The following is a 72089-nucleotide window of genomic DNA, read 5'->3' as shown; positions in this document are numbered from 1 at the left end:
TTTCTATGTGATATTCAGAGGAGCTTGCAATTTTTCAAAATGACCACAGGTTCATACATGTTTGGTCATTGATAAAGTTATTTTCATTCTACCACAGAACACTGGGGTTGAAATTAAATGATCAAAAATACAACATTAAAATTCATCCAAATCCATCCAAGTCAGGTGAACGCTGTACAGATTACATCACTTTTTCATGTAGCCCCCACTTTTTAATGGACTGAAAAATAATTAGAGAGTTACAGCTCAGCTCCTACATGGTCAGGTGTGTTACTCCACAAGTAAGAAGATAAAAAATGTTTAATTGTATATATGACATTTGCTTTTAAAACCTGTTGCTGTTAGCATTAGGCTGAAAAATCAAAGCGTATCGATCAGTGAGGGAGTAAAAACCTGAGGTAAAGACAAATCAACTATTTGATACATTCCTGAACAGAAAGGAAAGCGCTCTAATGAGCTCGGGAAAACCAACAGGACTGGACAACCACAGAAAACAAATATGGAAGAACGAGCAGGAACTGAAACAGCTGCAGTCAAGACACAGCAGAACATCACCAGGGAAGAAACCCAGCGTCTGGTGATGTTTATGTGTTCAGACTCCAGGCATTGACCAGTTCATTGACCAGTTAATTTTGATTCCTTCAAAATGGGGTTAGGGACAAGTCATATAAAAAGTCTGTAAAACCCTGCACTTCATCTGGATGAAAATACCTTTAAAAGTAATTTTTATTCATTATTATTTTAATACTATTAAAACAATGAATAATAATGAAATCATTAATACTATTAAATACTATTAATATAATTATTTAATATTAACTGACTTGGCCATGTTAAACAGTTTCATTTTTATTCTCTTTTCTTATGCAGAATAACGTAACTTATTTAAATTACTCTTAAATTACTCAAATGTATTCAAACTGGGAACGCATTACCAGTAAGAGTAAAGTGAAACAGTAGTACTGCTCAAAACTGTCGAATTCAGATAGTATATTTAATTTAAAATGCTTATACTTATAGACTTGGATAAAACAGTACCGTAACGATAATAACTCTACAATAAATAAAATAACATTGATCATGTTGGGCTGTGATTTTCACCACTGCAACAAAACAGAAATTGATGGACTGATCTAAAAATAAACCAGAAAATAAACCAATAAATCTGACTCACCCTATTGGCAGTTACAGCAAAATACTGTAGATTCTGAAGGCACCCGATGTCAGCTGGGATGTTTGATAGATTGTTGTAACTTAAATCCAGATACCTCAGCTTACGACAGAAAAACAGCTGACTTGGGATTTTCTCGATCTTGTTCCGGTTCAGGTAGAGACGCTCGAGGTTGGTCAAAGTGCCTATTTGGATTGGGATGTAGGCGATCTTGTTGTACCAGAGTTTCAGACATACGAGTCGATGGAGATGCTGAAAGCTGATGATCTCCTCGATGGTCTTCAGGTTGTTGTCCTTCAGATCGATCTCCTGCAGGTTGTGGAGGCTGAAGATGGAATGGGGGATGCGTTCCAGGTCGCAGCGAATCAGCTCCAGCTCGGTCAGATTCACCATCTTCTTCAAGCTATTAAGAACCATCAGTTTGGTCCCCTCGTTGTTGATGGAGAGCTTTTGCAGGTGCAGTCCAACGTCGGTGACGACCTGTGGCAGTTTGGTCAGGTTGCTCTTCAGTCTAAGAACCTTGAGACCTTTCAGTTCTCGCAGCCCATCGATCACAATGTAGCGATTGTTCTCAGCGCTCAGATTCCCTGTAAGCTGCAGCTCTGTCAGGTTCTTCAAACTGTAGATCCAAAGAGGTATTTCTTTAATGTCAGTGAACTTTATGTGCAAGGATTTAAGGTTTTCTCTCAAAAACGCAAGAGCTGGTGCTTCTATTTTAGCCGGGGTGTGGTACAGCCACATCTCTCTCAGGTTTATAAGCTGTGCGATAATAGGAGGAATGGTGACATCAGGGATCAGCTCCAACTTAAGAACCTCCAGCTCCAGCAAGTCGAAGACTGTATCCGGGATTCCACTAAGCATAAAGAGATGCAGCTCTAACTTGTCTTGAGAGTTCTTAGTGATTCTTTGTCGTAGCTTGTCCAGGGTCCACTCGTTGTTGAGGTTAAGCTGGCGGAGTTTGTTTTCACTGACTTCTGAGAGGAAGACAGCGAAGCGCTTCGAGTAGAGAGGATCATACTGGTCAATCATGTGCAACATGAAGGCAAAATCATTCTTCACATCTGGAATGTCACTGTAGCTGCTCTCTTCTCTGATAGACTCGAAGGAGTATTTCTTGAGGGAACGCCGGAGCATCCAGCTGAGTGTGTACATGCAGATCATCCCGTACACAACAACGAGACTTATGTAGAAGCAGGCCAAAATTTTGAAAAGTGTTGCGAGCGGATGTGCACAATTAAACATCTGATAACCGGTAAGATTCTCGATGTCCACACTACAATCGACACTGAACTGAATATTGTGGACGTAGTAGCCAGTGTAACAGATGATAAGGATGAATTTAACGACTTTGATTATGGTTTGTCGGATGTACAGCCGGTAGACGATATCTCCTTCCTCGACATGAAGCCTAAATTTTTTAACCTTTTCAAACAGAGCTTTAGCCTGTTCGCCCTCTTTTTTGTCCAGGACGCCGTTTTCCGAGTGGTCGACAATCCCCTGCTCAAAGCGGGACTTGGTGGTGGACAGCATGGAAACACTGGCCTCTACATCTTCACTGACAGACGATGCTTTTTTGTCGATTGAGCCGTTCATCTTCCCTAGAGCTTTCGGATCGCTTTCCTCGACCACTGTCTCAGACAATGCTCGTGTGGTCCATGGAGAATCAAAACACTTCAGAAGAATGGAGACAAAATGTTCCAGCTTGGAACTAGTCCAAGGGAACTTGAACCAAAAGTTGCTGCACGCCAGGAAGATCAGCGTGTGCAGCAGCACCAAATATGGGAAATACTTTGCGAACCAGTGAAGCTTGTTTTCGTAGCACACAGCATCGACATAGTTGTACTGGTGTCTGTCAAGGTCGTATCGGATTCCCTGTGGCTCAAAGGCAGCCTCAAAATACTTTCGACAGGTTTCATTTACCACCCATTTGCAAGGCAGGCAGATCATCTTGTCCTGAGTGACTTGTAAGGTTCCTCCAAACACTGCAATCATCAGCATCACGACAGACAGATAGTCGGTGAACACGTCCCACCATGGCTTCAATATACGGTATGCAGGCTGAGTATCCACAAAGTACCGCAGCTCGGTGATGGGGATCATTGTTTATCTGAAATAAATAAATAAATAATTAACGACAGGAGCTCGATCCATTTTTTCTTCTGCATCTTGTGATATTGTTTGAATAAAAATAAATAAATAAAGCAGCTTTACCAGAGGATGGTGACTCTCTGTTCTGGCTTCATCTGTAAGAACAAGGCTCCACCAAGAGAACAATTTGGCTTTCTTGTCAGCTATTATTAACCGTTTCCGCTAATAACACTCAAGAATTGTCTCTTCTCGCTATGGAAAGGGAGTCCATGACCCCAAAGTTCAGATCCTGTTTGTCTTTGGGAGGGGCAGAGGCTCAGCAGTGGCTCCTCTGTGCGCCGTTATGTTACCCAACAGCGCACATGGTCAGTCAGGAATCTGCACTCATCACAGGCCGGCGTGTCAGGATGAGGCACAGATTTCCTGTCAAGATAAAGGCATAAAGGCACACCAACGTCAACACCCCCAGCACAGCTCAATTTACTGAAAGATCATTTATATACACTACATATACCTACATATATACATACACATACACACACACACACACACACACACACACATTATATATAGATAGATAGATAGATAGATAGATAGATAGATAGATAGATAGATAGATAGATACTTGTTTTGGATTATTTGTTTGTTTTTATTTCTGTGAGAACAAATGTAGCCGGTTTGTTGAAAACCTTTTCCTTAAACTTTGGCACTAAGCATAAGCAGATAAACCTGAAAAAAAACCCTTATTTCTTCAGACCTGCTGAAAAACCCTTAGATTATTTCAACATTACAAATGCCCTTTAAATCATTTCCCCTAAATATAAATCCACCCACAGCTAGCATTATCACTATTAGCAGGTGACTGAGACTAGATGATTTAGCAACATGTAGCCGCAGGATGCTGCCTCGCGCTAACCCGCAAGTCAACAAGTATCCACTCGGCCATTTAATATCGTTGTTCAGTCTAAATAAATTACTTTATAATAATAAACAGAATCATGATAAGTTAATTCATTAATCAGGTAAACGGTAAAGACAGGAAAGCCTCCCAGGAACCGTTATTTGAACACAGCCGGTTTTCTACATATGAAGTATGATTAAACACAACAGTACTAGTTGACTTGGTGTTAATAGGTTAGTGTGCGGTTTGGGACACAGCTATGCCCGGTTAGCCTGCTAGCACCTTCACTCCGGTTATTATTATCATCACTTTGTTCTTCAACATCAAAAACATCCAACCGTGCTGAAGAAAACCTCACAATAGCAGTTCATAGTAGCGGCAAGGACTTACCGGGAATTGTATTTGTGATGATCATATTTGGTCAAATTTGATCACCATTGATAATTTTTCCCAGTCCCAGATTATTTGTCCCTTTAATTAAAAAAAAAAAGCAAGCACCGCTGGAGACGGGAATAAACTGGAAATAGCCGCTCTCTTCCTTCTGCCCAGAAGTAGTATTTTCACCACCAGGACGCTAGAGAGCAATAAAGTATAAAAACACATAGGTGCCTAATGCCTAACCATCATAGCACACTACTGCCACTGTGTGGCTCAAAGGAGAAATAACAACACACTGACCAAGCTCATAAAACTTCAAAAAGAGCAAAAAATTAAACTGGACCTGGTTTAAAAATGGTCAAAGTGAAGGAACATACCAGTATAACTGTTGTACTGGTGTATATTTGACCATTCTGCATATACACTACCAGTCAAAAGTTTGGACACACCTTCTAATTCCATGGTCTTTCCTGATGTTTATTTCTTTCTACATTGTAAAACAATGCTGAAGGCGGCCGAAATACACAATAATGTCCTTTGAACAGTTGATATTGAGATACGTCTGCTACTGATGCTCTGTAAAGCCTTCATAACGGCTCTAATCTGAGGTGCTGTTAATTGGTGATTTCTGAGGCTGGTAACTCTAAATGAACATCTCCTCTGCAGCAGAGGTCAGTTTTGGTCTTGCTTTACTGGGATGGTCTTCATGTGAGCCAGTTTCATCATGGTGCTTGATGGGTTTTGCAAATGCACTTGACAATACTGTTCTTGCAAGAACTATTCCAGAACACCTGACCTCAGTGTCTTAAAATAACAACTGACTGTTGTTTTTTGTTGTCATTACATATGGATTACTTAAGGATTACTTAATAGTTTTGAAATCTCCAGTATTGTTCTAGAATGTAGAAAATAAATCCCTAAACAAAAAACATTGAATTAAAAGATGTGTCCAAACTTTTGACTGGTAGTACAATATCTAGATAGATAGATAGATAGATAGATAGATAGATAGATAGATAGATAGATAGATAGATAGATAGATAGATAGATAGATAGATAGATAGATAGATAGATAGATAGACAGATATTTCATTGATCTCGAAGGAAATTCCAGATATCAGCAGCAGCAATAGAGACAGTAACACAAGACAGGTTGTAAACTGCATACTGTATATCTTAAAAATAGTCAGTATACACAGGAAAATGTAATAACTGACCAGAAGGTAATAGTGCATGTTAAGAACAAAAACTACAAGATATATAAGAAGGAAAAAAAATACAGTACATAAATCACAATTTAAAGGGGGGGGGGTTGCACGTATAAGAGAAATGAGGTTAATTGCAGTGCAGTCTTGATGTGCGATTTTATATTACAGGAATACAAATGAAATTAAAATATTTATATTTTTGTGCTGTGTGCATGTGATTGAGGAATATACAGGGTAGAAATTCAACTGAAACTGTTTATTTGTTGTATATTTTCATTCATTCATTCATTCATTCATTCAGTATCCACTTTATCCTGCATGTAAAACACCTGATATCCACTGTACAATGTGGTGGTACATCATTCTGTTTAGCAGCTAGTTGTCCACAGGCTTTTGTGAAGATTAATGGTGTCATTAATTTTGTTTCAGTACCTGGATATCTTGGATAAACGTGGTTGCTTCTGGGAAGAAGTACAGACTTGGTTGTAGATGGATCCTTTAACAAATGAATACCTAAAAAAATATACATAAATCAACACAGAATCAGGTGCACAGCACAAAACCCGTGTTTTGACCTTAACCATCTATATCTTTGGATTAAAACCCTGATGAAAACCTCATACATGAAGTTCACATACATAAAACTAGGATTATATAGGTGTTCTGTATGTATACACAGTCCCCTCCAAAACTATTGGAACAGCAAGGCCAATAAAATTGTGTTAAATAGCTAAGACTTTTGGGTTTAAGATCAAAAGATGGATATAAGATGGGAGTATACGATTTTAGCTTTTATTCCCTGTAGTAGATTACATAAAACATAGAATCTTGGTAGCAGACCACATGTCTTGAAGGAAGCAAAATTATTGGAACAAATAAGCCTTGAAGTAAATGAAGGTAAATAACACTTTGGCTGCAAATTCCTTGATTCCAATAACTGCATCAGGCCTACGACTTACTGACATCACCGACATAACTGTTGTTTATTGTTTGTTTGTTGTTGTTTTTGCCATTCTTTTCCAGGCTTTACTACAGCCTCTTTCAGTTGTTGTTTGCTTCAGTCACCTCTTCAGGAGGTGAAATGCTTCTCAGATTGGGTTATGGTCTGGTGATTGATTTGGTCTAAAACCTTCCACTTTTCCCCTGACAACCTTTCATGTGTTGGCAGTACGTGTTGAGTCATTATGCTTGCAGCATAATGAAGCTCCTTCCAATTATTTAGGATGCATTTATTTGTAAATTGACAGACAGAATGTTCCTATAAACTGAATTTATTTTGCTGCTACCATCATGAGGTACATCATTAATAAAGATCAGTGAGTCCATTCCAGAAGCAACCATGCAACACCAAGACCATGACACTACCACCACCATGTTTCACATATGAGCTTTTATGTTTTGGATTATAAGCAGATCCTTTCTTTCTCCTTACTTTAACCTTATCTTTTTCTATCACTTTGGTACAGGTTAATTCTGATTTCTAAACTTCTCTTTTTACTTTTTTATAAATTCCAGTCTGGCTTTCTGATTCTTACTGCTGATGAGAGGTTTGTATTTTGTGTTATGTAATCTAAATTTCTATTCTTGAAGTCTTCTTTGAATGGTGGATTGTGATACCTTCACTCCTGCCCTGTTGGTGTTGTTGCTGATGTCACTGACTTGTTTTTTAGACAAAGCTTTCACAAAATTTCTTTCATCAGATGTTGTTATTTTCCTTAGCTAAACGATTCACTGTCTGGTGCTTAGTATATCAGTGCTTTATTTCATTTTCACAACATACCAAATTATTGTATTTGGCTATGCCCAATGTTTGTGCAGTGTCTCTGATTGATTTTGCAGCTTTTTTTCGTCTTGCTTTTCACCCATAAACAGTTTTCATTCTGTCTTATCCTTTTTCACAATAGATACAATCTTCGGAGGTGAAACTGCGGGCTAAAACCAAGAAAAAATGTTCTATTTATCTAGCTATTTATTGTTTCAATGATCATTCTTACAGGACACACCTGGGTAACACCTGTCAATCATCTCTTCCCGTATATTTGCTCGCCTGAAAATTGGGTGGTCTGATACAAAATGTGCTCTGTTCTACATCATTTAACACATCTGCATATAAATAAGAGCTGTAATTCTAAACTCTCTTCTCATATTCATCTTCTGATCTCAAACACAAATGTCTTCAGTCTACAGCAAAAACAAATTATTGGCCTTGTGGTTCCAATAGACTCAGAGAGGAATATATTAATTTGTGGGAGGCCAGAAATGTAGAAAAATAACTGTTTTGCAGAAAAGTTATTCACACTTCAGAAAAGTTATTTTTTTTAAAAAGGTCAAATATAATTACACAACACCCCCATATACTTAGCACTTAACTGTTTAATGCTCTATATTACATTTCTGCTGATTTTCCTGAAAGATGTCAGGAGCTGACTTTATGTCACAAATGTATATTATTAGACATACATTTTTTTTTTTTTTTACCAAATAGTGTCCCTCACCTATCACTGGATATAATAATTATAAGGCAAATACTGTAATTACATATCAAAGCTTTTCAGGAAATTAAATATATGCTGGGATATGTAATGCAATGATGATGGGATTCTAGATTACATTAACACAAAATCTTGGCATTTTATCAACACATAAATTTGGTAGCACTAATTATCCAACAATATTTAGTTGGCGCATACAGTATTTAGGGTATGTTTAACTTGGCAGGTGAAAAATAGAAAATCTGAAATGTTTCTGTTCTGTGTATGAATTTCTCTCTTGTGTGCTTTTTTTCTTCTGATCTAGAATTTACTTGATCTATCCATACATTTTTTAAAACCTGAATCATTTGGAGAAACAAAACGATGTAGCATCCTCCAGCATCTCTATCAAGAAGAAATGGCAGGCTTGGGCAGACTTCCATGCTTAACCGTTTGCATTTCTCACATCAGGGGGCTTAAACAAGGGCCACTTCATTCAGGAAGCCTGAAGGTTATGTTAACATAACCCCTTACTCTAGTTGGCCAAGCTCTGCCCTGACAACATCCTTTAAACACTGACTAAAACAGCCATAGAAATGATGGCTTACATACTGTATTACAATATTTATTTTTAATCATATACCTCTATAATCCATAGCTAAAGACAATGTGTCGCTATTTTCCCTGTCCAGACAGTGCTATTTCCTGTGCAGACTTTTACCATGACTACAGTTAATATGCAGAAGTTCACAATTCACAAGGTGCTCGCATACATGCACACACACTTCCACATTTAAATAAGTTTCTTTTAAATATAAAGATAGTTTCGTACAGATTGTTGGGAACAGGAATCTTTCTAATGACTCCAGTTTTCTTTTTAATGTATATGATCAGTGTAATTCAGTGTGAAATGAAGATTAAATTAAACAGTGAGTTTCAATTGATTTCACAAAAAAACAGACAGACATCATTTTTTTGGCACTGGTCGAATGAATGACCTTAATTCAGTTTGATTTCTTCTGGCTTTGACCAGCGCAGGATGTAACACCCTGTGATGTCACGCTCACCTTTGAGTAATATTGAATTGAATTTAATATAAAAGATGACGTTTTCTGACAGAAACCTGCACAAAGGGTTCTATATCATTTTCAGCAAGGTTCCGGATTAACAGAAAATGTAGAGTTTCCCAGTAAGTAAGAACATGTTTTTATTTGTATTACAGTGTAATGTAGATCCATGATAAAATGAATCTTAGAACCATGTGCTATCTTTGTTTCCTTGTCATCCCTCACTGCTCATTCAATAGGCAGTATTATTTGCACCAATCCACCCCAAAAAGTGATTGTCATTTATGCTAAACACCTCTCTCCTTTCCCAAGCCACTCTCACAATAGGTCTTTGCCCTGAATGGACTCCCAATTCCCAAGAAACCAAGGAGCAAAGACTCAGGGATGTTTAGAAAGGAGCATTAGATGTTTAAAAAATGCACTTTGGGTAATGGTCTATACTGAATGGAGCTTAAAACGCTCGGTGTGGAGGCCTGTACAAGAAAAAAGTCGAAAATTCTTCATATCGAGGGCTCTATTCACAAGCATGCTTTTGACTGCTGAGGCCTGTTCACTGAACAATAACCATTCAGGCAGAGTAAATGCATTTGAAATGCATTTCATACAGTCTGGCCTACAGCAAAGTCTAAGTGCACCACCGCTTTAGTTTCAGAAAAAATAGAACATTGTGATTAACATACAGTAAGACAGATATAGGCATTAATAATGTGATGTTGTTTTGACAAGCTTATGAACACATAGCCTTTGAATGATAAGTGCAATAGAATATTTGTTTTGCAATATAAGTCATTTTAAAAAGTCATTTTTAATGAATGTTATGCTGCACTTTAGTAAGTAGTGTGCAGTTTGCAAATGTTTTTTTTCTTAGAGCACATTTTTTTTACCATTATACTCATGTTAACAGCCCTTTGATGGCGTATGAAAAACAAATAGTTACTCAATATACTTTAATCATTTGCCTTTTGAGTTAGATGATGCATGTGCATGTTGAAAGCTCAAGACATACCATGAATGAACAGAGAAGGGGGTCACATTCCTTTGTCGGGGCTTACCCAACTCAGCTCAGTGGATGCGTTCAACAGGCTGTGTGTGTGTGTGTGTGTGTGTGTGTGTGGAGGAGGGGGGTGAAGTCTGATGGCCAGCCTCACAGCTAATTAGTTCAGCTCTTGACAAAGGTGGGCCAGCCACAGGAGGAGAGCCGTAGTGAGAGCTTAACAGGGCTCCACACACTGCACTGGAGCCTGCAGGAGAGAGGAGAAGATTTCCTTCACACTTTCCTAATCAGAGCTGGGGTTTGTAGAGAAACGCTCTTCCTTACTCCAGAGCATAGGAGAAGGCTCACAGGCATAGCATAAAGTTTCTGCTGGACATTTGGAACATGAGAGATGACTTCCACACCAGATTCAGATGATGACAGAGCCTTTAAAGATTGTGAGTATTATTTGTTATTCCAGAGCTGCATCTCTAACTCTTAATAACAGTGCTGAGTTTTACAATGTCACCCGCCTCAAAGATGCATAATTACCTGATCCATCTTTACAACATTGCTAATATGAATTAAATGAATACATTTTCCACACTACTATTAAATAAATACTTTAATACCTGATTTTTCTTTAATACTTGATTTTTCATATTATTAAAACTGAATAATTAATCTTAAAAGAAAGATTAAAATAAACAAAATTGTAAAATAAATCTAAATTGAGCTGAAACTTTGTATCGCGCTTAACAGTGTACAGTGTCACACTTCAAGTTTTCTCACGCATCAATGTACATGTTAATTCAGCTATTTCAAGAAACGTGTATTACTGAGAGCAACTGGGATTTAAAAAATAAACAAATACTTAATAAAGGTTGAGAATGAAATAGGTTCAGATTTTCTCATTTGTGTTTATTTCTAATAGAGGTGGGATTTTGTGGGTTCTAAATGTCTGATAAAAATATATCAATTTTACAACAGAATGCCATATTCAGCATTTACCTTCTCGGTGGTAGACTATAGCGTTTCAAAAATAAGGGTGGTACTCTCTGCGGCTAGCGTTATTTAAATAAACTAAAAGGTAGACAGTGCTCCATTATAAAACAACTCTCTGTTCATACAAATATGATCCCCGTCTAACGGTATCCATCTTGTTGGGGTTTTCCCTCATAATATTTTTGCTGACCCTCGACATGGGATGGATTTGATTAAAGCGCACTACTCAAACCGTTACTTTGGGTTATGAAACACGTTAAAGCCATCACACAGATATTACTATCACTCCTACGTTCGACACTCATCTGCACCACAGACTCAGAGCCGGAACACCTGCTTAACTGGATAAATAAGTGTTCCCTTGTGTTGATGTTGGACGGCTCTCACACTGCTGCTGAGATAAGTGACAGGCCTAAGCTGGAGGTAAATCTTTTGTGTTCGAGCCATGACATCAGCTCTCTGTGGCACACCTCAAGGGTCTGAACCACATAATAAAAAAAAAGTAAAACACTGGAAAAAATGTTGGAAAATAATATTTATCCTAATGTATTTCTACTCCACAGCTGCGGTGAATATCTGTGATATACAAGGTGCTTATTGAATATGATGACACTAATGTATTACAAGACATGAAAACCTTTTGAGGGATTTGCACAAAAAAACTCACACAATGAAGACAGAAAGAGTAAGAGAACATGCAGCACACCGTGAGAATTCCTTTCGCACACACTTAAGTTTCATCCCTGATGACATTTCAGCAGTAAAGCTGGCTTTATTACAATAATCTAAACTGGACCTAACCCTGTAAATTTCACACTGAGGGACATTTTCATTGCTTGGCCCAGTGTTGACGGAAACTGGCCCTTTATGCTGACATAAGATCAATTTGCTGTTTGTCTCATAACATAAAGAATTAGGTTTTAGGAAAGAATATCTGGTCCTAGATCAGCATTAAACTCTCCACGAGGTTTGGCACATGTTTTACTTGATGCCTGTTGATGAATAGCTCTGATATTAAAAGGTGAATTCCTTGGCAAGCAGCACAAGATCAATAAACAACCGAGTATGAATTCTTGGCTGTAGAGACAAATTCATTTCTTTTACTGAACCTTTCATAAGCACAATGTTATAAGCACTTAAACTTAAAAACCTCTTATCAGTTTTGACATTCACTTCAGAAATTGCTTTACTACAGCTGCATGAATAAAAAGTAAATGAAGAATTTGGGAAGATGGGGAACTAGTTGTAGTCTTGGACTTCATGGCTAAGCAAGACTTAGATCTAATATTTCACAATCTAATCAAATGCAGTGAAGTAAAGATATCATTATTAAAAACATGCTTGTCTTCTTTGTTTATGTGTTTCCAGTGAATGTTGTTGGAATGCTGCATCAGTTTTGGGAGCAAAAACAGGTGAACAGCAGCACAATGGAGACAGAGAACCTAGTAGTTTATGAATCCATTCCCTCACCAGGACCTCCATTTATCTGCTATGTCACCCTACCAGGAGGGAGCTGCTTTGGCAACTACAAGGTAAGTGAATTGAATTTGACCACATAGTGTGCAGGAAGACTGCCAGGGCAGATGATCTGTTTAAAATATTTCTGGGAAGTTAACCTCTAGTTGACTATTTGCTGACAATTCTGGCTTTGTCAGGTGATAATGATGTAAAGGGCATGTCTCGGTGTGGTCCTGTGGGTCTGTTCAATCGGTCCCATCAACACTCCAGGACAGGAAAAGAGAGTCTTGTGTGAAAACTAAGATTAACAGGTGGTTCGTATTAGCCTAATTACTTCAACCCACCACGCAAAATGATTTCTTTCAGTTTCAGAGGGATGCTTGCAGGAACAGATCCTAGACACACTAATGGTTTTGGGCTTATTTATTCATTTTTTATATAATGTTAGGTGATTCCGCCTTTTTTTGCATTTTAGAATTGATTCATTTTATTTTAGAGTAGCCACAGATTAGGATTAACCAAATAAACAAGAGGATTAGTTGGTCGTTATTGTGTATTTATCACTCTGAACATATGACTATAAAAATGGACAATCAAATGTCATAGTAAACACTAAGTCTTTGAGCAATCACTTACTCTGAAGTGTGACACAGATCACATAGTCGAGTGCTGTCAACTAATCCAGAATCCCTTGCCGTGGTGTTCAGTAACCATAGCTCCGGCTTAAGACGTCTGCTATTTGAGGAGCACTGAAGGCCAGCTGCTGCCCTTTAGAGGAACTGAGGAACACCAGGGAGTTAAGGCCAATGTGCTGTGCTGCCTGTTTGAATAGCTTTCGGCTCCTTTGATCAGCCTGTGGGCACCGGAGGCTTCCACGCCGCCTGCCCTGCGAGCGTTTCCTTTCTATGGCCTCGTTTCACGTCCGGAACGCAACAGACTAACGCCATAGAGAGGCATTCTTTAGCCTTTCCCTTCAGATCAAAGAGATCACACTACAGCAAGCCTCAATAATTCCCCACTTCTCCTGCTTACTCCTTTCACATGTTTTGGCCATCTCATTTTTTTCCTATCTCTTTGTACATATTCTTCTTTCAGCGTTATGAATAGAGATGGTGTGGCTCACAGTTAGTGTTTTTAGCTTTACTAGTGAGTGATCCCAGCTCAGGCTGCCTCCAGACACACTCTTGATTTCTCCAGTGTTATAAACTGATTTATATTAGTGTTAGCATGTACCTATGCTTGAGGCAAGCTTTTTTAAATAAAAATGGGCCTTTGAGTGTAAGGAAACCTCACACTGTCTCAGATTGGAGGCTGTTTGTGGGTGGACCCAAGCGCAAAGTAACTTTATTAGGTAAAGTGCAAACTCAAAATTATTTTTAAAAAAAGCAAGAATCATAAAGATGAGCTATGGATATTAGACAAAAAAACATACCTATAAGCAATACTGTAGCACATGTGACCATAAGCCAGAACTACAACAAAAAATCTTAAATAGTAGTAACTTAAGTAGTTATAGGTGTGAGTGATTAGTGACATGTGACATGCTGGGGCAGTTAGGTGAGTAGTGTAGTTCTGTGCTGCTTTGGAGCAACCATGACACACATATGATATTGAAATATTTAAATAATAATTTAATTAATTTAATTAATATTATTAATTAAAATATTAATTTAATTAATATTTAATAATGAAATATTTTAAAGAATTTGCATGATCAAATTAAAAATCTTTGATTACAGTGTGTATATTTCCTTCTCCCACTTTCCTATCCATCTGTTATTATTAGTATTGTTACACTAAGGCAGAAGCCAGGCGTGATGCGGCTCGTATTGCTCTGATGAACTCAACATTCAACGATTTGCCCTGTCGACGTATCACTCCAGAGTTCATCACCCGCAGCATAGAGGAGGCTGTTGCCACAACCACCGTAAGACTGTTCATGCCTACTATGTGGCATAAATTAATTTGATTGTTAAATCGTTAAAATAGATCTAATCTGATAGAATTTTTTTATATTTGTGTCACAAAAAAGACTACATTATTTGGATTGAACAATGAATGTGTTCAAAACAGATACAAACAGAAATATACTGTAGGAGGTGCACAATTATTTTATTTTTACCATTTATTTATTTATTTATTTATTCATTCATTCATTCATTCATTCATTCATTCATTCATTCATTCATTCATTTATTAATTAAATAAATCACTCCCACCCACTAACGGTTCCCCAAGTCCAGGCCACCACATTAGAACAGAGTGAATACAGAATACAGACACAGAAAAATGACAAAAAAAAATTTCTATCAAGCCATCTGCAACAACTTTCCATGCCTCAAGGGTTGAGGCTCTAGCTTTATTTATTCTGAGTGTTGAAAGCTCTAACATTACTATATCATGAAATTGAAGTAGCCAGTGTCGCACAGATAAAGTGGAGGGAGCCATCTTTGTGCAATTATCTTTTTGGCAGATGTTAGTCCTGCCAACCAGATCTTTCTTTTTGTGGTTCTGTAAAGCCTAAACTAGAGTCATCATTTAGAAGAAGCACAACTGGTTGCATTGGTATATCCTGGCTGGTTTAGATTAGGCTAAATGTTGGTGTATATTTGAAAATAGAACTAAATAAATTTGTTGGAAAATTATGAAAAAAATGATCTTGTCTTCCTCATATCTCTTCTTGTGACCAGTGATGGACGGTTGAAGAAATGTTACAGTCAGAATTTAAAGACCATGCTGACCGTGGTAGCATTTCTATTTTCCAGTGTTTTGCAGGGTTTCAGAAGGCATATTTAATCCCTACAACACTTTTGGTTTAGACCACACCCTCTTCAGTTTTAAATCAGAACACAGATACAATTATTGGGAGCACTAAACAGATACAGACTGAGATGGCAGCATTGCCTTAGAATGAAGTTTGTAGAGTCTATACACTTTTTAAGGAAGATGCATAATCATTCACTGCATTCAATGAGCATTCACACACTGTATTTACTTAAGGAGCGGTGTTCACATTGTCCAAATTAGTGAGGAGGCATGCAAATGATTCCAAAACCTACAAATATCCATCACAACAAGTTCCCTTACACTCCTAAAAGACTTCCCAGCTTCCTCTGAAACTTGCCAAGCTTTACAATGTCTGTGTGTGTGTGTGTGTGTGTATGTGTGTGTGTATGTGAGTGTGTGTGTGGTCCTTCCTCACTCTCCTGCCATTTCTCATGTTTGGTCAGAGCCTTTTGTTCCCCAGCAACGATTACAACTTGCTTTGAAGACAAACTAAAAGACGAGTAGCCGGGTCTGACCCTCCCACTGCATTTGTGTCTCCTTCAGAATGAGTGATTACTGGCCAAGAAGTCACTGTGATTCACTGTTTTCAGGGTAACATGGAGGATGCCACAGACCCGAGCACCAGTTTAGGAGCTTATTATCTCATGCTGAAATCCAACACGGGAAAAACCATGCTGGAATTTCAGGTGTGAAAAAAAATCTTTTAAACACAACTTTTAAAAACAGCTTTGTTATAGTCAAAGGTGGTATTTTTTTTTTTAAGATAATACTTTTTAGCGATTCTAATATAGGTAGATGGCCCATGATGTTTAGACAAATGTATGTTGATAGCAGCCCCACCTAATCAGGAGTTTGAAGGACAGTATATGCTCTCAACTTTAAGTATAATGCATGGCTATTATCCAAAATATACATTCCATTTGCTCTTTCACATGATATATGTAATAACCCTAAGAGACATGCTATATGCACTTATTGAAAAATAACTCGTGTATTTTGAAAATCTTGTGGTGTCTGCATTAGTCTTAGCTATGAAAACACAACGCTAGATCAATGTAGCTTTAAATGTTGATGTTACAATGTGCTAAGCTCTAAAGACGAGTTACAAAGTTTGCACATCTGCGTTGAATTAGAGTCATTAGTGTGATGAATAGTCAAGAGCAAGATATGAAAATAATGAAAAGTAATGAAAATGAACCGAGTAAAAATATCAAATGTTCTCTTTTTTAAAGGAATTAATGACAGTGTTTCAGCTGTTACACTGGAATGGGACACTGAAGGCTTTTAGGGAGAGGAGATGCAGTCGTCAGGTATGTCCAACTTTACACCTCTCTGAAAAATAACATCTTTTATTTTTTTTGTAACGCGCCCTTAATTGATCATTTTGTATTGCGGTGAGAGTAGTAAAGGGTGTAGAAGCCAGAAGTTCTGTTCACCGCTTGTCTAGACATCAACACAACCCAATTTATATCAATTCAAATGTACTATGTAATCTAAAATATCTATTTTTAACTTCATAACACCAATTACCTTATAATGTTCATTACTTCATTATCATGAAGATACAGATAAAGAGTCTTTATTGTCATTGTAGTGATACAACGAAATTTGGTTGGTAGCTCTCAGAGACCAGCAGCAAAAGGGAGTGTAAAATTTACATTATAACAATATAAAAAATATAAAATAAAAAATATAAAAATATTATTTAAAAAAATATACAATAAGAATATACAGAGAAATGCAGAAGGTGAATAAATACAGATGTGGATGAATGAATGAATGAATGAATGAATGAATACAGCGGGACATGAACAAAAACCTGCCTTCATATTCAAGTAATATGTATGGAAATAGACACTTCTCCCATGCTTCATGATCATAGATAAAATATGAAAAAAAATTTGCTTCATATTTGCACACATAGAACTTGCCAACTTTAACCTATAAGCCAATAAACCAAAATTCTCCAATAAGAATTAGAAGAAGCCTTCTTGATTGTCAAATATACAGTAAAGCACAGTAAAACTCTTTCTTCGCATATTCCAAGGGGTCAGAGCACAGATTCAGCCATGATGCAGTGCCTCTTGACCAGAGAGGGTTAAGGGCCTTGGTCAGTGGCCCAGCAGTGGCAGCTTGGCAGTGCTAGAGCTTGAACTCCAGCCTTCTGCTCACCAACTCAGAGCCTTACCCCTGCCACTGATACATATAGTTAATGTTACATAAATGAATACAAACCTTTATAAAAGTAAACAAATGTTATTGTTTGCTGCGGTTTAACTAAAATTGAACATTTAGTTTGAAGTTTCAGTCTGAACGAAGACAGATATAACTATGTGTGTGTGTGTGTGTATATGTGTGTGTATGGAACAGGAGGTGATCAGCTACTACTCTGAGAAACGGCTAGATGAGTGTCTGCGCAGTCACATGGCTCTGGACTGGCTGCAGAGGGAGAGGAAGAGGCCAGGTCTGCTCTCGCGTGAGCTGCAGCTGGCCCTCAGAGAGTTGGCCCAGGCTCGGCAAGCCGGCCGAGAGCTCCGCTTCTACAAGGAGAAGAAGGAGATCCTTAGCTTAGCTCTCAGTCAGGCCTCTACAGAGGAACTCCAGGCCTACTGTGGAGAGGGAAAAGAAGAGTGTTGGAGAAAAGGAGAAACTGCGTTGGCGTATCTCACGTGTGGGAGCCAGTGTCTGGAAAGTAGTGTGGCAGATCCGTTAGAACAATGCGAGTTTTATTACTTGGAGAGTGGGAGTGACAGAGAGTCATTGGGCTGAAGTGTGTGTGTGTGTGTGTGTGTGTGTATTTGTTCATATTTTAGTAAGGACAAATGTGTCCACAAGCAATGGAATATCTATCAACTTTGACCCTGTGGGAACATTTGTTTTATTTTTTTAAACAACTAAAACATATAACTAGCTAAATATCAAAATATTTCCTTTTGGTTATTGGGATTAGGGTTAGATTTAGGAGCAAGAAAATCATTAATTAGCTTCACTAATTATGGAAAGCCTTCACAAGGACTGTGAACTAAAATGTGTGTGTGTGTGTGTGTGAGCGTGTGTGTGCGTGTGTGTGGTAGGTTTTGAGTAAAAAGATGGACTTTAGATGCAAATTCAAGAAAAGATCCTGTATGTTGTATATTTTCTACGCTTTTCTAGAGTTCTTTTTTTAGTGTACTGTAATATGTTTGCAGCTAAATGAGCCTCTGTGTAAATCAAATTTATTTAGTACTAAATGCGTTAGTAGTACATTTAGGGTCTGAATGTCTGGAGAGCAGCGCCAGCTCTCTTATTGTTTGGACTGAAAATGTTATAACTTGGTTTTCGTTGAGCAAAAATCATTTTGTATTGTCTTGGGATTTAGAAGGGAATGTAAATAAATGCGGATACTTTTTGCTTTGGCCACAGGGTGCCGCCATATCCTGTAAACGACTCCAACAACTGAGGCATGAGATTTTTCTAGCTCAGATCTGTACAGGCCATTTTCCAAAAATGCAGAAAAATTACAAATGTTTAAAGTTAAACCCTTCTATATAACACTGATCTATGTGTATTATGTCATTATGTACTTGTGCGATATTTTAGTACATAAGATTACATAGATTCTTTACGTGAACTCTGTTGCAGTGGGTAAACAGTTGTTTTTGCAGTTCCCCCTGAGGAATCAACCATTATATACTTATACACTCTTTTTTATATAATTCATGATACTATTTTATAGCTGAAAAGACTTTTATAACTAATGTAAATCTAATTGATATATTTAATACTATATTTTATATATTTTGAAAATACGAAGAAAGCACAGTTAACTAACTTATAACTGGGATGCAGTCTGTATACATGATTTCTTCATGTAGAATATCACAGATGGTTAGTTTTTAGCAGTTTAGCAGTAGTACTAAATTACGATTCAAATTTATTATCATATGTACAGTAAACAGTGTGTCATACAATGAAATCTTTGTGAAGATATAAGTTAAGGAGATAGCACAAGTGCCTTTAAGCTATTAAAAATAAGTAAACAAACAAAAATCAATGACAAATAACGACGGCTGCATGAATAGTACACTGAGTGGGCGCCATCTTGGAAGCAAGAGAAGTCTATTCACCAAGAGCTCTTTGGTACTAAATGATTTCATCAGAACAGTGTTAAATATTTAAAGCTGTTTAGTAGGATGGTACAGATAATATGTTCACCTTCACCATCTTCACTGTGTACATTCTGTTTAAAAAGTTACTCACCGTTTGCAAAGTGAAAATTCATCATTAGACATTTAGACAGCTATTGATATAGATACCATTTTTGTCCGTGCATAATTTGCTCATTATTTCCACATAGTGAGTGCAATAGCCCTACTTCAGTAACGACACAGGAAGTCATTAGTGTAAGATTCTCCAACTCATTCACTCCTTGAGCAATTGCAAAAAAAAAAAAAAGTAGGCCATATGAGATCCTGTTTTTTCCTCAACTTTTTCCCCTTGCAGTGGTTGCTAGGAGACTGTTGAACCTACGGCAAGAAATCATGCGCTACAGTCATGATGGTCATGTGTCCTCCACTGTGCTCTAGGTTGGAACTGATAATGTTACATAAGATGCATTTTTTACTTCTTTTCTGCCTTGTTTCTGCTTTAACTTTAAAATTTAGTTCTTGGTAGAGGTATCCTAACTGACCTCCACACTCTCCTTTCCACCTCATTTAGGATGATCAAATGTCCCTCATATTTATGGTCTGCCAACACTCGCAGTCTATCACAGCCTCATTATCCTTCACCACCGACTCATTTATGCATGACGCCTAATTTTTGCATAAATTAATTAAGTTACTCTACGAGCCGGCTTCAGTTTTGGTCAATTTGTGCCTCACAAACAGCCAGTTGGGACCCAGTTGGTAGCCAGTTGGTGCTTATTTTGTTATTTTCTAGGAGAAATGCTGTGCCAAATTGAATAGTTATAGAGGTATAGACAGGAAAAGCGACAAGATAATAGCATATTTAGCTCTATTTTCGAGAGAACATGTCTTCCCCTCTCCAGGGAGGGAGAGTAATTTTCCACAGCTAATGCTTGTCACAGGCCTGATGGACCAGACTTTGTGACGTGACTGGCTTTCTCCAATTTACTGGGTTAAAACCCATTTGAAATCAAATAGCATGACATTCCATTCTTTCTGGTGTTCAGCTCAGGGCAATGAAATGTAAATTGCAAAGTCCTGTTCTAATACTGATTGTAAGGAAGAAGAGACTACGAATTTCAGAATGAGTTAGCAGCTGATGAAATGGGAGTGAAATATTTCCATTACAGATAGTAAATGAATGGACAGAAAAATTGAATTTTAGGGGGTGCAGTGGAAAATATCAGTGCTTATAAATACATTATGTTCCTCAGGCATCTAACCCTTTATGGTCCAGATAAAAAGCATACTTTTGCAACAAATATGAACAAATCATGAAATATCTCTCTTGTTAGTTCCAAACATGTCTTTCTTTCTTTTTCATTCTTCCCATGTATCCACTCTAGATTGATGGAATGATAAGAGACAAGGTCAGTAAATGAAACCAGTTTACGTCCGATTTGAACTAAGTGAATATAGGACATCTTTGTTGTTCTTAATCACGATTCCATTTTATTAACTTTCGCTTTCAACTTGTTGAGCTCGGCTTTTTTATCGTTGATTGGATATAGATCTTTCTACTTACACTAGTACTTACTTTACTAAAAAATGGTTAATAATAATAATAATAATAATAATAATAATAATAATAATAATAATAATAACAACAACAACAATAATAATAATAATAATAATAATAATAATAATAATAATAATAATAATAATAATAATAATAATGAGAGTGAAGGGCAGCACCATGGCACAGTGTTAGCATTGAGGCATCATATCTCCAGGGTCCCTGGTTTGATCATGGTTTGAGCTCAGACTTCTGTATGTGCTGAAGTTTTTTGCATGTTCCAGATTCTGTCTAGGTTTTCTCTGGGTTCCTCCCACCTCCCAAACACATGCTAGTAGGTAGATTTTCTACTCTGAATTGCCCCTAGGTGCACATGTATTTATGTATGATCTAACCCAGTGGATCTCATCCTGCCTCTGCCACAGTGTTCCTGAGATAGAGTCCAGATTCTGAACTGAATGACACTTAACAGGAAAAGTGCTTGCTATTATTATTATTATTATTATTATTATTATTATTATTATTATTATTATTATTATTATCATTATTTTTTATTAATTTACAGATATATTCCATTAATCCAACATATTTTTCAAATGCAAGGCTGCTTTTTAGAGTAAAAAGCAGTGTTTTAATCTGCTCTATTAAAAAAGAGAGAGAGCAAAGTGTCCTCGGTTATAATTCTGCATCTTGTTAACCTTGTGTAAGCCCTCCTGTCAAGGCTTCTCTGTGGCAGTGTGCGCTGGGCCAGGCTTCAGGGCCATGTGGCCACACTTCCTCCAACACTCGCTCCCACCTCTCATGCTTGTTCTCACACATAAAGAACATCTCACTCTTCTTTTCTCCTCCTCCTTTCTTTTTATTCACACTGTTTTCTGATTAAGTCAACAGCATGACAAGCCCATGTGCTGCCTTTGATGAGGTGGACTTTATTTTGTAATTCATTTTGTACTATGAGGCAGATTTTATTTGACTCAATCTGCTCATCTTTATGTAATCCCCCCCATCTATCTATCTATCTATCTATCTATCTATCTATCTATCTATCTATCTATCTATCTATCTATCTATCTATCTATCTATCTATATATGCATACATGCAATTGTGTACCATTTCTATAAGAGTGACACCACACTGAAGAGACCAATTTCATATAAATGATGTCTGACAAGTGAAACGATGCAGTGGGAAAATGTGTGGGGGTTTTTTCTGAAAAATCTGAGGCAGATGGAACTGTCAGATTGTCCTCTCTGCATAGCTGAGCTTCTGAATCCTCACCCACTTTATTGCTGAAGCCTTGCTCAACATAAACACTTCGTCTTCACTGACATGGTGCCATCAATTCCACATAACTAACACAAGCACAGCGCTGAAATAGAAACCCAGCGTGAGTCTCAGTCACACTGTTATTTACTGCTCCTGACTGTCAGCCATGCAAAGAAAACTGCCTCAAAGAAACACCACAGATAGAGATGAAATAACAATTTTTGGCTAAAGACATGCTTTCATTATAGGTCTAGCTGCGCAAATGAGGTCTTTAATCAGGGTTTTTAGTAGAATAGCTCCCTTGATTTCCCACTTGGCTTATCACAAATGCCATGCTGTATTCCCAGTGGCCAATCTGTTTCAGCAGGAATAAATTGGTAAATTTCCATCCTGCATGCCATGTTCTCTCCTTCTCTGTTTCCAGTGAATTAAACTTGTGCTTGCATGCCTCTGAGTTCAGTGGCCTGAGATGTATTTAGTAAGTAATTACAAATGACTGCATCATGCTGCATTGGAGCGTATCTTTATAAACATGCAAGTCTGGTATGACCTCTGACCCCTTGTGCTCCAGACCTGCATCCAGTTACCCTACTTCTGTTTGGAGTCTCATTGTTTGTCACATGGACATCCTAGAGATACATGGGATTGCTGGGATGGCACCACTTAGAAACCATGATCATGACTTCAGACTGCAATTGCCACAAACAGTTTTGTCTTCATCAGTGAAGAGTTGACCATATAGCACACAGTTATAGAAGAGAAATGATTTATAATCACACTATCCAGTGTCACCCAGCTGAGGATATGTTTACCTGTTAGTCTGGTCACCTTCACCACATTATTTGCACATTAGGGGTACATTAAAAAAAATGTAAATTTCTAGTCTATATCCTGATTTTACATTTTTCTGTAAAGCTGCTTTGTCTATTGTTTAATTTTTTCTATTGTTTACAGTTACAAATTCATCTAAATTAAATTAAATTGGTATAACAGTACAAACATGCAAGATTTTAACTATAGAACTAAAAAAACTGTACTAGGACATTATTGTTTCTGTTCATGTAAAAACAAGTGTTTTGTTTGTGACTGCAAAATAATTTGAGGTTCAATCCTGAGCTTGGTTTGTTGTCTGTGTTGAGCTTCACATGTTCTCCTTAGGAATCCTCTGGGTTCTCCAGTTTTCTTCCTCCACCTAAAAACATCAGTAGGTGACTGGCAGCCATGCAGATACAGATGAAATTAACATTTTTGGCTCAAGACGTGCTTTCATTATAGGGTGAGCTAAAAAAACAAGGTCTTTAATCAGGGTTTTTAACAGAATAGCTCCCTTGATTTCCCACTTGGCTTATCACAAATGCACTCCTGTATTCTCAGTGGCCAATGTGTTTCAACAGGAATAAATTGGTAAACTTCCATCCTGGATAGTTTGTTATCTCCTCCTCTGTTTCCAGTAAGTTAAACAGCCTGAGTTCAGCAGCCTGAGAAGCATTTGCTCAATGGGCTGAGTAGTATTCAGGTAGTAATTACAAATGACTGCATCATGCTTCAAATCTTCAATGAAATCAGAATGTTTATAAACAGTTTAAACTTTCATGGGAAAGATTTTGCAAGTCTTTTATATCGGTGCAAACATGCAAGATTTATATTCATGTTTATATTTGAATTTTCGGTATTTGGCAAGCCACCTTATCCAGAGAGACATACAAAGTCTCCATCAATAAATACATTGATACTGGTATCTTAGGTGACACTATAAGCATACCATGAGTCTAAAAGTCTGTTGGAAAGCAATATAGCACACAGAAAATACTTTTTTAAACAAATTAGAAAAAAAAACAATTGCTAGTTTAAGTATTTCAGGATGAGGTGGTCTTTGAAGACAGGGTGACAAATGACATTGACTGGAAGTTCATTCCACCACCTTGGTGCCAGAAGAGAGAAGAGTCTTATTGCATACCTACCATGTACTCTGAGAGATGGTTGAACAGTGCTTGAGGATCTGAGGCAATGTGGTGTAGTGCAGGGTGCAATAAGAGCTATGAGGTAAGAAGGTGCTATAACTAAAAAGCCTTTTTAAGTCTGACATTATAGGCTTTGTTCCTGTATTTGTGTTTGTGATTGCGAAATAATTTGAAGTTCAATCCTTGAGCTTCACATGTTATCCCCAGGATTCCTCTGGGTTCTTCAGTGTTCTTCAACCTCCAAACACATGTCAGTAGGTCAGTACCCTGCAGGGAGTATTCCCACTTTGCTTCCAGTGTTCCCAGGATGCACTCTGACCCTCAGTGACCCTGAACAACAGGTTCATGAAAATTAATGCTTGAAAAATATTAATGTCACTCAAATATCAGTTACCATACTTAGATCTCAATAGCTAGGCCTACTCAAGACAGCCAGATAACCATGTCTATAAGCCAGCCATGGTTTGAGACCATAGATTTTGGTGTGGAAGGGACAAAAGGTTCCACACATAACTCTAACTACAGGATATATATTGTGAAAAGGCCTGTGATGCTGTTGAAATTCAGCAACATCCAGTCATTAAGCATACAGTCTAGCAGCTCATTTTGAGTGTACTGTTTTTAGATGTACCTATGTTCAACTGTGTACCTTTGCTCATTACAGCAGCCACACATCCCTTCAGCTAGAAAGTTACTCACCGAATATCATTAAACAGGGTTGCCAGATTTCGGCTAAATTTCCAGCCCAACAACATTTTTTTAAAAAAACATACAAAAACATGAAAATAACTCAAACAATTCAGACAATTCAGGAAGTCGATTTTAGGCAAACTAGACTGTAAGCCAGAGCCCTAAACACTGAAGTTCCACTAGCTTATACTGATTCATGCACTGAAAGATTGTATTGAATCAATGCAAACTGGTTCAGCTAGTTGAGGTGGCTCACTTATTAAGGTGAGTGGTTGAGTGATTTTATAATAGGTACTTGTGGGTTCAAATAGCAGCGCGATCAATCTGCCATGTCTGGGTCCTTGAACAAGACCTTAAACCTTTCGCTCAGTTGTACCCTGCCTCAGCCAAATGAGCAAATGTGTGTTATATAATGGAAGCTTTTACTGTAAATATGTTTGCCAGTTTTTGACTGTACATTTCTGCAGAACTTAAAGTTACAGCAACTGATTGTGCTGCTCCATGATTTTGCAGTATTTAAAAATTGAGCAAATCACTGTAACTGTCAGGAAGCAGAAGCAGGTTGTGTGGACATGCAGGTGAGCATTTATTTAGGTCCATACAAACAAATCCAAAAACGTCAGACAGAGTAACTAGGGCTAGACAGAGACAAAATCCAAAAAATGAGGCGAAGGTAAAAAAAAAAAAAAATCCAGGTTAGCGTACAACGAACAAGAGACTTAGTAATGGCATGAATTATGTGATGAGCTATCATTGCAATAATAGAAGGCTGGGGATCATTTTTCCTTTTGATTGTGGTTTAGCATTTATTTCTATACCTTTATTAGTTTACACTGGTAGCTAGATAATGTTATATTTGCTAATTCTTACTTCACAATTACATTTTGGCTCAGATTTTTAAATACCCTCCTGCGGTGCCAAAACAGCCATTGGTATCTAAAGGCTACATTAATGATCATTTTTTGTATGTTACACAAGTTTGCAGGAGACTGACTCACTTCTCATGCTGAAGGCTGAGTAACATTAATATTTAATCCAAGTTTGAATAATTTGATAGGCTGAGAGTAGTGTGGCTTACTATAACTGGAATTCCATCAGTGCTCTGTTCCTGTTTCATGCCTCAGTGTTTCTGGGATAGGTTTCCACTCCACCCACAGCTGGTGAATTGGTCTGTAATTACATTTCACTTCTTAGATATAAACAGACAATCATAACAAAATTCAGTTGAATTAATAACATTTATTTTAAATGAAAAAAAAAATCTATATATGATATTTGATATGATATGATATATTTTATTGAATTTTAGATTCATTTCCATTGGAACATTTTTTTTTAAAGGTGAACCTATTTAAAGCAAATATGTCATGTTTAAAGGTAAAATATATTTTTCAGAATTCCTCAGCTTTTTCCTCAAAATACACAAGTTTTTAATTTTCGTCTTATGCATCTTATCTTTCGGTAGATACTTGAAAGTGCACTGTAATTGTAATGTAAGCATGTGTAAGCTCTGTCTTACAACCCTGCCAATTACACTAATTTTCACCAAATGTAGAGTAAGTCATGTACTTTATGTGTTCAACCCTAGCTCAAGTTTCCTGTCAAAATCTTCTCTTCCTAAAATAGCCAATTGATTACTTGGGTCTATTGGGACTCTGTGAGACTGATAGCTCAGTCTGTCAAACATAGCCTCACTGTGCCACAGAGCCACACTGTGAGACATCACTGTATTCTCAGTGGGAGCTTGACACTAATGCCGAAGGATAAAAGAGGAATTACTTTTCGGGAAGCTGCATCTGTTGCCGCTCTGTCTTTTCTTCCTGTCGAAGTTAGAGTGGAAGCTGGTGGTAAGTGAAAGGTGCGTCAGTGGCATGAGACTTCATCACCAAATTACTTCCCTGAGTGAGGAATATATATACGTAATAATACCACATCTATCAATCAGGATCTACATATAGACACTGAACCAAGCCCAATTATTGTTCATTGATACAGTTTCATATTTTGTGTATTAGCTACAAATGAAAATTGATTTGGAAAATAGGTAAAATATAAAATAGGATTTACAGGACATCCAGTCTGTAATATACTGTATGTCAAAACTCATATCACTTCAACAACAATCAGACACTAAAGCATATGAATAAAAACAGGTCTTTCAATGCCTCCTTTACCTCTTTTTCCTAGTCATCTGAAAGATAGATGAATTGTGTGGCCAATGCTTTGAGGATCAGTTTTGAGGCCTTGCTATATCTGGTCTGCGTATTGACTTTTGGAACTATCTTTATCCAGCACAGTGCGCTGTATTGATTGGTGAGAGAAGCCTACATAACTGAAGACCTTGAGGTTAAGAGCGTTGGAGGATTCGCAAAGCTGATAGCTGCAAACATGCCTCATAATATTATAAAAATGCAAAGGTATAAAATATATGTGAAAATTCATAGGAAACGCCTTGGTTTTGCATAATATGCAAAATATGCACATATCTATCTATCTATCTATCTATCTATCTATCTATCTATCTATCTATCTATCTATCTATCTATCTATCTATCTATCTATCTATTGATTGGTCTGTCTGTCGATCTTACTCTCTGTCTGTCTCTCTGTCATGATCATGTTTAGTTTTGTCCAATTTGCCTGCTGTAAAACCAAGCTTATTTTAAACCTTGTGTAGGTTTTTTAAACATTTTTTAGCATTTTGCTTTTTGAAGACTGTAGATTGCAATAGTGTGCACCAAGAACTAGAACAACCAACTTTGTTTTTGCACTTCATATGCTGATGTAAGTGGAAAATGTTTTGCATAATTTATCTACATTTACACTTTTGCCAAGACTCAAACCTTTGTGATTAATTGCATTCTTAAACACCACTATACCTATAAGGTTTGCATTTTGTATTCCACCTGCAACAAATCACAATATTAAGAAGACCAATGAAACAAACATTTTGTATGCCCTCTGAACAGCTGGTAATTACTTTCCAATATGTAATTAAAGCACAGCAATTCATCACTGTGAACCATTAATAGCTACGTGAATATAATTCATCTAGATTTGTGAATAACTAGTTAATTTGTGACTTGACAGAATGATCTATTTGAACAAAAGACAACAATTTTATGATTTTGGTTTTATTCATTGAATTAAACAAATCAGATCATTTGTTATATGGAGTTTTTCTGAAAATCTGCGTTCATATCAGTCTTTGAAGCCATTGCTCAGGGTAAAATATTGAAATATTCCATAAGGATACCTAGTTGCAGTTGTGCAGTTGTAGTGTTTGCAAGGTTCTTGTGCCACAAGGGTGCTTATGCAATATTCAGAAACACATCAAGCATGGTGTACTGCTGCTGTATGGACACCAAAAGCATAAACAGGAGTCACAGAGAGTAGCACTGCAATTATAAAGAGCCTTGTTTGGGACATGGAAGCTTGTTGAGATTTAGTCATCTTACAGCATTTGTATTCAATTCAAGGGACCTCATTATCTCTATTCCTGTAGAGCCTGTGTTTTGTAAATCAGAGTAAGACTCCAATTGCCAGTGGAATAAGTCTCTCTTCACTGTCAGTTCTCTTGTTCTACTTTTGTTCACTGTACTATTGAAGTCTGACATGTAATGGCTTTAAAGTCTTTAAAATTCATCTTCTTGTGACTAAGGAATGTTCTTGTCTTCATTCCTGATCCTGAAATAGGTTCTGCAAAAACCATGAGAAGACCACGAGCATGGGATTCTGGTGTTAATTAATGGATGAGTGGGATCCTTGTGAAAGTAGAACATCCCACACTGCACAGACATGCAGCATATAAATGAGAAACATTCATCATTACTCATTTCATTTGCATCTTTTCAGTTTTTCACTCGTTCACATTTTGCACCTATTACCAGGATAATAGGGCAGCAGCTGGCTTTGTCTGTGTGGTCTAATGCAGGTTTTGATAAAACAGGGAGCTTGGAGATAAACATACATCAATGAATATTAGATGAAAGAAAGCATCGTCTAATTCGGTTCAGCTGCAGTTGACAGTGAAACAGAATAAAACAGAAAGTGCTTTCATGCTGATAAGATGACAGGGCTTTAGAGTGCACAAGTCATGTCAGTCTAGCAGTATTATTGTCTGGTGTTATAGGTCACAGTATATTTAACAGCATTTAAATGATTCTAGCTTGAATTTTTTATTAATGACAATCAAACATCAGCCTTCTGACTTCAGTGGATTGAATCAGTATCAAGCTGTGTGATGCAGGCAGTGCTAATTGATGTAGCTTTAGCAACACACAACTGTTTATCAATTCGGGAGTGTACTTAAAAATCAGAGCTAAAATTTAAACTGACGTTAAAGCAAAGGGCTAACAACAGACGTGCAAATTGGGACAAACGTGCAAATGTGGGATAGCCTGGAAAGTTATACCAAATGACACATCAAATGGATATAACATTCGTTTGTCATAAACACATTATAGCACAGTAAAATACTTTTCCTTACATATCCTAGCTTGCTAGGAAGTTGGGGGTCAGAGCACAGGGTCAGCTGTGAAACAAGCTCCTGGACCACATCACACCTATATGTGAATTTTTTATCATCCTAGTCCAGGTTTAGTCCACATTTGCTGTTATAATAACCTCCACTCTTCTGGAGACAATTTTGGAGCATGGCTGTGGGGATTTGTGCTTATTCAGACGCATGATATTTAGTGAAATGTTGTTGATGTGAAACATTAGTGAAACATGCTGAATGTTGATGTTGGGTGAGGGACTGGAGTTCAGTCGGCATTCCAGTTCATCCCAAACCTGTTCAGAGGGGATGATGTCAACGCTCTGTGCAGCACCCTTGAGATCTTCCACTCCAACCTTGGCAAACCATGTCTTCATGGAAATGTTTATAATAATATACCTCACAGGGAACCACACACACACACACATTTAGATAATCATTCTTACCTAGGGAGAAATTATAGGCAGGTGGGCAGAACCATGAGAACCTGGAGGAAACCCATGTAGACACGAGAAAAAACATGCAGAGCGCTCCACACAGACAGTAATGTGAGCTTTGAATCAAACAAGGAGCCTGGAGCTGTGAAGTGCTAATGCCACTCTTTGACTTTAAAATGAAATGTAGCATGAAAATAAATCATTAATGCGCATTTCAGTGACTTGCATTTCCAGGTTTTTCAGTGTGAATAGGTCTGGAAGATTTCAGCAGGCCTGACATCTGCCTGGAGCTTCTTCAGTCTTTGTGTTTGCAAGGTGTGTTGCCCCTAGCACTTCCCCCAATACAGAGCTGAACCAGGAAATAAGGGGTAAAAATAGCATAGGGCAGATGCTCAGCTTGCTGAAAGCCATTATCAGTCATAGGCGAGGTGTTGCTCTGGGGCTGCTGCAGAGGTATGTGCACACACTGTAGGTGGGAAGAGAGGGGGGATGGTAAGAATAAGGTAGGATAAGCAAGGAAAACCATAATACATTTACACTAGTTCTCTGGTTTTCTAATCACATCAGTATTCATACGGACGTAAGATGTCTCTGAAGAGGGTTTTCTTTTCCATTAACGTTTTTCGTTTTTTTTAAATATTGCACTGAAATAGTATTTTACAAAATGTTATAATGCTCTGGTTTCCACCTTGAAGCTTGCAGCTCTGTTACTGGTGGCAGTGATGAGATTTAAACCTCATATATTCATTAGCAGTGGGTGAATTTTTATCTCAGGTGTATGTGCCAGACACGAGAAGGTACTTAGTGTGGTTTGAAACATCTGGCATGTAAAATCATTACGCAATAGAAAGATGAGGATAGGAAGCTGATTATATTATTTGTTTTAAGAAAATGTTTGGCTTTGCTTTAAATTGTTTAATTGTTTCTCATGTTCTACAGAGAGTAATGCAAGAATAAATAAAACTAAATAGAAGGCAATGTTTATTGAAGCATAAAATGTGCCTCAGTGTACTTACTGTAAAACATGATTTGTGATGTAAAAGTGAATTGCCTCAGAAAATGTGGGAATTTAATTAATAAAACAGAGCACATGAGAAAACACACAGCTCAGCTGCCCTTGTAAGGTTTAGAAGCAAATACATGTGATGGCTAGAACATCCTATGAAAATGCAGTTAAAGCAGTAGTTAAAAGCAAATCTAGCCATGAGGGAATAGACTGGAAGGATTCGGAGAGGAGGGGGTTGGGTTGAAGAGTGGAAACAGCAGAGGAAGACATTACATGCTGTCCAAGTCTAAAAGATAAATGCACATTTAGGATGTCTGCAGGGACAACCAGCCGCTGTCTTATTTTGTGATGACTTTACAGTTGTGCACCTCTTTCTCGCATCCATCATTGACTGGCATACAACCAGATTTTACTGAAATAACCCAGTTTTTGACATATACAGCCGAAACAACAGATAAGTGAGCAGCTGTGTTTTTCTGCCTGATAAGCTTGATAGAACATAAGAATTTTCAGCTTGACTGGACACTTCAGAGATTACGGTTATTAAATATCAGTCCTGTTGTTTTCAGTTAAAAGGTCAGAGAGTGAATGAATAAAAGCACTGATTATATAATCCACAAGCATTTTTCATAGTAATGAATTTCGCCTCCAGGGAATATAATGACTTATTGGCTCCAGTTTCATGGTCAGAACACCATCTGCATCTATTAGGTAATGATTATGCGGCAGATTTACTAATGTTTCTCTTGTTGCAGCCGCTATTTCATTGTTAAAAACTGCAGGTCTGATTTCCTAAACAGGTGCACATGGATTTTATCGGCTAGAATATGTTCAGTGGGTGGTCGCTTATGTCTCATTGTGCATAACCATAAGCACTAAATACTAAACAGACCATATCAAGGCTAATACTGACTTTGCATGCAGCTACCAAGACAGCAAGCTTGAAAAGACTTGGAAAAAAAGGTTTTTGGACACATATTGATTGCATTTATTCTACGAAGAATTCATTGCCGGTAAAATCTCTGCCGAAGTGCTCCAGGCTCCCTGGTTCGAGCCTGACCTCTGGTTGCTGGCTGTTTGAGTTTGGTATATTCTCCCTGTCTCTGCATGAGTTTTTTCTGGGTTATCCTGTTTTTTCCTGCCTCTCTAAATGGTGGTACTTGGACTGGTATTTTGCTACTCTGAATTGTTCCCTTGATGTGAATGAGTGAGTGCATGGTGCCTTGTGATTGAGGGTGTATTTTTTCCTTATAGCATGACCTTGACCAGGATAAAGTGGTGGCTGAGAAAGAATGACTAAATAAATAAATCTGCCAAGTGGCATTTTAAGGAATTTATTTAAAAGAAAATTTGAGCTTAAGCCAAATTCACCTTTGACTTTCTGTCTCAAGTTTATTAAATTGTACTGGGCTCTTAAGTCTCTTGTCACTTCTGCAACTAGTTCAAAGCCATATATAGCTTCCAAATAATCAATATGCAAAGAAACAGGGGTTTATATTGCAATCTTGTTTGGATATAGTGATCCACTGTATCCATTTGTATACTGATCCTTAGTCCAAGCAAAACGCAGGTTAAAACTGATGTAATTAGAGTTTAACTTACTAAAATGTGCATCAAAGAGGGTAACTACTTCAGTATGGAGGTTGCAGTGAGGATGTTATTTAAAGCCTGTATTATTTCTGAGGGTGAGGCTGCAAACTAATTCTGTAAGGTCACTCTCAAAATAAAGTGTAGAACTCCACTCCTGATTGAAATTCTGCATGTAGGCTGAGGTTAAGACCCACGTCACATTTCAATCAAACTCTCATATTGAATACAGCTAGGGCATACATCTTGCCCTTGTGTACTCTTTAAAAATGTTGAGCAAAATGTTTCTAAAATGCATTTCTGCTACTGAAATTATGAAATGTTGTCTTCTCTGATCTGATAGAAAGAAAACAAGAAATAAATTCTAAGGGTATGAACACTCACCTTGTGTAAAGCTCAATTATTCGAGATGTCAAAATGCTACATAATATCACAGGGGGCAGGTAATATCCAACAAGATGAGATCTCTGCTGAAGCTGCACTTTTGCTGATGATTCTTTTATTTCAAAAGAAAAATAAAGAAAGAGAAAAACCCATTCAAATCTGAGGTTTGCTGCCCAGAAAGCTGGACACTTTTAGAGGTTACTGGGAAAAATTGATGCTCACATTGCTGTAACACAGGAAGCCCAGACAATTCAATTTTATTTCGCCTTTAGGGTACTGCACATGGCTAATGAGGCACTTTGTCTTACACGACACAGCCTGGGTCTGTTTCCTGATCAGCTGTTTCCCCGTGGTCTAGCAGATGAGGTCATCACATTCTGGCATAGCTGCTAGAAGAAATCATTCAGGTTAGTCATTTTTCCATCAGACTTTTCAGGCTAATCTTTTCATCCCCTGAGATTTTGGGACTAGCTTAGATCTTGGGAAAGGTTTTCATCTCCAAATTAGGGACATGACTATGATTTTATTTGCTGACACTTTAAGAAAATTTTTTTTTTTTCTTCATGTACTAGGTTCATTTTTTGGCACTTCATTATTTATTTTTGTTTTGTTTATTTTACATTTTTTTGTTTTTTTCCCAGCCATGACAAGGCACATGTAAAATAAAGATTGGTTTTATTGATATTAATCACATTGCAGATACAACACATATGCAAGCGCAACAGTTTTAGATGCCACCATCAATCTCTTCTAAACTACGAAGACAGTTGATATGTGAAGTCAATTTTGAAATACAATCAAAGTATAGACTGCTATCTCATAAATACATTTTTGATACATTCTATTGTAATACTTTTTTTTTTGCTGACATAGATATTGTTTTGATAAATTCCTTTTTTTTTTTTTTGGTTACATTCCAAACTACCAAATAAAAACTTTAAATTCTATGGACACAAAAATTTCATATGCACAGTTAATGTCAATGAAAAGTAGACATAAATAAAACACAGCAAATAATGCAACCCCATTGCTAATCTACCCTCCTTTTCATATACATGTGCCATATTACTGGGAAATACATACATCCATGTGAACCTCAGTGCTATCAAATGTCCATGCAAAACTTGAGAAAATCAGAACGGTACATACAACCACAATAATATTGTTTTTTGTTGTTTTTTTTTTTAAAACAGGGTTCCTCCAACAGTCGGTGCCTTCATATCTTTAGTTGGTGTTGAAAGGTTATCGATTGCTTTTGATACAAAGGCTATGATTGTGTAAATAAACAGTAACGTCTTCCTTTCTGCATCATACGACATCTCTCTGTTTCTCTCTGCCAATAGGATGCTTTATTTCATATTCATAGACAAAGCTGTACAAGTACTCTGTGATACAAAATTCAGAACACAATCAAAGAAAGTGTGACCTCAGTGTCCAAATATTAAAAAAGAAAGGCATAACCTTTTGGCAGCTGTTTATATCATTGCCTAATATTACTTTGAATATATTTTGACGTCTTCTTTTATTGAACAACCACTGGTTATTTTTCTACTCTTCAGTACTTCTTTAGATCTACATCTCACGTGGCTTGAGAAGGTCACTCAGACAGGGTCTACTCAGAGCGGATAAGGTGGTACAGAGTTACGTTGTACAGCACCTGGTGTCCATTGTTCCACGCGTACAGTGCTCTGTCCTTTGGGTTGTAGTCCAACATAGAGATGTGCGAATATTTATTCTGGAAAGGGATGTCGATGTACTCGTAGGTGGAGGAGTTGGTGTGGAAAGCATAATAGACCTTTGTTCCTCCAGAGTAGCCGTTTGTTACATAGAGAGTTCCACAAATCATAAAAGCCTCTCCAGCACTCCTTTTTGGGTGATTAGTGGTCCAACTCCTGATTACCTGCAATGTAATTGGGTTTAGCTTGCTAATGACAATGTTCCCTGCATTCTGATTTGTGGCATACACTGCCCAAAGTCCTCCTTCATCCACCATCAGATCAATATCGGAATGGCCACCCCATGAGTAGTGGTAGCGATTGTTGAATCCAGCATAATCCAGCTGGCTGGACTTACTGATCATGGAGGTCTTGATGTCAAACTTAATGATAGTGTGGCTCTGGAACTTGTTGAAATAAATGGAACCATTGTAGACCACTTGACCTGTGCCGGACCAAGGATGAGGGAGCCGATGAGAGGTGAAGTTATCGGAGTTCATGAATTCCGCCATGGATGGGTACTCGCGTACAAAGCGGTTGTTATGGTACCCGTCCATGTAATAAACCTGAGGGTGGAAAAACATCATGTTCTTCAATGTGGTATAAATCACACTATAGAGATACATTAGACTCAACCAATTATCTGGAGCCAGATTTAAATAAATCTAACCAAAAAATAGAACTCTTCAAGAAGCCTACACTTAGAAGCCTAACTCTATCATTCTGAGTAGTGTAAACAAAAACAATAGATTGATTTATACATATAGTTCACTACAGAAAAAAATGTGTACATATCAAATAGGCTTAATACTTTAGCATAATGTTTAAAGCCTATTATACATTTTATATACAACAGATAAATATACTGTATAATTATAGGAAAAGATCATATAGTGGAGGGGATGTAGAATATGATATCTCCCATATGATATCTCCCTTGGCTTGTTCTTGTCACTTTTCGTGATACAAAATACATACTCTATATAGCTAAAGGTTTGTGGACACCTGATCATCACACCCATATGGCCTTTCTGAAAGTAATGTAGGTTTGGTGAGAAATGTAGCTATTTGCTGTTAGAATAACTGCCATCCTTCTTGGAAGGCTTTCCACTAGATGGAGTGTGGTTGAGGGATCTGTCAGCCACAAGAGCATCAGTGAGGTCAGGCACTGATGTTGGTCAAAGAGGTCTGGCATGCAGTCTCCTTTCCAGTTTATCCCAAAGGTTCTTGGTCGGGTTGAAGTCAGGGCTCTGTGCATGACACTCAAATTCTTCCACACCAACCTTGCATGCACACAGGCATTGTCATGATGGCACATGTTTGGGCCCCTTATGGCCTTTTTGCAGACTTGCAATAGCTGGGTCATCCGAAACCCCAGGCAAACAATCCTGGGTAATCTTTTTTCATGTTTCACTACATACATAGTTTACTTTAGTTGATCCTTTCAATTTATAATCTAACTTTTCACACTGTACATCCCTAAACCTTAACGTTCTTATTTGCATATTTTCAGTATCTGGAACCATGGCTGGATAAATCAGATTAAATACTGGCATGTATCTTGCTTTTACATCAGTGAGAAAAAAATGATGGCATCTAAATCCTCCTTGGCTGTTTAAAAAAAACCAAGATGGCAAAAGGAAGAAAATTTGACATTTATTTATTTCAAATGCAGCAACTACTGTTTAAATAACACACAGGCTTTCTGTGACATTCTGTAGTTGTAACATTCTAACACCACATCATATCACACTGACCACGTTTGGCACTGCAATGTGGGGTACTATAAAAGTGATGCTAATTCTGCTACAGACAGGGTTTCATAAGCCTGGGCTTTTAAATTAGAAGTATGAAACATTTCTCTACCCATGGTTAAAAAGGCATTAGAAAGACTAAAACCCAGGGTTAAGTGCAGTGTGTATTATAACTAAACTAAAAGCACTTTGGTTCCAAGCACTTTGAAGAGAAATCTTAATTTTACAGCACATAGACAATTACATGCCTCCAGCTTTTTGGCCAAAATACTGTGGTAAGCCCACATGTGGGTCCTAGTGTGGTGTCCACATACTTTTGGCCACATACGTTTTAGCAAATGCCATATTGGCTTGAAATTGCATTTGCACAAGTCCATTGATCCTTTAATGAAACTGGATATTAGTAATTGGGTTGGTAATTTTCAAATGGATGTAGGTTTCAAGAGAAATGTGTGCAATCCAAAATGCAATGTACGTCACGCACAAAGAAATTGGAATCAATACTGATGAGTGCCCAGTTTTCCTGGGATAGGATCCAGATCCACTGTGACCAGGATTAAGCGGTTACTGAAGATAAATGAATGAAATAAATGATTGCTGAACTCTGCCTTCAAATATTATTATTAATTCCCACAATAACTAATTTAGCATCCTAACATGAAAATTATTGAGATAGATGTTCTTTTAACCTTTGTTGAATGTGTTGTGCCTTTTAAGTTGAATCTGACCCTTCATCAGTCAGTTACAACAGGCACTTTTCTATTAGATTTTACTCAGAGGAGTTAAAATACCTACAGGCTCACCTCGGGCTATTTGCTCTGAAGTGATTAATATATGAAAAAGCCTTAGATTAGTTCTCAAGCACCCTACTGATATTTAACAAGGAGTTATGAGTAGTCCATGTTCAGTAAATTACAAAATGTTTTAAAAGAAAGAACACTAATAAGCTCAGACAAAAACAACCTAGCAGAGCCTATTCGTGGAATATATATTAATAAACATATAAACTAACAGAAAACTGCAATATATGTGGCACACTGACACAGGTGCTCATTTACTGGGCATTGGGAATGATTCCGCTGCCGAGTTAATGATATCTTTTGAGATTTATACCCAACATTTGCATCTAAATGAGCCTTGGTAAAATAGAGCCAGCCATGGAACGTTCAGAAGAATATATACTGTAGGGACAAACAAGAATGCTGATAAGGTGCAAAAAAAAGTGCATTTAGATCTAAAACTGCAGCGTCATGTACCATGTGTAAGTCAAGGGCACCGTGTTCAATGTTAATGCAATTCACCTTCTGCTTTATGCTCTTTATTGGTCCTTTGAAGCATTTTCACCAAACATTCTTTTTTAACTTACCCTGGTGTCACCATCAGGGGCAAGGGGATCAGTCATCCATGATCCATATCTTGAGCCGGATGTCTTAATAGTGACGGGGTCACTTATTCCCGTTAGTTTTCCACATGCTGCAAATAATAAATAATATTACTGCAGATTATATGAGTGAGACCATTAAGTGTTACACATCTCAGTCCCTCTCCCTATCTTTGTCTGTCTCCCTAACTCTCTTTCTTTCAGTCTCTCTCTCTCTTTTACACACACACACACACACACACACACACACTGAAACACCCTTGAGCTAGTGTCAGGATCAGATTCTTTGTTTCACTAGTGATTTCAGCCATCCTTCCATGGCTGAAAATAAACTCCACTTGTCATTATTTCTCTCTCTCCTCATATGACATCCTTAGGGAGAACCAGACACTGCATTCTCTTACCAAACCTCCATTTTTAGCTCTTCTTCCACTTCCCCTCAGCAGCATTATCTGGATAGCTTGGCTTAAATAAACCCTGATTGCCTGCAATTCAGACCAGTGGACTGTTTTAAATGCTGTGATTTTTCTTTGGAGTTCTTTCTTTCATTTCCATATATTTATATAGTTATACTGATATTCACCAAACAGGGTAAACTATAAAGAATTTATACTGTACTGGATGGTGGAACGATTTGTACTTTATAATGACACACAGTGTAATTTTACATCATGAATCCGAGCAGTTTAATATAGCATAGAGTAACCTAGTGTAACACAATGCTCCATACAATGTACACAAGCAATTTGCTATTATTGACCAGTGTAATCCCATAATCTATGTAGGATGGTGGGGCTTACGTTTGCAAACATGACCCACTTTCAAGCAATTCTCTGTGGAAATTAATATTTTATTTATAATGGTTAGGTGTTCATCACAGATGGGAAATCACTGGAAGGCATCTGATGCACAAATGTTGGTTAATGGGCTTATGTGGTGCAAAAGAGTATTATTACCAGCGTTTTAGCTAAGATTTCAGAGTGCATCCAACTAAACAAAGCCATTAAAATAGTAGGTCAAAAGACACAACCCTTCATCAGTGAACATGTCGATGTAATTATTCTGTAATGTGCAGTAAACAAGATTGAGGTCATGTCCTTTTTAGCTCGTATAATACTACCTTGTAAAATCACTCATTTATATACTATCTGGGTCAGACCGGTGCACTATATCTCGAAGGAGCTTAACTCTTTAAGAATAAAATATTTCAAAAATTAACAGGACAAAGAGGGGCATTAAATCGTTCCCACACTATTACTACAATGGTTCTAAATGGAAAATCTGTTATATGAGGACCTTAAACCACCACCCTAGACTGATAACGGGAAAAAAAGAGTGCAAATAATATAACTACAAGCAAATGACTTCCTAGGTTTGTTGTGTTCATATAATCTCAGTTCAGCAGATCCTGTTATGTGTGAGGTATATGTAATTGTGTGTATAGACTTCAATTTTAAGCGCACAGGCAATGATTAATAATAATAAACCATGACCAGTTTCTACAGGCATGATATACTGTACCAAGAACGAGAATCTGTCACTCTTTAAATCCTGCCTCTATTTATAGACAATTATCTTTACAGCTTGATGTAGCTTTTGACCCAGAAGAAGACATAAGCCTGCAGCCCATTTTAGATTTTACAGACAACAGTCAAATCCCAGCATGGTGCCTTCTCTAAACTAATGTAAAAGAGGATAAATTACATCGTATGCTGGAAGCAACTGTGTAGTTACAGTAAAGATAAACAACCCGAATATATCATTAACCACCCTGTTTCACAGGGGAAATTGTACAAGATGAATTCCAATCTATTTTTTTTTCTTTGTAATTTTGTGAAAATTCCAATTTACTTTTAGATGAATCTTTTCCCTGAGCAGTTTGCATTAACTGGAGGATGTGCCTATGTCTAACTGCACCATCTGATCCATTCTACTTCAACTACATTAAGGTTATGTCTCCAAAGGCCTTTATTTATTTAGTATGGCATTGTATTTTTTCTTTGTACTTCTGTGAAAATGTCCTATTTGCCTTTAAACGAATCCTGCATTCCCAGAGCATTTGCTGAAATGGAGGATCTGTCTATGTTCACCAGCACCATCTGATTTATCCTCCCCCAGCTGCTTTAAGGTTATATATCCAGAGGTCCTTGATTTATTCATTATGGCAGAGTGATGCTCATCAATTCATGCTTGGTGTGAAAAAAGCGCTCCATCACCCAAGGTCAAGCCAAAGACTGTCTGAGGATGACAATAGTATTCACATATAATGAAAATAGCTTTTTTACGCAATCTCCTGTACATTTATGTTAAATAAATAATTATAATAATAATGTCTCTTAAAATCCTATTGTGAAAGGTATTATGTGTAGGAGTGAACTGTAAGAGCTTTTATGTCACCATGTTACTGTATAATAGTATTTGCTAGCTATATATTCGTTACAACTACTGTTTTCTGTTCTGTTAAAAAAGCATTTAAACTTACCTGTGTACTGTGGTTGTTAACATTAATCATAATCCATCTTAACCATGTTAATAGTCAGCAAGTATCCTGCATTTTTCATGTATACTGAAACGTGTATTTTGCATCTTTGTGTGTTTAAAAGCTCAGTTACATCTATTGGTGCAATTATATCTGACTAATGTGAACGCAACAGATTATATATCTGACTAATGTGAGTTTAGCGAGAGGGTGTTGATGTTTGTGCTCAAACTCAGCCTACCTAATTTTTGCATGCAGGCACGAAGCCTCTCCTCAAGATTTGACACCCTGTTGTGGAGCTCCTCGTAGTCAAAGGCTCCGATCTCCTCCTGCAGCTCGCTTAGCACTGACGTCAGATTCTTGACCTCCTCTTTAAACTGCAATACCAATTTTGCATCGGCCTTGTATTCCTCCAACACTGGTATCATTGGCCTAAGTTCCTCCATTTTCGCTTTTATGGCCTGTAAGGTTAAAATAGGCTTGGTTCAGTAGGCATGTGTGCAACCGTCCTGTCCAAACACCTATCTGGCCCTGACATGCCCTCTCTGTCTAACCTAGCCTGAGTGCAGTGTGTGCCTAACGCAGATGTGGGATATGACATATCGAAAGAATCATAAAACAACTCCTCAGTACACAAAGAACAATTGTTAAAACTCCTTTATTTTCAATGTTTAAAATGCAATGTCTTAAGTGATTACATGCTTTGCATCACATACAACATTGTTTACTCATTACTTTGTTCCCCTGGTAACAAAATGTGCATTAACAAACCTGAATGAGGAAAGACACGGAAGAAATTCACCATAACATAAATAAATATTTAGTAATGGAATGCTTCTACAATGGCATGCACAGAAAGAGCGCAACATGGAGCTTTAAAAGTGCTTATTGGCTTAAAATAAACTAAATGGTGCAAAGTTTCAGTAGACCAGCTCGGGATTACAATGGGATTGAACTTGCTCTTCAGTCTCTGCAGCTTTGATATTCATAATTCATAATTTTAGCCCTGCAAGCAAGAAAATGAGAAACTGTTGAATAGCTAACTCACTAGCCTGTCTGAAACATAAACACACACTATACCCAGATACAGGTGTATTCACAAGACGACACATTAACATAAAAATGGGTAAAAGATGCAGCATGCAAACAGACACACCAGGAATCGCTGTGCAACTGTGCAAATAATTGTGATAATGACTGTGGTAATTAATTAAAATAACTGCTACATCAAACATAGCCGGCGAAGCTATAAATAAAGCTAATATTTAAAGAGGATTAAAGTCTCATTAAAGATTCATAAGGCACTATGGAGGACACAGAGGACTTCTTAGGAGAAGTGCCTTAGGAGAAGTGACTATTTCTTTCATAATTCACTCTGCACTTCAGTAAATAAATTCATTCTGCAACTAAAATGCCATATTTGTACATGCTCTGTACATGCAGAACTAAACAGCATGTTAAAGTTTGAGGTTTGGGGATCATGATGATATTGGAATACAAATGAGCAGGCCTTTCATGCAGATTGATTATTATTAGGGCTGTGTTTTAAATTCGTGCTCCAAGAAACTGGTGAAGCTAAACATTTTCTCTCCCTGCTTGATTTATTTTTTTTTCCAACACAAACCAATTAGTCTTAAGCACATTAATCAAAGTTATTCAGCAATAAAGTAAATGAAAGCAGGGAAATATCAAAGGCTGTTAAAATGCAGACAGATGTCAGGCTAAAATGGAATCAATAAAATTAAAAGAATGGTTGGTTGAGCACAGTATCTTGCCATACCTTGTATTGCTTAGCAATATTTTGCTTGTGGTTCTCTTCCACCTGTTTGAATTTAGTCTCCAGGCCACGCAGCTGCACCTCCATTCGATGAACGTACTGCAGGTCTTTCTGTGTCCTCTCGTCCAAAGTCTGGATGGACTGGGTCATGTTCTGTACCTGGTGGAATTGTGGAAACAGACGGGAAAATGACCACGCACCATGAACTTCAGGGGAGCATTTTGTACCTGGGAACAGTGCCAAATCTGCGCTTCTCATCAAAAGATTCACAGTGCTTTACATACTAAGTACTGGAAGGTCATTTTAGATAAATTTCTGCAAGGTTTAATGTGTGTGTGTGTGTGCTGTACTGAATATGAATGTGAATGTTACTTTTTCAAGGAGCTGTCTCAGCTGCTTAGTCCTGGCGTCCCGCGAGCACATGGTCTGCTGAGGAGCCACCACAGTGCACACACACCTGCCCTCACTGTCCTGTGCTGAGCTGTACACCTGCCACGACTCCTCCGGGTTCGCAGGCAGCACCTGGACATAGCAGACAACAAACAGACAGACAGGCAAACGAGGTCAGTGTGAGAGAGTCCAGAGTCACACCAGAGGCACTGTGCCCAATCATTTTACTTCTTGAAAAATGGACCCAGGAAATTCTTCAGGTACAGCTGGTTGACTGCAAATCCTAAAAATGTTTACATTTTTCTGTGTCTCTGCACTAATCTGTGCTCCTACTAAGAACCCAGCAAGACGTTTCACTTATGTCATCATGCTGGGCTTGTGCCATGTGCAACTGATGATGCATTCACACAAGCTGAACACTTTTCCCCCCAGAGAGCTGCATGTACAAATGAAGGGCTCTCACACATATACAGCTCACAGCTGCCGGGTTTCAGGAGTTTTCACATACGATGCGTTAATTTCTAATCACTTTTCCTTCACATCTATTAAAAAAAAAAAAAAAAAAAGTCATCTGGATTTCAGCAACAGAGAAAATGTCTTCTATATCCAAAATTCCAATGGACACAACAAGAGAATTTTATCAAAGCAAAGCTGCAGGTTATTCACTTCAATAACTGAACATTGAGTTTATTAAATGAAATTATGTTAAGTATATCTATGAATCTTAAATCTGAAATTTTATAAAAATGGCTGGACCCAGTAGTAATCCATTGAAATTGACCTTTAAAGGAAACCAACTGCCTTTAAAGAAAAAAGCATATTCATATTCATGCTGACTTTTGAAAGAATAGCACATTTAGAGAGATATTTAAAAGAAATTCTCCGCCCTTCAATTCTCACTCACTCACACACTGTACACTCCAAGTAATTACACCAGACACGTATTTACAGAAATCATATTGCCTGCTTTTTAAGAAATCCTATCATATTTGTGTAAGGCAGGATTAGACAGCTCGTTAACCAGCTTATCATGGGTTTCTAACAGATCACATGATGAACATGTCTACTCTTGATTATTAAATTCTATCCAAGTGCGCTTATAATTAGAATTTTGGTTCTGTGGCAAAATATCCAACCAAGATAGTAAGTGGGGAGATCCTTATTAACAAACCAACCAAAAAATAAATAAATTAATTAATTAAATTAAATTGCTTGTTTTCTGTAATTAGTGCAATTGTGGAATATCTCCAAATATATTCAAAGACAGAAAACTCAGTGATGACACGTAACCCAGTGATACATTAAGCAAGTTATTGCTGACAGCATTTCAGAAATGTAAAACAGAAAACCTGATGGAATGTGGAAAGTCTTACAGCAATCAGTTAACTAAATAACATTTAATTAAACGGATTACGAATTCATTCATGTTCCCAAACAGGGTGTCTCTGCAATCAGCTCTACACGTATGATCATATGGCATCAGTCTCCTGTTGTCAGATGTGTGGAGTGTGATGTGAAGCTCGGTAACTCACAGCCGTGCTACGGTCCGCTCCCGCAGGCGGAGCCGCCATCAACCTTGTGGAGTTCAGGCCAACCAGCGAGGGCAGAGTCTGCGACATCCAGTTAGTGATCATGGCCATGGTGCTGAGCACAACGCCGATCTTCAGCAAGGGCAATGACATCTTTGCGCGCCTTTCTTCCTCTTCAAATCCTTCATTATACGCACTCCAGCGCGGCACAAATCTGCAACCCAGTGTTGCCCATCAAAGTTTGGTGGTGCAATTGAGCCCCGGCTGGGGACAGAGTCGCTTGGGACATGATCGCTGATCTTTTTCCTTTCATTCACTGTGAACCCGGCAGTGCTGTGCGGATGCGCGCTGCTCGGCTGTGCTGATGGCTGTCCGCTCCGTTCGCCTTCTCTGTTCGAATAACGAGAACTGCGGAGACTCAGCCGAGCTTCTCATTGGTCCGCTGTCCACGCCCACCGCGCAGCTTATTAAATATTCATAAGGCGCTCTGACTATACGTGTATTTTTCCATGCCTTACACATATACTAACACATCAGGTGATATTCGGCGTGCTTTGAAACATTTAGTCAGCCTACCTCAGCTTGTTTTAAATAAAATACAGATCGATGAATAAATCATTTTTTGGATGCTATTACAGCAAAGTGTTCTTTGTAAAAATGGTGTAAATAACTCATAATTTGCACACATTTATGACATCTATTTTATTCTGATCACAGGCATTAACATGCAATCTGGCAGCAGATGATGACAAAAGAAAAAGATACAGAAAATGAAACAATAATTAAAAAATATATATATATGGCTATAATGATCAGCGTGTTTATCTGTGTTTAATTTTTATAGGCTGTCTTAGGACACTGACAATTGGTCATTTATTACCGACTGATAATTCTCCAGGGTGACAAGACCCGACATAAATTAGCCAATAGGGGGCAGTGCAAGTTTCCTTATTCTTTTAAACTAGTGACCTCTGTTGATTAGTGTTTCAGCATAGTTTGTCTCCAAACACCAGGGATCTTAGCACAGGGTCAATAGATTAGACTAAATTCTTTTCATCACTTAATGTTTCGTTATCAGTCCTCTAGATAAACAAGCCAAAAACCGCAACAGTCAGATCGAGTGAAAGGCATTACTATGTAGTGAATAATAACTGGCATTTCTTGACGGTCAATTATTTTTTAGTTTAAATCCAGTACCATGGATCTCCAAATAGTCACAGGAGATGAGCGTTCAAATGTCACCACCAAGTCTTCTGCTGTCACACATTAATGTTTCAGTAAAAAAAAAAAAAAAAAAAAAAAAACACATTTCAGTGCCTTCAGTTGTCATTCCCCTCTAACCATGCTCTATAATGTTTCTGTAATTTACTGTATATTGCATGTTGCATTACAATCACACCCATTATCCAGTTGTGAGATGCACTTCGATCTGAACTCCATTATCCAACTCTACATTTTTTTTTACTATATATGCAAGCATTGCATTAATCCATACTGAATGTGTTAACAGACACACAACTGGCTCCACATGCAATTTTTACATTTCATAAAAAGATATTTTTGAATGTAGTACAGAGGATTATCTGGTTTGTCATTTTAGAATGGTCTCATTTTAGAGTGGTACAAGGCATGATATTATTTGTTTGTTTGTTTATTTATGTATTTATTTATTGGTTGTTTATTTATTTGTTTATTTATTTTTATTTTTTTCTTGTTTGTAAACCTTTTAATTTCAGAACTAGAGGGTATCCTAAAAGTTTCCATACACTGGGGAAACAGACACTTTAGAAAAATGTCTTTCAAAATTTTCCATACCTACTTTATATTATATATATTTTCAGATAGATTTTAAGAATGTCTTTAACAAATAATGAACATATTGTTATCGTTGTCACGGCTGGATCAGGAAGGTGTCGCAAGGTTGCGATGGACATGCAATTACAGATGTGTTACACAAGTTTATCATGAGTGGGAAAGACGATTTGGTTTGTATTTACAAAGAAATGGCAACCATTTAGAAAATGTTTTGTAAATAAAGTTACATTTTGCTAAAATTTGTTAATTTATCCAATGTATGGAGACTCTTGGGACACTCTGTAGTGTGACCTGTGACCCAGGTACAAAGAAATCTAAGCAACGAAGCTGGGTTTAAATGAATATTTCGGAATTTTCCAGTCTGGCTTTGGAGAAATACTGGTGTGATAATGTTTTAAGTTAAAGGGGGGAAAAATATGCAATCAAGGAAGCAAATTTAGTCTTCTGAGTGAATGGATGTGCAAAACCATTGAGTCCATCCATGGCAGTGAAGATTTACTGCTTAATATGAGAAAAGGGATTGTTGGTTACATCGTTAAATATTGTGTGAGTAGAGACTATTCCAACAAGCATTATTGTTTTTAACAGACATTTCAGATCATGGTTCTTTCGCTATTTTAACATTATGGAAAATGGAAAATGGAAAAGCCGTGGGTTCCTCTTCAAAACAAATTTAAACACTTATCTGCAAAGAATCGCCATAATGGTAGCATAACTGTACACACACACACACACACGTCCACACAATGATATTTTAATATCTCCTATGTATACTTTATATACAATTCGTGTCTCTGGATTAATTTGATACCTTTTGTGTTCATTTATTCAGCGCTGGGGATGTTGCTGAAATGTGTAAATATTTAGAGATGTTACAGGCGGAGGTGCCTCAGCGATTACTGCTTTGAAATAGGCTTACCATCATAACTACTGCAGGCTTAAAAAAACCGTAATCTACCCAATTATGATATGAGATTTGCAGTGACAGATGTGGATTATTTCATGTCAGAACAATTAGCTTGTGCTAGTTGGATGGGGAGAAAGAAAATGGCGTTTATAAACCTACTTGAGTGAGTTCTGTTCCCATCAGAACGAGCAGGGTGAGACTCAGGAGCTTGCTTGCAGGCTGCATCTTCTTGTCGCCGGTGGCACCTGGTCCAAAGCTATCGCATGCAGATCTACTTTAGCACAATCGTCCAGCTCTGTTTTTACACGCCCGTCTTCAATATTTTCTTTAAGGATTCGGTGTCAAAATAAGGAAAGGGATGAAATCAGGGTAGCGGAGCTGTCTTTTAGCATATTTATCGCGTCTCGGTTTGCCGACGCGTCCTCGACCTGTCCCTTTGGCTGCTTCTGAAGACGGCAAAAAGAAAAGAAAAGGAAAGCGCAAACAGGAGGCAATGTGTATATATGTATTTACTTCATCGCTAGCAAAAGTTGGCTTCCTAATGCGAGAAGGGCAGGTGTGGGAGGCGAATTTGAGAAGCGAGGAGCTAGCTGTGTTGCTGAACCGGAAGTGACACGAGAAGGCGTGGGAGAGTCAAGAGCGGCGGGGCGCGAGGGGCTTTGTCCAAACCGCATACTAAACCACTAAACACGATGCGGTACGGCCTAAGGCGGTGTGCGGTTTTGGACGGCTATATATATATAATTAGTATCTCCCTGATTAAGGCTAATACTGAGTAAAGTAATGGCGCATGATCATGCTGACAATTTAAACACTGTTTTTTTTATTAGCGCTTATTGTGCAAATGCGCGACGAAGTAGGTTGCTATGGCGACTGCGTCATTGCTCCTCGATTGCATCCTAGTCTTAAAAGCGGTTACGTTATTAAGCGCTTTTTTTCCGAAGTGATCAATACTGGGACTATTGTATGTGTGTGTGTGTGTGTGTGAGACAGAGAGAGAGAGAGAGAGAGAGAGAGACAGAGCCCTACACTTGAATTTATGTCCGACTTTCAACTCATTTGGACTTGTTTATCGATGACCTAAGATTCAACGTTGTGCTGAGCTAACAAGACTTTTCTAAATGTCGTATGCATTGTAAATTGGCTATATAAACAATTATTTGTTCAGCATTAGCCTGGAAATACCCTACAGCATACTGCAATACATGAATCTTGACCCTCATTTAGGATTGAACAGTCCTAGAGTTCAGAGTGAACTTGGACTCAAGTAGCACACTTCAGATTTGACAAGCGGAGAGACAGCCAAAGAGAGAGAAAGATAGAGAGAGAGAGCGAGAGAGAGATGGGGGTGTTGATGATGGTTTGAGGGCAGCCTACAGTTTAGCCTGTAATTAGTCTAATAGTGTAATTATTCTAACTGCATATACAGTTGTTATTTTTGTTCAATCATATGTATGTGCATATGCGTCCAAGCACTAATGGAGAAAATGTGTTTATGTCAACTTTTCACCATAATAGTCCCCTTACCATCATTAGAGCTGAATAGCCTTCATTCACCAACAGTAACTTGCTGTTCTATTAGGGCACTAAATGCCATCACCATGGTAGCTTTAGAAAGAGCCAAGTCATGTTATAGAAATGAAGTGCCAGCTCCTGCTCATAGTGTGGACCATGGCTATAAAGGTCAAATTAATCTTTTTTCTATCTATTTAAGCACATCAAAGGACAACCAGTATTTACATGCTGTTATTAGCAGTTACCATTACTGGTTCTGCATGACATTTCATAGAATACAAATTTAATTGACTGTAATTCTTCCATCGTATTTTTAAGTAATATCTGTAACACCTCCAGTAGGCTTCATGCACTTTATGTATTTATGCTTAGATATTACAAACAATCAACAACATGGACTTTATTAAATAGCACAGGGTATAGTATCTAAAAGATCACTTACACTAAGAACTCCAAAAATGTTTAAATCTAGTAAACAAACAAGTTGTTTGGTTTGATCCCTCTGCAAGGACGCTTAAAGGTTCTATGTAGCATATTACAAGGTTTTGTTTTAAAAGGATTTGTGTACAATCTCATTAGAAAGCTAGAGACATTAAATATTCAAATAATCATTGAGAATTTTTTTTTTCTTCAACTTATATTTAGGTACAAGACACTAAATCACACATCACAGTGTCTCTCTGAAGATTTTATGGTCATCAGTATTACCCCAACTAGTGTTTGATCTAGCTATTTTTGGGAGCAAGTAAAACAGTTACGCCAGAACAGGGATTGTCACGAAATTGCATATTTTTTTATGGTTTTCTAATGAATACATAAGCAGTGCTGTACCAGAAAGAAGCCCTTGAGGAATACAAGACAAGCATGCCCCACTTTCTCTCTCTTCCTCTCGCCTGCTTTTTGATCCTGAGATCAGTGGAAGAAAACAATGTTGGGTCTGTACACCGTTTAACCATTTCCAGCACTGAGACACTCTGAGCTACCAAATTATAAGGATTTCTTTTTACAAATTCACAACATTACTGTATATATAAATATATAGATATATAGATATATGTATATATAGTTTATTAAAGAGCATTTTCAACATGAAGGCAACACATCTACTTCCTTGCTTCATGTACGTGCGTGTCAGAGAGTCCAAGTCCCAGGATTAGATTCTTCCCCCTTTTCATTAATATTTTATGACTGAAATCATGAGGTGATATTACTTGTAATGAAATGAGCACAAAAGCATATCAAATAATTCAGCAGTGACACATTGACAATAGCCACTTGATAGCCCCAAGGGATTACTACAAATTGAAGCAAGGCTGAAGCGTGCTGCGATATGAATGGAAAAGCCAGATTATTATCTCAATTATACTAATCAACAACATTCAACGGTCAGCACCACCAGCATCCAGCAGCAGCAGCAGCAGCAGTTTTATAGCTTCATTAAGAGAACAGCACTGCAGAACATTGCCAGTATGAAGCTCTGGACATATCTCTGTGGGATTTTTATTAATAAAGTGCACAAATCTAAAGCACTGACACTTAGTTAGAGTATGTTTTCTTTTATCTAGTTCACTGCATGAGCTATATTCTGCCAGAATATTTTATATAATCTTCACTGTGTGTTTCCAACTTCACCTGGAATTCATACAAAGAGAGTACATGCAGTGCTGTGCAAAATCTTAGGCACCCTAAAATTTTATTATTATTTTTTTTATATAGATGTTTATCTTATGACTTCTGAAGTATTCAGTCAGTACCAAAAACATTTTTTTTCCAAACATTACAGCATTTTTTTTTTTTTATTAAAATGTTTGTGTCAGTACACAAAGAAGAATATTACATAATACACCCCTTTTCAGACGAAAAACTCGTTGAAGCTGTAGGTTTTATTCTACAAAAAGTTACAGAAGCAAACATGACAGACAAAGTCTCAAGAAACTCCATATATTCCACATATTTCCAGTTCAAATTTATCAGCTGATTTCTTTTTAAAACTTCCCCAAGTGTACCTGAGTACTGATGTATTTTTAATGTAAATGGATAACACACTAAATATTGACTTTGTGTAGTTTATTTCTATTTGCTGCTCTTTACAGTATTTTTATGTAAAAAAAAAAAAAAGAAAAAAGAAAAAACATTCAATGCCATTACTTTTGAAGGCATGTTTGCATCACATCATCACAGCAACGCTGCCTGTGCTTAAGACTTTTACACAGTACTGTGTTTCACTATACTCTGCAGTCAACCCAGACCAAGTAATGATATATGACACAAATGTTTGTAAGTGTTGCAAATGTGAAAGAACTAGAAATAGAATCTAGGTAGAGCTGGAGAAACATGTTGATGTGTTGACGTCAGTCAGAAAGCAGTCAAAATAGGCAATGAATAATTAGATTCTCTCAAGCTATGAAGTTGCGAAATCTCATCACTAAATAACAGGTAAATGCCATCGACACCTTCAATTTTTCAACACATTATTCACAAACTCAACACGATCTCACCCTCACACGCTGTTTATAGGAAGTTCCTGAGACACTCTCAGGGAAAGAGAAATGGCTAAACATTGCAGCTTTCAGGCATATACCATCTCATTATGAGGCGACAAAGCTGTGAATAATTAACAATGTTAAAGCTATAATATATATTTTTAAAAATCCCCAGTGCTATATAGTTAAATAACTCCCATTCTGTGGCTGTCCCTTTATAACTGAGCAAGTGTATAGAGTGTATAGAGTCTTCATGTCAAGAGGAAACTTTTGACCATGAGTCTGTAGAGCACCATTAAGAAAGATTACACCTGTTCCCAAAGATTTACCAAAATCCTTGACCGAAAACATTTTTCCAGTTTCATCATTTGACAAGCAGTATTCAATCAATAACAGAGATGAGCGATGACAGATGTCAATAGCAGAATTTCCATAAAGAATAGGAAAGCTAGAACATGTGGTATTCTCAGATTTATTCTTATTTCTCTACACAAAACAGTTTTGAGTTTGCAATCATGTGGTTAAGCAATTTGAGTCCAACTGTGAAGTTACCACTGTGGTCATATTTCTTTCAAAGCTTTTAGCAGACATCCCTGTCGAATGTTTTTCTTCCTCACTGAAATGTAATTAAAGGCATAAATGAGTGATTATAAAATGACCTATGCTTCCCCTCTAATTACATGATACATGAAGACAGACTGGCATTCTTGGTTCACAGTATCATTTAAAAACAATTTTTTTTGGTAGTTTTACTGTCTGACACAGTTTTGATTGTCATGTTAAATAGATCATAAAACTGCACAGGTCACTGATCAGAGCATTGCTGACTTAAGGTCTTCTTCCAGTCACATCACTCAGGCTGGGGTGAAAATTCTAGCATGAATGATCACAGCGCTCATCCCATCCAGTACCTCCTAGTATTTCAACCAGTGGAAACTAGCCACAACAAAGTCATTCTTTGAGCATTAGTAATAAGAGAGGCAGCTTCACAGCCATTGATTGATCATAATAATGCTTTTACAAACCCCAAAAGACATTATATGTTCTCTCCGTTAATATGCCATGGGCTATGAGAGACTGCACATTAATCATGGAGCCAGCAATAGCACTGTATAATGAGTGGTGGTTTGCTGTGAGCCATTTCAGCTGCACTGAAATGGCGATGGAGAGAATATTGGAACAATATCACGTTTCTTGCAACATATAGTAGATCAGGGTGACTGTTCATCCCTTTCTTTCTTTTTTCTATCATATGAATAAAAAGACAAATTATATGTATACCTAGGTGTATTCAAGGCAGCGTGATGACTAATTTCATACAAAAGTATACAGGTAAAGTGCCATGGCACTATGGGGTCATTTTTTTAAACGGTTTTTGACGATTCATGATAGAATTTGAAATGAAATACCAATCAGAATAATAACAACGTGTGTAAGTCTGCCTGTGATCAAAGACAGACTTCTCTCCTCAGATCTCCTCTCATCACATTTTCCCTTCTGCTCTCAGTAGAAAAGAGGTTTCATAACAAGATTTAGAAAGCTGTTAGACCTAAGGCAGCTGTTATGTTTTAGTTGAAGGGTGTGCAGGGGGAGTACAAGAAAAAAAGATGCACTTGATTTCACGCTGTTAAAGTAGACAAGTTGTTCTTTAACTCGAATGATTAGTGCTTATGGCTTGAAAACTGCTCATATACAGTCCATCAGATTTTTGATTCAAATCTTAATTAGTCATACTTCTTTAACAAAATGTGTGGAGTGCATGTATGTGGTTCCAGGAAGCGGCGTGACTTGAGTCATAGACTGTCATGTCTATCTGCCAAGATGAAGAGAATGGAGATGCAGCTCTGGCTGTGAGACCATCTGTCTCCCTCGACGGTCTGTGGATGAAACAAGCTCCTCTCCCTTGTGTCTCTTCATACCCACAGTGCACTGCTGAGGAGGAGAAGGTGGTGCTGGCACCAAGCTAAAGAGCAGCTTATTGAAACCTTTCCCAATGGATAAAGTATTGTTTGTGTTGAGGATAGAGAAAAGCTTTGGTTATGCCTTCAGAGAGCATCTTCATTAGCAGTGGGCAATCAGAAATTCAGGCTAATGAATGCAGACTCAAATCCAAGGTCGCATGCTTTATTCTCAGGGATCCACATTGCAAGCATCATTCACACACAATGCAAGCTGCTCTGAACATTTTGCGTAAATGTTTGATTAAGGATGTCAACAAGGTTTGATTAATTTATCCATCTGGTCAGTTGTCAGTTGTGCTTTTTGCTCAGAATAGTCTCAAGGCTCTCAGCCATTTATCTACCAGGAATTCATCTATTACTAATCTGGCACATCTTTGCATTTGAGCTGTCTCACCTATATCACCAGGACATCTCGCTTTACTTTTTCTTCAACAACTAGGACTTCTAAAATGAACTTTTTAGAAATAAATTGCAACAATCCATGTTAGTAATTTCAATAAGCTCTGAATTTATAACTCTGATTATTCATAAACAAATCAGTTCGATGTAAAGCCTGAGCTATACCATAGTGCTAACAGTTAAACAGGCTATGTAACAGCTTTAGTTTCCATGTGAGAGGTGGGGAAGATGGTAGATCAGGTATGTGTCACAGGTAGTGTTTGAGCTAAGGCTTTCACTCTTCTCTTCTCTGAGCTGATAATAATGGATGGCATGAGCAAGCCTCCCCATCTGTCATCCTTGTGACAGCCAAGTGAATGCTGTAAGCCTTGAAGCTGTTACACAAGCTAAACCCAGCAGTCTGGAATACCAAACCTATTAGTTCACAAGATATAATGAATACGGCTGACAAAAAGAAAGTGAAGGGAATGTCAAAAGAAATTGACCATAAGACCAACACAGTGCACATTATCAGTGTGAGGATGAGAGAAAATTACAGCATCCTAACCAAGTTTATAAAGCAACTGACCTTCAACATTAAACATTAGGCTTAGTATTGGACAGTGAAGGCAGAGGATTGAGAATAAGCATCATATAAAACAGCAAAGCCCACAAACAAGTGCTTAAAATATTTATGACACCACACCTACACTTTGCTGCACCCTAAAAGAAAGAAAGCAAAATAACCTTGGAAAATGAAGATGTGTGCCAAGTTATTTTTATGATGCTAACAAACCTTAGACCCACATTGCACAATATCTTATAGAAAAACAGATAGCAGAGAGCTAATATTGCAGAGAGGAAAATCCGGAGAATAGTCTCTGCACTTGCAGAAATGGAAATAAGACGGTTCCATGCGATACTACAGGAACTGTTCAGCAAACTGATTAAGGATTAAGGAATAGGAGAGTTTGTGCCTCATAAGTCTCATAAATGTAAACCTTGAGCTTTTTTATTCAATATTCTACTTGTTTCAGGGAAGGATTTATGTAATGTGAAGAGGGATGTCTCTTTGAAGTTCTGAGAACTCTGCATAAAATAGTTAGAGCTTTAGAGATAATTGGAAGAACTCTAGTGGTACTGCTCCTTTCGAGGAACAGCATTTATCCTGTTTCTGGTGCATTCTGTTTTACTACACTGAATGATCTTTTATATTTTTATATAAGCATGTTTAGAAATGAGAATGACCTTGTTCCATGTTTAGAGAGTAATCAAATAGGGAAAAAAAAGTTTCTTCATGACAACTTAACCATTAAAGAACCTTAACCATTATCATCCCTCCCATTATCATTGTCTTTCTGTACCCCTAAGTAGTTTTTTGACTTGTCAGTGCAGCTTTCTCTAGGCGCTGGTGGCTCAGTGGTAGGTGTCTCGCCTACCATGCCTGGGTTTGGTTCCCACCCACTGGATGCAGTGCTGGTCCCAAGCCCGGATAAAAATGGGAGGGTTGCGTCAGGAAGGGCATCCGGCGTAAAACCTGTGCCAAGTTGTTTTGTGGACCAGTTGGTCTGCTTTGGTGACCCATCACACACGTAGGGAGCAGCTGAAAGATCAACAACAACAAATGTGGCTTTCACTGTTATTGCCTGAAGTTTACAAACACCTAGGCTAAAGACACTCAAACTCTATACATTTCATGTTACCAAATGTCTCCCTTATTTCCATGTGAGATCATTTCGAAATGATAGCTAAAAGATATTAGTTTTTCACAATACTTTTCCAGATTTTTAAGCCATTCTGTTACAACTTTGGAGTTATATCAAGGACAACTGTCCTGCTTAAAGACCCACTTACAACCAATGTCGTGATGTCTTGAGGTGTGGCTCCAGTATTTCTAGATAATCCTTCTTTCCTCATGATGCCATCTATTTTCTGAAGTGTACCAGTCCCTTTTCAAATAAATAGCTTTTTTTAGGCCAGCCTTGGCGTAGGTGCTTTTTATTTTGTGAGACAGCCTTTCAGCCCATGGCAGTGTAGTACTCTTTTAATCCTGATGCTTCAAACTCTAGCAGCTGTTGTCTTGGCTTGAAAGCTGAAACTTTCAGAAGTTGGTTTAAAAAGTTGAAACTTTCAACCCAGTGTTCATTTACCCCATTCCCCTGTCTTGAATGGTTGAATGCAGCATCCATGTGGTCCCAAGATTTTTATATAAATATTTGCATACAATTGATTATACAGAACTTGCTGCTACACAGGAACTATGCTGGAAGACTGGAAATCTACATTTATTTTCTTGGCTGTGTTGCTTGAATTTTCGCATATTATAAAAGGCTAAAAAGCACTGTTTTGGAAGGTTGGGCTTTAAATACAGCCACAGGTGTAAATCAGTCTCACAAAGAAGATGCCATAATTGACTTGCAAAAAGAAATGTATGATAACCTGAGATTGAATATGTTTAGACTGGGTGTATGGGAACTTTTGGCCTCTATAATTTGTTCCACATTTAGTATGTTGTCTGCTAAATTGTTTTCTTAAACGTATACTTGTGTTTTTTTATTTCAAAGGCTTGGAATAAAATCCTGAAGATATGCCAAGAAAAAAAAAAAACATAGTGGGACTCCAGTGATTTTTAAATGCGAGACAAATATGTGTTTTTTTTAAATGCTGCATTATGCGTGCTATTAATCTGGACCCATTTCCAAGCCAACAGAAGATGGTTGTTTTTACAGCAATTTGCAGAGATAATTCTGCTCTGTCTCAGCAGAGCTTAGGTATCAGTGGTATCACAGGGAAAATTCCTCTGCTAAAAAAATTAACATACGTAGATTGCTAGTTGACAAACATGCTTAATTTATATTGCTTTAACAAACCTGTGTAGCTCTGCATCAGGGCTGTCAAATTCAACTCAAGCCACATCATTTTTGTGAGACCCTGAAAAGTCAAAATTTAATTTATTTATTTATTTACAGTACTGTGCAAAAGTTTTAGGCAGGTGTGACTTTCTGTGGTTTCTTGCACACTGCACTAGGACCACAGTTAGGTGTATGATTAACCAGTTATACCAAGCAGGTGCTAATGATCATCATAGCAAGACTGAGCACAGCAACATGACACAAGGTAGTTATACTGCATCAGCAAGGTCTCTCCCAAGCAAAGAATTCAAAGCAGACTGGGGTTTCAGGATGTGCTGTTCAAGCTATTTTGAAGAAGCACAAAAAACAGGCAATGTCGAGGACCGTCGACGCAGTGGTCAACCAAGGAAACTTGCAGCAGATGAAAGACACATCATGCTTACTTCCCTCCAACATCGAAAAAATAGTGTCCAATAGTTCCATCAGCAAAAAACTGGTAGAGCCCAGTGGGACCTCGGTACATCCGTCTACTGTCTGAAGAAGTCCAGCCAGAAGTGGTGTTCATGGAGGAACTGCAGCCAAAAATGCATACCTCTGACATGGAAACAAGGCAAAGCAACTCAACTATGAACGAAAATATAGGAACTGACATGGAGATGAAAAATGGCAGCAGGTGCTCTGGACTGATATTTGGCTGTAGCAGGAGGCTGGAGAGCAGTACAATAATGAATGTCTGCAGGCAGCAGTGAGCCATGGTGGAGGTTCCTTGCAAGTCTGGGGCTGCATTCCTGTAAATGGAGTTGGATATTTGTTCATGATTAATGATGTCATCCTCAATACTGAGAAATACAGGCAGATACTTATCCATCATGCAAAAGGCATCTGATTGGCCACAGATTTGTTCTGCAGCAGGAAAAAAAGCCCAAATATACAGCCAATATCATTAAGAACTATCTTCAGCATAGAGAAGAAAAAGGAGTCCTGGATGCAAAGGCTTTGGGTTATTGATTAGAAGATCAGGGTTCAAGCCCCGCCCTGCCAAGCTGCCACTGTTGGGCCCTTGAGCAAGGCCCTTAACCCCCCTCTCTCTCTCTAGGGGTGCTGCATTATGGCTGACCCTGTGGTCTGACCACAACCCTCCAAGAATGGGATATGCAAAGAAAGAATTTCACTGTGCAGTAATCTATAAGTAAAAAATTAAGGACTTAACAAAAACTTAGCTTAGAAGTATTGATGCTGTTTTGCAGGCAAAGTGTGATCACACCAAATATTGATTTGATTTGGATTTCTCTACTGTTTAATAACTTTCCATTTTGTTAACTGATAAAATGGTATGGTATTAGAGTTTAAGCTAACCTTTGAATGGCTAGGCTACAGATCTGCTGTGAACTCTGGGCAGAGTGAAAATGTTGAGTAATAGTGTACTACAGGCTGTTTTAGTATTATTTTTTCCAAGCTCACATGGGACAATTTGATAAGTCTGTAGGCTAGATTTGGTCTCTGGTCCTTGTCACACATGCTCAACATCCATCACATCCTTATTTATTGAGAAGTTGCCTATAATAGAGATGTATAGCTATCTCTATATCTAGATTTTAAAAGAATTTATATCATCTAGCTGGGCAGCCTGTCGACTTGAAGTGTAGCAATGTCCCTGATGTAATTGTGAAACAAAAAAGATATCCCCAAAAACAACAAAGCTGAAGCTTATGCCTACTTTCATTCCTCTCTAAAATTAATGCATGGAGTTTATATATATATATATATATATATATATATATATATATATATATATATATATATATATATATAAGGAATGTATGTATGTTCAATCATTACAGCTAGACCACAACATTTAGCCTCTGACAGGACACCAGTCATAAAAATATTCTTACTTTAACTAAATAGCACCCCATGTCTTTTCCTGGTATTGCATTAAAGCACATAGATAACATTTTTTGTCATTCTGATTCCTAAATAAATTCTTGACAGATACTTGACTGACATCTTGTAACCAAACAGCTAGGCTAATTATGTTTCTTTTTAACCAGGCTGCACAGACTCCTCTTTTTTGTTTACAAATGCTAAATCCATAAGAATAAATAGAGTAAAAAAATTATAATGATAGCTGTTGGATACCATGTAACTACTAATAAGGTGGGTAATAAGGTATTAAAGCTAAATAATCATGAACCATTTTTAGCTAATCTCATGGTAGTGACTGTGTTGCTAACTTCTGTTATTTGGCTGAGTGACAGTTGATTTGTGCTTGTTTCCTGTTGCTTTTCTCACAGGTGCAGTTCTTCTGTAAATTCTGGCTCAAACCTGGATGATTGGTGACACTGTGCAGCAGTAACTCAAAAAAATCCTCAATAGTCAACTTGTTTCTGTCAGTTGAGTAATCCAGCTGATCAAAATAATTCACTAACAAAGACAAGTCAAGCTCATTAGCAATAGTCAGCTAGTTATCTCACTTCCTTGAACATACCATTATCTAGTGCCACCACCCATTCTCCCCATGTCCTTTCTCACCAGAAAATCCATCACAAACATATTTTAACCTTTCAAATTTTGTGTGCATCTCTAATGTATGTAATTTAGAGGTGGTTTCCCAAGAATCTAAAGTGTGAAATCTGGCTACACCGCCTGCTGCTCCGTCTCTATATTTAACAAGTAGGCAGATTCACATCAGTGATTACATTTTTGATCTTAGTAGGCATATCCTTTAAAAACCTGACCCATTCATTGTATTGGATCATGCTTTATCTAAAAGACAACATGTTTGGAGAAAGAGCGAACTGAGTCTAAGGCAATTAAAATAATTATGCAGCAGTAGCTGGAAATATAAAAATCAGTACAAATGCGTTTGGAAAATCTTGCAGTCTTTTTGCCTGGGAAAACTGGATAAGGTATAGATTTCATTGGCAACCAGTGCAAGGAAATGTGAAAGAGAAGGCAACACAGACAGTACCAAAGAAGTTCATCAATAGAACCGCAGTAAAGAAAGCTGAGACACGCACATGTGATATTTCAAAGAACAGTAATTGCCTTTTCCTCTATATCTCACTCTGTACCGCAGCAGAGTCTTAGCTCTAGAGTTGAATAAAATATGAACACCATCAAAGTTCTAGGCCACAACGATTGCACGTCTAAAAGACCTTATGAGTTGAAGAGCGATTTTACCAAAGAGCAGAACATTCCCATGGGTATAAAATCTGTCATTCTTGTCTCATCTGAAACCAGTTTTTCCATGTCTTTTACAATATGTAACACTAGAATTGCTCTAGAGACATGGATCCCTGACCAATATGAATACTTCCTTCCAACAATGAGGGTGTTATTCTCTCTTCTCTCTTCTGCCTCAAACCCTATCCATGTTAACAGATGGTTTCAGTCTGGGAGTCTATAGTGTGGGTGTATGTTTTGGTCGGCTTCACAGCTCTCAGGTCCCAGGCATTAGTGAGTCCATTGTGAACCAATATGTTGATTTCTTTACTCGCTGATTAGGGCGTTTGTTCTTTGTCACCTATACATTAAGCTATGAATAATAATACTACACTCAGACTTCCTCTTTATTATCAATTCTTTTTTTTTTTTATTTAATGTAATAAAATAGGACAAATTGAATTTACAAATGCACAAAAAATGCAAAAAAATGTACAAATATGAGATTAGATTAATCAGTATCGGCTGAAAGGCTCGTTTACAGACCAGCCCGGCTCAGTTTGCTGTGCAAATAACGAAATCATTGGTTCCGTTTCTCTCACCTTGTAGATTCAGTAGCTCTAAACGTGGTCCTACACATTGCTGAAATCACTTTCACACCCTACACTCTCCCTTGTTGTCATAGCAACATGATCCAAGAGATCTTTCAGCATTCTCTTGAGCAATGGTCTTGTTTTCCTAAGTCAATGTAAGATGAACACGACAATATTCATGTGAACAATTGTTTTTCACCTTCACGGGTGAAGCTGTGTAAATATTTTCTTTAAATATTTATCCAGTGAGTGCATTAAAAAAAGAAATAATTCTATGGTTAGAATGAACAATATTCTATTCTGACTAGTACTGCTCAGTGTTTACTGTGTTTTGGGTTTTGATTTATTGTGTGTTTTGTGTTGGGGTTTTTTTTGTTTTTTTTTAATAAAGTTTACAGTCACATTATATGTTTTAGTTATCAGTAATGCTAATGATAAAATGTGTACACAAGTATGGAATTGTATATATCAGCTATGATCAAGTAGGAACCTGCATCAGGTTCTCTCTCTCTCTTTCTCTCTCTCTCTCTCTCTCTCTCTCTCTGCCATCTTCTATCTCTCTGTCTCATGAGAATGTATTCACATTTTGCAAACCAAACTGAAATGTCATTTTGTATTTTATATTCTGTTTTACATATTTTACATGTGCCAATAGCTGATTACTAAGAATCATACAGTGAAGTGCCATATTTTAATTACAGCCCAAACCTGGGCTGATCATTACAAATCAACTAAAGAATACAAAGCTCCCTCCTTCTGTCTCAGTGCTGCAGAAGATTATCACACATTGTGACTTTCAGTAACAATTAGCATTTGCAAATGCTATATGGCAATGGCTGCTGTTGTCTGAGCATGCATAATGAATGATATTTGAAGCGGAAAGATATCCGAGAGTACAAACAAGATGACCCTGGCACCTCTGGCTGATAACACACACACACACAGACACACACACACACACAGTGTGAGATTTAGCTTAACCAACAGACACAGAGAGAGGCAAGAATAACAATTCACTTGACAGCTCTGCTACCCCAGGGCCATAGATGTATAGTTCATGTGAAAATGAACTGATATATTGTGGTTTTGGTGTTACAGCTGTGCTGCAAAGCTCTCATTGTTGCAAATTTATAGTTTCATTACAACATCATAGACAACATAAAGCAATTCTCTGGAACTGACATCAAGGACAGGGAAGATTTAATCTTAGTTAAAATAATAGTTTCTATATATTTCTGCTGCTGTAATGAAAGTCCAATCAATATTGTCAATTCAACATGAATTATGTAGGATTTTTTTAATCATGTATGATCTGTGAATGAAATTGGAAATTGCCATTAGAGAACATTTTGCACTATATATCAATCTTCGCATTTTAGCGATAATTCAGCAGTGTTAAACCTTTTTGTCTAAGATCAAATGCTCTCTTTCAAATATCTCTCTGAAGCTGTCTAATCCTCAAAGCCGCTCTTCAGAAGTTGTCGGTGAGATAGACTGAAAGGCATATTGATTCCCTCTTTTCTTTCATGGCTACTCACAGCAATTTCCTAAATGGAGATTACAGAAGAGGTATTTGAAATCATGAGTAGTCTGACACGACCTCTGCACGCGCGAATGAGTGGCTTGCCAAAAAAGGCCATTTCGTTTTCAAGTCTTTTTACTACTCTGCCTTTTTAGCACAGAGGTATGCTGTTCTAATTTCATCTGGAAATGGTGTCATGGTACATTAGGTTTTATTGTAAGGTCCTAGATGGATCTTTTTCTGTCTGATAGTTGCTTAATAATTTACTGTGCTGCTACAAAAAGGTTACAACAGCAATTAGTATATCTGAGGGGATAATTGTTTTGCAAAGTGCCACCAGGAGAAACATCTTTCAACTGTCCAGCCAATTCATCTTACCTACAAATTACTCAGCAACAGGGCTGCTGGGTGGATTTATAAACTAGAGATAATAAAACTTCTTTAAAACATGTATCCAAAGAGAATGAAGCCATTTTGTTTTCTGGATAATAATTAAAATTTACAACTACTTCACCTGAACCTGCAGAACTATGTTATAAAAATAATATTAATAATGTATCGATATATACAGAAACCATGTGGAGATTTCAACTCAGATTGTTTCAGAGGTGTAATGACCCATATAAATTTTAGAACAACCTCCAATGCATGTATCACAGGGATTTTTATACAATGATGAGGGCACTGAGCAGCTGCAGTTGTGTATTCTAGGCTGGGTGCCTCTATTGATTTCTTCCAGTCAATACAAAACAACAAAGGTGGCACATAGTGAAATTATATATTTTTTTAAAAAAGTGTTTGGTATGCCTGTTAAAAAAACAAGTGACCTGGACTGGCATGCCTTATACAAGCATCAGGTGAAATCTATGCCATGCCTTCATTCCAGAAAGCTGTGAGAACTAGGAAATGGAATGGAAATAAAGAAATCGATAAAAAAAGGGAAAAGAACTGGTATGAAGCATATACAGTGTATGTATGGTGTATAAAAAGGTATATTAAGGGAAAATGCTATGCTATTATACAATGTCGTCTCTGCAGGAGCATATTGATTGACACTTTAGATTAAATATATGCTCTATTAAGCCAGTAAGCTGAAGGCTATATTGAGATAGCGTTGCCTTGGAAAATCATCTGACTTCTTTAATTGAGGTAAGTGATTAAATTATTCAAGACACTAAATAGCAAACTAAAACAGCACAACAACATTTTCAAGGTCAAGAGTGATTACTCTTGTGAATGTGATTACACATTGTACAACATTTTGTCCTTTCAGCCATTATATATCGTTGCTTTTCTTCAGCCTGCACTGATTAGTGTACATTTATGCATGCATTTTTATTGATGTGATAATGTTGTTGGTGGAGTCAGCTCTGAGACCCTGTAAAACACAAAGATTTTGGTATAGACAATGTGCCCCCTGATGGAAATATGGTGGTAGTGCATTTGCAGAGCTGATCCTTGTTACCAAAACTGATCATCATTCACTCTATTAGGAAGACCACTACACCTGCTTATTTATGTAGCTATCCAAAAAGTCAATCACGTGGCAGCAGCACGATGCATAAAATGTTTCAGATACAGGTTTTTAGTTCAGTTAACTTCAGAATGGGGAAAAAGTGTGATCTCTGTGACTTTAACCATGGCATGGTTGTTGGTACCAGATGGGCTGACTTTAGTATCTAAGAAACTGCCAGTTTCCAGGAAATTTCACACAACAGTCTTTTGAGTTTACACAGAATGGTGCGAAACACACGCACACACACACACACAAAAAAAAAAAAACATTTAGTGAGTGACAACTCTGTGGGTGGAAATGCCTTGTTGATCAGAGAGGTCAGAGAAAAATGGCAGATTGTTTTGAGATGTTAGGAAGGATACAGTAACTTATAATCGCTCTTTACAGCCACAGGGAGCAGAAAAGCATCTCAGCATGCACAATACATCAAACATTGAGGTGAATGGGCTACAACAGTAAAAGACCACATTGGGTTCCACCCCTTTCAGCCAAGAACAGAAAGGTTGTGACTAGCATGGGTACACACTCACCCAAACTAGACAGTTGAAGGTTAGGAAAAAAAATCACCTGGTCTTTTTCCAGTTTAATATCCAGTAAAGTCAGAGAGATCACTGCATAAATGAGCAAATCTATATTTTTCCTTTTTTTTTTTTACTCATTCACAATATTCCAGAAGTTCACTGATCTGGTTGAGTAAAATCACTGTAGATAAATCCTGTTATGCGAAGCTTTAGAATAATGCTGTCTTGTGTATGCCTACTGATGCTCTTTTTTAGGAGTTTGGCAGAGCTTAAAAGTCAGCCACATGCTCTGCATACCTTTGAGAATATCAATGAGAAACCCATTTTTTCCTCATGTCATATGTGGACAGATGGAATGCAGTCCCATGTGCGACTTCGGACATTCTTCCTCAAAGCTTAGTAAAGCATGACAGAGGACACACGCTTGTGACACTGGTGACATCTCGTCCATTTGAGAGATTCTGCTCTGCGTCACATGTTAATTAATGAATTAATTAACCGGGAGAAAATGAACAATCAAAATATTCTATTAATTACTTTGGTTAGTTTCAAATGTAACAAATAGAACCTGTAGTGGTTCGAATGAATGAGATGAATATTGTAGGCTGTTTAAGGAAAAGGCATACAGACAAGTTGCCCCTTTTGTGTCATAACAATAGAGTTGTACTCCTTTGTTCTTTAGTTTTGTTGATGTAGGTGCTGGTGAGCATGCATGCTCCTTCTGTGGGCTGACTCACCAGAGTACAGCCCCAGATTGTCTGCCCTCAGGCTGCCTCTGCTTAAAGCCAAAGCTCTTCACACTGAGATCAGAGATCAGAGGCCCATAAGAAACCTCCTGTCACTTATGTTTTATTCATCGAAGATCACAAGCCTCGGGTATCATAGAGCACTGCTTCTGAACTCCAATCCTTGGGACCCACTGCCTAGTCTGCTTACCAGTTTTCTTTGTTCCAAACACACCTGATTCAGCACAGTAGCTAAGTATCCATCTTCTGTAAACTGGATTAGGCGTGTCCTGGAAAAACAATTTGACGTTGTGAAGGATAATGGGTGTCCAGGACTGGATAATGGGTGTCCAGGAACTGCTTTACCCGTTTTGCAGTGTGATAGGGGCATTGTCTTGCATGAAAATTATAGGCTGATTAGGAGATGTTCGCAGGGAAGGAAGCACATGTTGCCGAAGGAGGTTCTAAAAAAACATTTCGCCCTGCCATGTAGCTGTATAAGAGGCCCAACTTTTGCTGCAGAAGGCATCCCACAAACCATGACACTTTCAGCGTGTTGTGTGGAAAGAAAAAAGAATTGGCCCAAAGTTCACTTTTAGTGATGAGAGCAATTTTATTATGTGTTGCTGTCAAACAGGGGAAAGACTGAACCCAGACGTTCAAAGTATAAAGATGTTTTCTGCAGCAATTATTGTAGTCTCTTACACAGCTACATGGTGAATGCAAATATTTATTAAAGTTGGATCTCTCCATATCTCTCCATGGAATTCGGTATGGAGATGCAACAGATCCATAAGTACCATAAGACATTTCTAATTTCTAATCTAATGTTGCTTCAGGGCAGCATGGTGGCTTAGTTGTTAGCACTGTTGCCTCACAGTAAGAAGGTCCTGGGTGCAAATCCTTTCTGTGTGGAGTCTGCATGTTCTCCCCGTGCTTGTGTGGGTTTCTCCGGGTACTCCGGTTTCCTCCCACAGCCCAAAAACATGTACATTAAGTTGACTTGTAAATCTAAATTGCCCATAGGAGAGAGTGTGAGTGGTTGTCTGTCTATATGTGGCCCTGTGATGGACTGGTGACCTGTCCAGGGTGTACCCCTGCCTTTCACCCAATGTATGCTGGGATAATTAGGAATAAAGTAGGTATAGACAATGCATGGATGGATGGATGGATGTTGCTTCACCATAGAATTGATGATGATTGTGCAAAATCATCAATCACAACAAGAAAGTACCTGTCCAGACGTATGGATATTTTTGACCCTGCCAGAGGTTTGTGTCAGTAATTTAGATGCAATCTGCATGACTGTGTTAAGCTTACTGTGGATCTTCCACACTGTCCTCTTTTCCTCTATCGTCTGTATACACTGGAAGAATCCGGGTCATCTCTGGCCTCTATGTTCTTTTAGAACATATTGGTACAGTCAAACATACTCTATGCAGCATTGCAGGGGCTAATAGACTAATATTACTTTTGTTCATTTATATATTTTGTTAGAATTGAGTGTCATAAGATTTCAAATGAATAAATCAATAATAATATATTTATTTACAGTACAATTTTAATTTTAATGATTTTTATTTTAGAATCTACAAAACAGTTTAGTTAAATTTAGTCCAATTTTCAGCAAACAGAAGCTTAAAAGTGATTATTAATTTATTTTGACGGTTTGCTGGCTTTTGTTGGTTTGTTATCACTAGTTCAAACTTCCTTTTGTTTGTTTTGGGGTAATTTCGCCGTGAACATGAATGCTCTAGCTCCATCAGCTTATTACACAAGATGGCACTGTGTTTCTTCAGCGTTAAAGCTCATTGCTACTGTTAGTTCAGTCCTGATTTCTGATAGCAGGGTGTTTCTTGAGTCTTCCCCTTCATTTCTGATCTCCAGACAACCAGGCACAGAGAGGAAGAGCAAAAAGGTAGGAAATCATGATGTCCCAATAAATTAAGGAGTCGTGGGTAATGTAGTATTTTCTATATGTTGTATTAGTTTTATCTAACATCACGCTCTGGTGTGTGGTATTCCACTTATACCACAACGATTTGTCAACAAATACAATATTAATGTAATAATGAACAACACTGAGTACTTTAAGTCTTAGTAGTTAGAAGTAATGTACGAGAAAATTCCTGTTCTTACCTTCGTTATAGCCCTAAGAGCAATCACCAGTCTCTCTCTCTCTCTCTCTCTCTCTCTCACTCACACCACAGCAGGAATAGTACAAGACCTTGCAATTATTGGCAAACTAGTACTAAATAAACATTCACTAATTTGTTTAAATCCACCACAATACCTTTCCAACTGGATAAACTATTGCTTGTAAAACTATCAAAGGTAAGGCAGACTATTACCTATAGCTATAAAGTTGTGGTGCAGATATGTTTTATATACCAGTGAATGTGAATTATTTGTTTTTCACTATTGGTCAACTTGATGTTCTCTTACCCCTCTACACATACATTATTAGTGAACCAAACTGACTACTTGACACAGATTTGATCTAAGATCCTCTAAATACCAGCTTGGGAAGCTATTAACGTGCACACATTATGATATTGACAGTTCACTGAGATCTTCAGGGTCTTGTTATAACTGTACATGATGCTGCTGCACCTGCTGTTTTTATATCAGTGTGTATATAAGAACAGGTAGCTATTCTAAGGAGGCTTGAAGTAAATGACAAGTAAATCAAATGGCATTTATTGTCAATTCATATTTTGTCAATGTGTTGAAAATTCCACGGCCAATGTACGCAGGGCAGGGGAGCAGAGTGCTGTCCTCCACGGAGCCAAGGAAGCAGAGCGATGTCCTGAGCAGCGCAGGAAGGCGCCGAGAGTGATGTTGGTGATTGGGTCAAGGCGTTGCACCAGACTCAGTCTTTAGCTGGCAAGGAGTTGAGTCAACTAAAAAATATATTAAAAAAAATATTTAATATATATATATATATATATATATATATATATATATATATATATATATATATATATATATATATATATTTTTTATAAGATAAAAAAAAAGTAGGTAAACACCAAAAATAAAATCATAGAAGCAGTAACAGTTTACAGTTTCCCCCTCTTGCATATTAGTACCACAGGAATATAATAAAAACTGCTCAAAAGTTTGGAATTGTTTGCTAAATTTGGAAGGAATTCTTGAAAGTCAAGACAAACCTGGACTTGAGTATTCAGACAAAGTGGGAAAACATGTAAAGTCTGTGTGCAGTTTACAAGGGTTTTTGTGCTTCACTTAATGCTTTACTACTTTAATGTAATGTACTGAATTACTGTTACACTGCATCTCACTCTCTTTTTCAATGATTCTACTGATGTTAAAAACTACCTACAGTTGTGTTCAAAATAATAGCAGTGTGTTAAAGTGAGTAAATCTCAAAATCCTTATAACTTTTATTTCAATACATGCAAATGCACTGGGAACACTGCGCATTCAACTCTAAATGAAAACATGAAGAAAAATGTATCAAATTTGTTATTACTTTAGAGAAAGTGAAGAAAAAAGAATAAAGTGGAACCCTGGATTGCAAGTAACGTGCTTTGCAAGACGAGCAAAAAATTGTAATAAAATTTAACTTGGTTAACAAGTGATAACTTGCAAGACGAGCACCACACCATGAGCACCACACCATGAGCACCCCACCATGAGCACCCCGCCATGAGCACCACGCCATGAGCACCCCGCCATGAGCACCCCGCCATGAGCACCACGCCATGAGCACCCCGCCATGAGCACCACGCCATGAGCACCACGCCATGAGCACCCCGCCATGAGCACCACGCCATGAGCACCACGCCATGAGCACCCCGCCATGAGCACCACGCCATGAGCACCACGCCATGAGCACCACGCCATGAGCACCACGCCATGAGCACCCCGCCATGAGCACCCCGCCATGAGCACCCCGCCATGAGCACCACGCCATGAGCACCACGCCATGAGCACCACGCCATGAGCACCACGCCATGAGCACCCCGCCATGAGCACCACGCCATGAGCACCACGCCATGAGCACCACGCCATGAGCACCACGCCATGAGCACCCCGCCATGAGCACCACGCCATGAGCACCACGCCATGAGCACCCCGCCATGAGCACCACGCCATGAGCACCACGCCATGAGCACCCCTCCATGAGCACCCCGCCATGAGCACCCCGCCATGAGCACCCCGCCATGAGCACCCCGCCATGAGCACCACGCCATGAGCACCCCGCCATGAGCACCACGCCATGAGCACCACGCCATGAGCACCACGCCATGAGCACCCCGCCATGAGCACCCCGCCATGAGCATCACACCATGAGCACCACGCCATGAGCATCATGCAGTGAGCTCACACGGGAAATCTCACAACTGAGCCGATGGTTGTTCTCTCTCGCTGCATAAAACAATGGGAGCTCGGGTAAGCTTCCCGTGTACTCGTCCTCAGTCTGCATGAATCATACAGGCAACATCCGTGCGAGCGTACTGATTACTATAGCATTGTAACTACGTGTGTGTGTGTGTGTGTGTGTGTGTAAAACTTTTTTCATATTTTGTGTCCAAATGTAGTGACTATTCTTTAGTACTGCAACACTGGCCCCAATGAAGAAAAATCTGGAAAAGGAAGGTGGTAAGAAGATGAAGGAGATGATTACGCTAGAAGTATATTAATCATTGTTATTTGTTTCAGATATTAGGGACAATAATTTGTATATAAAACACCATTAAAAATGATTTTTATGTAAATACTTTTGGGTGTGTGGAACAGATCATCCAACTTCACATTATTTTCAATCTTATATCCCGGGGCGTAATTTCCACTGGGGACAGGGGGGACATACCACCCTCCCACCCCCATTTTTCAAAATCCCGTTTGTGTCCCCCGCACTTTTTAAATTTGTTTGTTATGATTTTTTAACCGCACGCCGTCATCACCGTGGACGAGCAGGACCAAGCAGGACACAGAGAGTCTGCCTGTGTCTATGCGCGCGTCCATGTCTAAGAACGCCGCGTGCACATTCGCTAAAACTATCTCACTGAAAGGTGTAATGAACAGGTGTCGCGGTTGCGGCAGTCAGCGATGAAACGCTAGAAGCAGCACCAGAAGACTTTAATGCCATCATGAATGAAAAGAAAGAATGGAGATGTGAGCTGGTTGATTCAGTAAATTAGCTCAGGCCAGGATAATCATATTTTCATGAACATTCTGTGTACCATGAAACCGAGTTGACTTTAAACCGTGCATTTTCTGTCAGCAATGTATGAGCAGCAGACTCTGGATGCTAGTTTAATGTTAGACTCAATATGATCATAACTCAGTCGTTTACATATCAGAGGACAGATGAGGCGGAGAGTTAGGATACATGGAATGTATCCATGAATGGATAGATGTGATTGAATGGATAGATGGAGGACAATGTTCTTTACATTATTTTTATGTTTGTGAGATTGTGTGCCAATCTTGCATCCTGTGTACCAAATAAGTAGTGTATCTATTGTGTTATCAATTTTCCCATTCTTTTGGATTACAGAAGTGAAGATTACAGATCATTACTGCTATAATAGTGTTGGAGGCATAAAAATGATCTATTTTAGATATTTGTGCTGCACAAAAAATTAGCACCAGGAATGTAAATATTTTAATTTGTTCATTAACTAAGAGTGGTTGTTTACATGATTAACATTTTCATATAATTGTTATAAAAATATGAAATTATATTACATATTAATTTTGCGAAAGTAGTGATTCAAAACACACAAGTCATAAAAGCTTTTTGCTTTTTCTATTCTAAACCCCTGCGGTTTGGTGGATGTGTCTCTGACAAGCGTCCTGTACAACAAGTGATTTATTTTACATTTTCAGGTACAGCGGTTAGTTTGAAATAAAAGTTTCTTTAACAGAGGAAATTGAGTCCCACATTATTTATATTGTATTCACACACCAAACATTAATGGTGAACATTTATATTGACATTATAAAATGATTCTCTCAAGTCTTGGCGATTGGCACCGATTAAAGAATAAAGTCATCTTTTTTATATAGATAGTTTAGTAGCCTACGATTAATTTTGACAGAATTTATCATTAGAAACAACTTAATTATTTCCTGGTTTTTGTATCTCCATAGTCCCTAAATGTATGTGGACCAAGTGTCTGCATGTTTCTTTACAAAGTCAAATATTTACTGTATAAACTGAAAAATGCTTCAAGATTTAGCTTTCTTGGGAATTACTGAACTAATATTTAGTTGTACAGCCATGATTTCTGAGAACTGCTTCACATCTGTGTTGCATGCAGTCCACCAACTTCTGGCACCCGTGAACAGGTATTCCAGCCCAGGATGACTGCACTACACACCACAGTTCCTCTGCAGTTCTGGTTTTTGCCTCAGAAACAGCATTTTTGATGTCACCCCACAAGTTTTCTATTGGATTAAGGTCCGGGGATTGGGCTGGCCACTCCATACCGTTAATCTTGTTGGTCTGGAACCAAGATGCTGCTTGTTTACTGGTGTGTTTGGGGTCATTGTCTTGTTGAAACACCCATTTCAAGGGCATTTCCTCTTCGGCATAATGCAACATGACCTCTTTAAGTATTTTAATGTACTCAAACTGATCCATGATCTCTGGAATGAGATAAATAGGCCCAACACCATAGTATGAGAAATATGCCCATATCGTGATGCTTGCGCCACCATGCTTCACTGTCTTCACAGTGTACTGTGGCTTGAATTCAGTGTTTGGTGGTCGTCTGACAAACTGTCTGTGGCCCCTAGACCCAAAAAGAACCTTGCTTTCATCAGTCCACAAAATATTGCACCAGTCAATGTGTTCTTTGGCAAATTGTAACCTCTTCAGCATGTTTCATTTTTTTAACAGTGGGACTTTGCAGGGGCTTCTTGCCGATAGCTTGGCTTCACATAGACTTTCTTTGATCACCCTGGAGATGACCATTGGCTGAGTTTTTGCCATTTTATCTATTCTTCGATCCATTCGAATGGTAGTTTTCCGTTCCCTTCCACGACTTTCTGGATTTATTTGCCATTTTAAAGCATTTGATATCATTTTAGCTAAGCAGTCTATCATTTTCTGCACTTCTTTATATGTTTTCCCCTCTCTAGTCAACTGTTCAATCAAAGTACGCTGTCCTCTTTCAGAGAGAAATGCACAGTTCAACATTTGCTGCCTTCGTCCTTAAATAAGGGACACTTGTTTGACACCAGTTTTTTCACAGAATAATTTACCTCTCTAATTGAACTCCTCACTGCTATTACTTTAAACACACCCTTTTCAATTAGTATTTCAATTACACAGAATCAGCAACATGCATGTCATTATTGTTGGGTCTGTTGGTTTTCTATTTCTCTACTACACCTACTAGTAAAATATTTGCTATGTAGAAATATCATTTCTACTAAAAACAGTGATTGATCTGGTTAGTGATGTTGGTCTGCTATTATTTTGACCACAACTGTATCTGGAATTGTCAATGATAATATCTCACTTACCCCCATGTGGGACTTATAATAATGCTGCCTTATGACGGCTCCCAAAAGTATTCCAACGAATGTCGCTCTCTCCTGCAGGCATTCTAAACCAGATGGAAAGTAACATTTTAGTAAATATGACATGCACTGTGGTGCAAGAACACATTCAATGAAAAAAACATTTTTCTCTTAGCGAATGTAATAATATGCACTTTTTCAAGTTGTTTTCCCAAGTTCTCCAGCAGGACATAAGCTCCTTTTTTTCTCTTTCTCATACAGTTCCTCTCTTTTTTGCTCGTGAATTGCTGCCTCAGTTACACATTGACGAGTAGTTCCTGTTTAGGTAAAGGATGAGTTGAGAATCAGGTATGTTGGTACGGTAAGAATGTATTTCTTTTGAAAAATATTTGATATTACAGTGAAAAGTGGACAAAAACTTACTCATAAGGTCACAGCTATCTCCATCGAGTTGTTCTGTCAGTAGCCCTTTCTGTTTCTCTTCTCACAATGATGGGCTCACTGACTGAGGGAAGAGCTTCTGCATCATGGTTTGTTTTTTGTTTTTTTGCATTTCTGCATGTTTCTGTCTTGTGTATCCTTCTTTTCT

At 37.9% G+C, this 72089-nt stretch overlaps 3 protein-coding genes and 1 long non-coding RNA gene across 7 annotated transcripts in view; 1 reads left to right on the top strand and 3 right to left on the bottom strand.

The window, feature by feature from the left end:
• The window catches only part of lrrc8ab (leucine rich repeat containing 8 VRAC subunit Ab), a 9071-nt gene extending 4354 nt beyond the window's left edge, over nt 1–4717 (bottom strand). Inside the window, exons 1-3 of the mRNA XM_058374308.1 lie at nt 4551–4717; nt 3383–3682; nt 1175–3278 (exon numbers count right to left, since the gene is read on the bottom strand). Coding sequence (XP_058230291.1) covers nt 1175–3271 — 2097 coding nt within the window. The 5' untranslated portion in view covers nt 3272–3278; nt 3383–3682; nt 4551–4717. The remainder of the gene's footprint in view (nt 1–1174; nt 3279–3382; nt 3683–4550) is intronic.
• Nucleotides 4718–10402: 5685 nt separating this feature from the next.
• Nucleotides 10403–18902, top strand: lix1 (limb and CNS expressed 1). Of its 3 annotated transcripts, XM_058374490.1 has the most exons (7): nt 10406–10715; nt 11826–11947; nt 12631–12794; nt 14507–14647; nt 16098–16193; nt 16740–16817; nt 17878–18902. In XM_058374490.1, coding segments are annotated over exons 2-7 (879 nt in total). In that variant the 5' UTR covers nt 10406–10715; nt 11826–11946; the 3' UTR covers nt 18277–18902. The 3 variants fall into 3 exon arrangements, with proteins under 3 accessions (XP_058230474.1, XP_058230473.1, XP_058230472.1); XM_058374489.1 differs by lacking the exon at nt 11826–11947 and having other exon boundaries at nt 10411–10715; XM_058374491.1 differs by lacking the exons at nt 11826–11947; nt 14507–14647 and having other exon boundaries at nt 10403–10715.
• Nucleotides 18903–33677: 14775 nt separating this feature from the next.
• olfm1a (olfactomedin 1a) lies at nt 33678–47387 on the bottom strand. 2 transcript variants are annotated; one of them, XM_058375318.1, is made up of 6 exons: nt 46926–47387; nt 42498–42647; nt 42129–42284; nt 40590–40809; nt 37855–37961; nt 33678–35300 (listed from the first exon to the last, which is right to left on the bottom strand). In XM_058375318.1, the coding sequence occupies exons 1-6, from the start codon at nt 46989–46991 to the stop codon at nt 34632–34634; spliced, it is 1368 nt and encodes a 455-aa protein (XP_058231301.1). In that variant the 5' UTR covers nt 46992–47387; the 3' UTR covers nt 33678–34631. The 2 variants fall into 2 exon arrangements, with proteins under 2 accessions (XP_058231301.1, XP_058231300.1); XM_058375317.1 differs by lacking the exon at nt 46926–47387 and adding an exon at nt 44048–44453.
• Nucleotides 47388–65646: 18259 nt separating this feature from the next.
• LOC131343084 (uncharacterized) overlaps nt 65647–72089 on the bottom strand; it is a 7447-nt gene continuing 1004 nt past the window's right edge. The window contains exons 1-4 of the long non-coding RNA XR_009203102.1: nt 71924–72089; nt 71695–71817; nt 71504–71586; nt 65647–66900 (exon numbers count right to left, since the gene is read on the bottom strand). The exon at nt 71924–72089 is cut by the window's right edge and continues 1004 nt beyond it. This is a non-coding gene — a long non-coding RNA (uncharacterized LOC131343084). The remainder of the gene's footprint in view (nt 66901–71503; nt 71587–71694; nt 71818–71923) is intronic.

This window comes from Hemibagrus wyckioides, linkage group LG22 (assembly GCF_019097595.1).
Source record: "Hemibagrus wyckioides isolate EC202008001 linkage group LG22, SWU_Hwy_1.0, whole genome shotgun sequence".
NCBI classification, from domain to species: domain Eukaryota; kingdom Metazoa; phylum Chordata; class Actinopteri; order Siluriformes; family Bagridae; genus Hemibagrus; species Hemibagrus wyckioides.
Note: the sequence above shows the minus strand (reverse complement) of the source record. Positions and strands in the feature narration are given on the sequence as shown.

What these genes read in the sequence shown, in the direction of transcription:
- lix1 (XM_058374489.1), top strand. Translation starts at nt 10,670, where the DNA reads ATGACTTCCACACCAGATTCAGATGATGACAGAGCCTTTAAAGATT. An exon ending in AAACCATGCTGGAATTTCAG is followed by an intron (nt 16,194 to 16,739) that starts GTGTGAAAAAAA and finishes TCTTTTTTAAAG; the next exon opens with GAATTAATGACAGTGTTTCA. An exon ending in AGAGGAGATGCAGTCGTCAG is followed by an intron (nt 16,818 to 17,877) that starts GTATGTCCAACT and finishes TGTATGGAACAG; the next exon opens with GAGGTGATCAGCTACTACTC.
- olfm1a (XM_058375317.1), bottom strand. Translation starts at nt 44,197, where the DNA reads ATGTCATTGCCCTTGCTGAAGATCGGCGTTGTGCTCAGCACCATGGCC. An exon ending in ATATTGCTAAGCAATACAAG is followed by an intron (nt 40,810 to 42,128) that starts GTATGGCAAGAT and finishes TTAACCTTACAG; the next exon opens with GCCATAAAAGCGAAAATGGA. An exon ending in CCCCTGATGGTGACACCAGG is followed by an intron (nt 35,301 to 37,854) that starts GTAAGTTAAAAA and finishes TTCCACCCTCAG; the next exon opens with GTTTATTACATGGACGGGTA.